This window comes from Microcaecilia unicolor, chromosome 3 (genome assembly GCF_901765095.1).
Source record: "Microcaecilia unicolor chromosome 3, aMicUni1.1, whole genome shotgun sequence".
NCBI lineage: Eukaryota > Metazoa > Chordata > Amphibia > Gymnophiona > Siphonopidae > Microcaecilia > Microcaecilia unicolor.
In genome coordinates this window covers 322,034,782-322,106,870 of record NC_044033.1, presented here as the reverse complement: position 1 = coordinate 322,106,870, position 72,089 = coordinate 322,034,782, and the positions used below count along the sequence as shown (strand labels likewise).

Sequence of the window (72,089 nt, the reverse complement as noted above, 5' to 3'; positions counted from 1 at the left end):
GAGAACTAGAAAATTAGTAATATAAACTTTTTCACCCCTCCTCACTTTCAGAGAAGCAGTAAGCTCTGCAAAGAAAGAAAATATTATTAGTAAGCCTCCTTCAAATCATGAGATGATTACTTTCTGTAACAAAACAGAATAGAACAGTTAGTGATGAATATGAACCTGATATTGCAAATAACCAGTAAATGTTTTTTTCATTTCAAAACATTTTATTAATTTTCCAAGTATAACAGACTTAAAGAACAGCAAAAGAGGGTAAAGAAACTACGGAATTGAAAAACAAAAAAGGGGGGGGGGATGCCCATGTGCTTGTCCCATAAGTCTTTAACATTGGGCCAACATTATGTCTGAATCAATTGAAGATAGTGTTCCACTGGTGACCAAATTCTTTTTGTAGAGACTATCGTCTGAAATTTTTCTGCCAATGCAAATTCAAATTTCTGATGTTGCAGAACTGTATTCCACCAAAAGTGTACGTTCAATAAGTGCGCAGATTTCCAGTTTTGCAATATAGATTTTTGGGCAATGGTAAGTAGAATGTCTAATAATCTTGCTTGTGACGCTGGCAAATCAAAAGGCTTAGAGGCAGATTTAAATATTACAATGGAGTAAGACAGGTCATCGTCAATTGATAACACCTCTTGTATGATGCTCCAAACGTCCCTCCAAAATGTAAGAATCATTGGACACTCAAACATCATGTGAAGGAGAGTGCCTACATTCTGAGAACAATGCCAACATTTATCTGTTGAGTTCAGACCAGCAAGAGCCAGTTTCCAAGGAGTCCAATGATAGAGAAAAAACCATTGACTGTAGTACAGATGCAGAGGAGAGGGGTTTCATTACCTTAGACCAGAAACGAGATCACAATTTTTCTGTCAAAACACAACCAGTGTCAACTTGCCAATTACTTTGAAGAACAGTATTAAAATTATATGTTACATTGACCAAAATTGTATAAATGGCAGAGGCCGTATGACCACTTAATACCAATGCTTGTTTGTGAGAGTATAGCGATGGCAGCTGAGGTGACAAGGATGTTGACTTCATTAACGCATGGACACTGTGCAAGAGTTGTAACCATTGAAAATATTGAGATTAAGACAAAGAGAATTTAGATATCAATTCTGAGAAGGTCCCAAAACTCATATCTGGGTTAACAATTGTTTTTAATTACCTCTTTTTATAGACCTCTTTCTGACTCCGTCACACGGGGGACTAAAGGTACTTATTTCATATATCAGGTTCTGTATAGTTTCTCTAACCTCCATTGTCACCCAATCATAAGGGGGTGGCATTAGGAGCATCTGTCTAAGTTTCTGCAAAGACTGAGTGTCACTTGTATATGATCTACCTTGTAGGCTAAATGTAAGGTAAAGAGAAGATAGAATCAATAAAAATAAAGACAGAGATAGGTTTAGATAGATAGATACATTTTATTTCTTACCCAAACACAGGTCTTCAAGTTGATACAAATACAGACATCAGATTCTGGTTTCAGCCGCACAGGGCTTCGCCGTCTGACAGAAGCTTCGGAGAAGACTCTCAAACTGAGCCAAAATCTCTCCTCTTTTATACCCTATCTTCTCCATAGAAGTGAATGGTGAGATACCTTGCTCCTAATCTTTCTCACTTTCTGAGATCATACTTTCCCATGCGATCTGCTATCTGATGTACCCAACTCCTTCCGTTCTCAGCTACTGCTAATTATCAACATGTTTTGGGAAGCGTTGAGATAACAGTTTCACATCTTCCGGCTGCAATACTTTTCATACCTTTCTCATGAACTCTGTATTACCTCTGTATCATTGTATACCAAAACTAATAAGCTCCATTTTATTCATCTGATCTTTCATTACAGGTGCTATATTTGATTTAAAAATTGTACCAATTTGTGTCAGAAGTCATTATTCAAACCTGCTTTTTGCAGATTCTCAAATATTAAATCATTTACTTGTTGTTTGGCCTAATCAGTACTTTTTCAGTTGTTTTCGGCTGCATAGCTTTGGCCATCACTATTCCAGTGGTAGCCTTAAAGCTAGGCCATATATTAACATTCTCCTCTTCACCCTATCCCATAGGGTGACACCAGGGTTAACGTACCTTGGCACCATCCATTCCAGAAGGTATTCTATGAGGCCATAAAATTATCTGAGTCTTAAGATCAACTGGTACAATTTGTTTAGTTTTCGGTTTAAAAGTATCATCTCGGCAGTACTTCAATTATGTCAATCCTACTAAAACCTATGGTTACTACAATATAATTTTTCTTCAACCTCTTAATATGCAGGTTCTATCTTATTCTTATGTATGTCAATATATTTATATTGTTATAAATCACAAATTCATTGGTTATATACTGATTATATCTTAATTATACATTTGCATAGATTTGCACAATTGATCACATCATCTTATACAGCTTTATATGGTTACATTATATCCCTGTGCGCTATCATCTGATTATACAGTTGCAGACATCTCTCCAGTGTCTCTAACAGTTGCATAGCGATTGGTACTTCTCGGAGGGAGATAGTCCAATGTGTTTTCTCCTGTGGTGTTGGGAAGGAGATTTTCGTACAGGGCATATTGTCCTGCTGTGGTCCTTTTCATTATTGCGGTTTCAATTAAGCGTTCTACTAAGCCTCTAGCACAAGGGATTATGCAACATCCTACTAAAACAAAAATTGCTACCACTATGATTATAGTCGTGGCTGCTGAAATGATAAATGTTTTCCATTTACCAAACGCTCTATCCATCCAACCTGTCCAGGATGTATCAACGCCAGAGTTCTCTGCCAATTCTTGCGACAGTGAGGTTAAGCCTTCTAAAGCTCTGGTAATTGATCCATCTGGAGCTGTATTGTTGGGGATAAAGGTGCAACACTGGGTGCCTATCTTTTGGCACACCCCTCCATCCGCTGCTAGAAGTTGGTCAAGAACTAATCTATTTTCCAACGTCATCCGGCTAGTGGCGTCTAATTGTGTTGCAATTCCTTGAACTGCATCCCTAGTGTAATTCACAAATCTCTGCTGATTGTAATATATATAGTTGATCCAGTCAAGATTCTTATTGATAGTCGCCCACCAAAAGAAAACTGATTCAAATCCTGCAGCTATCTGGTTTCTGGCTTTAAACTCATCAGGAACCCCTCTTGGAACTCCAATAGCATCTATATAGACCCGATCATCAAAAGATCCAGGCATTGCATTTCTCTTCACTCGTGAGGAAGAGCTGCTATGAGGAGGAGACAAGGATGCTATAATGATTGGAATAACCAATTTGACTAGGGCACATCTGCCTGTCCAATTGTTAGGAAGTGTATGGCGGATAGTGCGGGTTCCACAGTACCACCATATGTCTGCTCTAGCTTGTGAGAACCGTGTTAGGTTCAGATTTTTCAGAGTCCCATTTCCTAAGGTTGTGTTACAATTGGTTAAGTTTCCTAAAAACCGTGTCTGTTTCACCCCATATCGTTCCAGACATGTATGATATCTGGTAGCAGGATTTGGAATCCTGAATGCGGGTGGAATCCTCATCCGAGGGGGTAAATAGGGGTGGTGCTCGTCAAGATGTTGACAAGACTGATTTATGTCCTCTTTAACCTGCAATAACTGCAACATACACCAAAATCCATCGGGATCATTTTGCAGATCTAAGGGGAAAGGAACAACTGTTGGTTCTGCTCTTGCATGGGAACAAAAATAACAATTAGAGACATTCAAACTCTTTGTAGTATAATGTGCCCATTCGAGCCATAGGTTTGTCTCTCCAAATCCTGTTTCCAGTGCCACTAAATCTTTAGAATTATTAATTGGTACAATCTGGTAAGGAATTTTTATTTCTGGGATCTTTGTCGGCACTAAAGGATTGGTCGCTGTAGGTTGGGCTGGGGGTGGAACAATCTTGATTTTTCCAATGGGGTCTCTACCTGTGACATCAATTCCTATGGAATAAGTTCTGTATGTAACATCCGTTACTCCTCTAAAAGTGATAGCCACTGGATTACATTTGGTCATTTGGCAGAGGCCAGTGACTCGCAATTTCATGATGGAAATGCTCCTTTTTAGATCTGGAATCTCAGTACCTGAGTAGGGAACCCATGAACCTGTATACCACCATACTTGTGCCCAACTTCCACAATTGGGGAAGGGACACAGGTATACTTCAAAAGCTGACAAATATTGCTGCACAGGATGTTCCCCACACATTGTGTAAGCACATACATCAAGGGTGATAGTGATTGTGTCCTTGGTAGTGGGTAATGTTATTTCATAAGTGGTTGTAAATTGTTCTTGAAAATTTGCTAGGTACTGTGTTCCATGTATCATGGGTGTGGTGAGCACACACAACAGGAGGGCAAAGCACTTCATGTTGGTAGTTTTCATAATGAGGCACTGTATCACAATTGTACGAAAGGTAAGTAACGGCTACTGATTAAGGAGAGCGACAAATTTATCCCAAGGGTTTTAGCAACAGGTATTTGGGTATGGGGGGTAAATTCTAATAGCCCCTATTTCAGTAGGATCTGGGATTTGGAAAATACCATATACTTCCAAAGGTCTCGATCCAACCTCTCTGATAAACAGGAAGGGAATCCAGTCAGTGCCCAGTACAGCGTATGTAATTACCCAAAAATCTACAATGTCACCAGTTTGTGGCCTGATTAGGAGGTCGTCTGTTTGTTCAATTTGTAAGCCTAAGGTTCCTCCAAACAGTAACTGAGTGTGTGTAACCGTACGGCTAGGACCTAATGTCCAACTGTCAAACAAAGGTTCACACAGTGTGTGGTATCTGGTGAAGGGGTCCCAATTAGGATCGTCTTCTGGAGCAGGGTCCCAATGAGGATGAATGAAGGGTCTTAGATATTCTGGGGGTTCAGGGATCAAGTGTGCACCTAAATGTAAAGGCGACTGTGGGGGAGAATCAGGTGGAGAAGGCGGAGTGTCTGGTAAATTCTGGGACATATATTGATGATCACCTGAGCTATCTGGGAGGACGAGTGGCTGGGACGTGGTGTTTGACGTGGCTAAAGTAGTATGTGTGGGAGGAGGAGCGTCACTATCAGGAACCAGAGAATAAAGAGGAGGGGTGGGTCGTAATTCAAGCAAGGCAATATTATCCTCAAAAGTAGTTGTACGATTGGGGACAATATGGACCGAGCTACTGATAGGATTGGGAACAGTTGTAGAATACAAAACAGGAGGATCAGTGAGGAAAGGAGTAGTTGCAGAGGTTTCAATAGGCTCTGGAGGATTGCCAGTTGAAATGTCTGTAGTGCCAGATGTGTCTGCCCAGGGGGTGGGATGACTGGTGGCAGCGGGGCTGATCTTTGAGATCGTCTGGGGGGGGCTATATCCAAACGGGCGTGTGAATGTGGTGTACTGTTGGAGTTTTGTGTAAGATGCTGTAGTAGGTAGTGGAGCAGGAGTAGATGCAAGTACAGAAGCAGTTGCAACTACTGCTGGGGTAATTGCAAGTACAGAAGTAGTTGCAAGTACCGTAGCGTTTCCGGCTGGCAAGGTAACGTTGCCAGTGGGAAAGGCTGTAAGTGTGATCCAAAGGTCAAAGAGGTTATTGTCAGCAGTATAGGGAAACAAGGTAGTGAGAAACAAAACCAAACCTATACACAGTATGATCATGCACACGAATCCAACAGCAAACAGTCTGGCAGATGGGAAGCAGAAGAAGAGGGTGTATTGATATAACACCGTTACAGCAGAGGCAACACTTGGACGAGCACTGGTTCCGTGCTTGTCGTCAGAAATGGTGTCGGCTTCTAGATAATTGTCATCCAAGTCTTTGGACCAATGGGAATTTGTATCAGATACCTGTTCAGAGTCACACTTATGTAGAGAAACAGTCTGTAAGGGGATAAATACTTCTGAAGTGCACAGCAGCGGAACTTGCTGTGGCATTTATCTGGCTTGATTTGGGAAGTACCGATGTAGAATGTCGAGCAGCTCACAGGTGTTGCTGTGCAAAATGTTTACTGTTGAAAACACAATGGACTCTCGGTCTTCCGGGGTCAACTGTCCTGCTAGGTTGCGGACTTGGAGGAGATCGTCTGCCAGATTGCGGATTCTGATGAGGCGGATGCGAAGATCCACGTAGGGAAGTGGAAGAACAGGAACTGTGGGAGGTGGAGGTGAAGAAGGCAACTCAAATACTGGTTCAGATACAGGTGGTTGTTCAGATGGTGACTCTGGAGATTCTGCGAAGGCTTGGATAATAATGTCAGCCAGATCAAGGAGGTGTGATTCAGGAGAGGGGGTAAGGTGGTTAAGTCTTTGGTCAAGTTGATCAAGATGATTCAAAAGTGTTGGATGCGGGGTCGGTGGTCTCGGGCTCAATGGCGGTGGTGATGGGGTTCGTGCTGGGACTGCTCTCTCCAGTGACTGCTGTGCTGGAAACAATGGCGGTGGAGATTGGGTTCGTGGGAACATCAATGGAAACATCCAGGAGACCTGATGGGGTATTTGGATAAGCTCGTATATCTTTCAGATGGACCCAGGATGTGTGGTCCTCCAGCTTTGCAGCTGTGGCTGACAGGGCTTCTATCTTGAAGGGCCCAACGTAGATCGGATCTCGCCAGGTCTTGTGCGTGTAATAACGCCGGTGCACCAGATCGCCCTCTTTATAAGGGGGGGGGCTATCGGTATCACAATCCCCTCTTCTGTCCGAAATGGCCTGTGGAATTGAGGACAGAGAACTTACAATAGTTTGCAAGATATCCCAATATACTGAGTATTGATCGGGTACTTGAGTGTCTGGATTGCCAGGTATGAGTCGCATCTGGCGACCTGTACATAATTGGAACGGCGTCAGTTTAAGGGAAGAGGATGGAGTGGCACGGAGAGATAATAGTGCCAAAGGAAGGGCATCAAGCCAATTCTTTATCCCATTTGCCATAAGCTGACGCATTTTTGTTTTGAGCAATCCATTGTATCGTTCAACCAGACCATTACTGGTGGGTTTGTAAACACAGACAGTTCTGTGAGTAATGCCGAGTGCAGGAAGAAGGTTCTGCAACAGTTCATTTACAAAGTGTGTACCATTATCTGTGGTAATTTTGCCAGGAATCCCAAATCGAGGAATAATTTCAGTGCACAGTGATTGTGCCATAGTTTGGGCGGTTTCTCTAGAGCAAGGGAAAGCTTCCACCCACTTCGAGAAAGCGTCCACGCAGACAAGCAGATACCGTTTACCACGAACGGGCGTCTGCATATCTGTGAAATCGATATACCAATGTTGGCCAGGTCCCTGGACAACAGGTAAATGACCTGAAGGAATAACAGGTCCTCGTTTAGGTGTGTACAGAAAACATTTGTAACAATTATGAACTACGGTGTGACACATGGGCATCATTTGGGGAGCCCATAATCTGGAAGACAATTGATCATACAGTGTAGTAGCATTTAAATGTAAGGGGTAGTGGAGGGCATGCAAAAGAAGAGATAAAACATGCTGTGAAACACATAATTGCCCATTGGGATGGGTCCAAATTCCATTCGGATTTAGGAAACATCCTGCCTGCTTCCACAAAGTGAGTTCTGCTTGTGAAAGGGAGGAAGTGAGGGTAGTAGAGAAGTCTGACGTTAAGGATTCTGAGGGAGGGGACGTTATAGGGGGCTCAGATTCAGGAGATAGCAAGGAGGTGATGACAGGAGGGGTTTTGAAAATAGGTGGGATGTCAGGGGAGGAGGATTCAGAGGGCGATGAATCCGTGGGAGTAGAAGGGGGCGTCTCAAAGGGAAGCGCTTCGGACGCGAGTACAGGAAGTGTAACATCGCAAGTGGATATAGTAGGAAGATTGGAAAAGGAAGTGACTTCACGGGCTAGTCCATCTGCAGCATGGTTACCATTAATGGCGAAAGAGAAAACTGTCTCCTGATGTGCTTTAATCCAGGAGATACTGGTGCGAAGGCCTTTTTGATGGCGCTTCTCCAGTGCTTCAAAAAGTGCAGTCCACAAAGGTAAGTGACTTAGGGGCTGCCCGGTAGAGGAGATCATACCCCTCTGGTTCCATTTGCGAACATGGGAATGCAGGGAAGTGAATACATAGTCCGAGTCGGTGACAATGCTCAGATCTGAGTGTAGTGCTTTAAACAGCAAGACATACAAAACCGCTGCAAGTTCTGCGGTTTGGGCTGTGAATGAATCAGGTAACCTGAATTGTATAGGATCCAGAATATCTTCTTCTGGTGTATAACGGAGGGCGGCAAAACCGGCAACTCCGTTTTGCTGAGAACCATCTGTAAACCAAACCTCGCCACTTTGCAAGATTTCTGAATGTAGATGGAGTGATTCAGGAACAGATAATCGGGTAGTGCACTCATGGGGAAAAATAGCATTCTGTGCTGTCTCTGTTACAGTGAGTAATGGATCCAGGCGTTGAAGGTCAGTTAAAGTTAATGGGTGAATAGAGTGCACTACACTGAACAAAAGCACTTGATACTTTTGTAACCGGCAGACAGTCATGTGACTAATCTGTTTATCCAACAGATATTTAACATCATGGGATGTGTGAAGAATCACCGGAAGGTGAGGAATGTAGCTGTATAATTTTGTAACAGCTGTGCTGGCGGCAACAAGGCCTTTCTCACAAGTAGCAAAAGCTCTTTCGACAGGTGAAAAAGTACCCGAGAGATAACCACAAGCAAGGTCATCATGTTCTTGAGTGATCAGGCAAGACCAGGTATTCTCAGTATGCACGACCCAAAGGTGCACATCCTGAGAGACATCAATGGTTGCCAATGGTGAGGAAAGAATAACATCCTTTACAAGGGCCATAAGATCAGCTGTTTCTCGAGGTGTAAAAAGAACAGGTTCATGTTTTGCTTTCTGTTTGCCTTGTAGTTTCATATAAAAGGGCTGAGTCCGGGCTGAATAATTTGGTATCCACAGGCGACAAAAATTTAACATACCAAGGACACCTCTGAGATCAGAAATGGTAGTGGGCATTCGCAAGGAGGAGACATGTTGGAGAGTATCGGGACCTAGGCCCTTCTGACGGGGGCCAATGTGATGGCCAAGGAAGGTAACATGTGTCTGAGCAACTTTTAATTTCTTTCTGTTAACCTTGTAACCTTTCGTAGCAAGAAAGCCAAGAAAGTCACAGGTGACCTGAACACATGTGTCAAAATCGGGGCAGGTGATGAGCATGTCGTCTACATACTGAACAATGGAAGTTTGTGGTGGGAGGCTATATCTGTACTGTTTGAATTCTTGTATGTGTGCGGCTAAGGTCTGGGAAAAGACTGTAGGACTGTCAGTAAATCCCTGAGGGAGACGAGTCCACTGATATGTTGTGTTATTGAATTGGAAAGCCGTTAGCGGCCGGCTTATGGGGTCAAGGGTGATGGAAAAGAAAGCATTAGACAAATCAATGGTGGAATGATATGTCTGCAAGGAGATACTATTGAGGAGTGTGGTTGGGTTTTCCACGTTCGGGAATACCGCATAAGTGAGGTCATTTAACGCGCGTAAGTCCTGTACTATACGGAAGGCGCCAGGTTCCTTTTTTGGAACTGGGAATAATGGAGTATTGTATGGTGAATTACATTTTTCAATAATACCTTGCTGTAATAAGGAATCAATTTGTTCTTGAGCTCCAGCAATGACTTCAGGTTTCAAAGGGTACTGGGCAATTTTAGGACCTTTACAACCAGGTAACAACTGAATACGATGGGGAGGACCGGTAACCTTACCATAGGGTTTCTCAGGTGTGGCCCAAAGAAAACCCGGTAGGTCATTCAATGCTACCTCTATTTGTTTTTCAACCATGGAGGTGACAGCCATCAAAAGTGAAGTGGTTTCACTAGGGGAAGGATCAAAATGAATTTCAAAATGGAACAGTGTCAATAGATCTCTTCCAAGTAAATTAACAGGGCATAACGGAGCGTACAAAAAGGGAGCAGATAGTTGTTGAGTGGCATATTTAATTGGAAGGGGTTCAAGCAGGGGTGTATCCGTAGGAACACCATCAAATCCTGTGGTGGTAATATTGTTTGGGGAAATTTTAAGAAGTTTCTGCAGTTTGTGTGGGACGTGGGCCAACACAGAGCGAGAAGCGCCTGTGTCAATTAAGAAGGGGACAGGAACTTCACAAATAAGCAGGGTGATCATTGGATCATCCAATCCTGCAGCAGTGCGGACTACGCCTAGTCACTGTGGGCGGCGTTGATCCGGGTTCCATAGAGGGAAAGACTGTCGTTCTTGTCGTTCTTGCTGGACTATATGTCTGGGTCTGTTTTGTAATGGTTGTGGACATTCACGTGCATAATGGCCATATTGTTGACAACGGAAACACAGGACATCTGGAAAGCGATTAGGACTAGGTCGGGAACGGAAGTCTCTAGGGCGTCTATTATCACCAGGAGGGTCCCGTAAGGGACCTCGCTGAGGTTGCGGGCGACGGCCTCTTTCTTCTGGGTAATCATTTCTACGGTCTGGGCGGTAGGGCCGTAGGCCCTGATTTCGGCCGTTATTGTCATAGCGTTGGTCAGCATACATAACAATAACAGGGGGAGAAATGTCAGTGGTATTAGTATCAGTGTCAGAGCTCTTAGAGGCTCTTTTCTCTTTGAGATCTTCAGTCTGTAGCATTTCCAAGTTGGTGTGCACTGTCTTACGATGTTGGGCTTCATCTTGCTTGCTTTTAATAAGCCGTCTGCAATGATGAAGGATGTGTTCACGAATTTTAGGCCATTTTTCTAATTGGAGACCCACTGTATTCTCCAATTTTAATTTAATCTCTGAGGGTAAGGTTCCCTTCAGTAAATGGTAGAATACTGGGAGGGCATTATCAGAGTCAAATTTTTCCTCTGTCTGTTCTTTATATAGGTCTTGGAGTCTGAGTAAATAAGCTTCAATAGGCTCTGAATCCATTTCCCATCTTTGGGAAGTGATGACTGAAAAGTCTTTAAGGGTCGGATACATGGTCCGAATTTCCTGAAATACTTTGGTCTGAATTTCTGTCAAAGGGTTGCCATCATACTGAGTATCGGTGGCAAATTTTGCATAGCCCGATTGAGTGAATATGTCAGTGATACTAGCGTGTGGGGTTCTGCCCAGGAGCGCTTTCATATCGCCGACTGATAGAGTAGTCCCCAGGGTTATGTCCTGTAATTTCTTTAACCAGCGGTTACCTCCCTGTGCAATATCCGGGAGCTGTAGTATGAGGCTATTCAATTCAACAGCTGAAAGTGGGGTGTATTCCGTATGAGGGACACCACCTGACATTTTATTCAGCAGGGGAAAAAGTTTCACTGATTTAAGGAGATCAATCGAGGTGGTTGGGGGAAACTGATTCTCATACTTTTTCCAAACCTGAAGACCTTGGATTAGATAGAGGGTTGTTTTCTGATCCCAATGGGGGTCGGGGTGGTCATAAATAAGATCTCTTACAAGTGAAAGCTTGTCTGATCGTAAAGATCCTTCACGTGGGAAGAGGGCGGACTGGGGCTGAAGCGCCTCAGACCATCCTGCAAGGTTGTCAACCCATGGGTGAACATAATGCAATGAATTCTCATGCAAAGCCACATATTGGGCAGGTGTGTTAGGTGGACCAGATAGGATGGGTTCTGTACTGATATTCAGTCTTGTAGGGTGTTGGGGACTGTCAATGACTGCAAGGCAGCGGCTAGATCCTTCATCAGTAAGATAACTGTGAGGATCGCGCTGTCTAGTATGATGAGAAATAGCATCATGTTGTTGGGGTATCTGGGGTATTTCGGATTTTGATGTAGCAGATGCAATAGTGTCAGGGAGTGCCGACATGGACTTCCGTAGAGAACGAAGTCCTTCTGAAACGTATACGAGATCATCTCCTATAGTGGCTAAGGTGAGGGCGGGTGACGGTAAACAGCCTGCACCTGAAGGAAGTGGCGTGTCAAGGGGAAGGGGTTTGGGTAGGTCAAGGTGAGAAGAATCTCCTTCCATCGAGGAGGAGAAACTTAGTATCGGGGGGGGTTCGTTTCGAATATCCATCAAATCTGTTTTAATAGGAAGTTGTTGTTTTAAAACTTCCCATGCTTCTTCTAATGGGGAAGATATTACTTTTGGTAGGCCCCCAGTACCTGGTTTGGCTGGAGGAATGAGAGGACGGCGGAGAAGAGCCAGGTCCTCTGATAATTGGGGAATTTTATCCTTGGGGCGTGCACCCAATTGATCCCATCCAGGAGGAGTAGAGCACTCAGGTTCTAGAGTGGGTATGGAAGAGTCTTTCGGAACTGGGGGAGCTGTAATGAAACCCCGATCACAGAGTTCCTGACAAATAGCCCGTGCCTGTGTGGCAGGACTACATGGAATGAAACCCATCTGTCGTAATTGGGACAGAATAGACTGTAGGGATTCAGCAGGCAAGGGACCAGTTTGGACAGAAGAGTCCAAATGTAGTGGTGGAGGTGACGTCTGAGTTGTGTGCCCCATATATGGGTAGGTAGAAGTTTGGGTGGTCATGTGTGAGGTCAATCCTGATCCTAGCCCAGGATAAATGGAGGTCTGGGCAGCCACATCAATTTGATTGATGCCAGGGTGCTGGACGGTGACCGGAACCGATGAGTTCGGGACACCAGGATATTGCTCAATAATGGGTGGGGGTATCTGAATCTCATAGCCTCCAATAGAACGATATACATGAGGCGGTGGTGGGGTTAGCGTCTGGGTTGTTGCTTGCATCGTTGGAGCAGAGGTAACAGTGGGTAATTGGGCCGAAGTCAGGGCTACTGGTTGGGCCACCGGGATTGTTGAAGGGGTTAAAGGCGTCTGAGTTTGTACTGACCCCTGAGATATAGAAATTGAGTCTTTTTGTGATGAGGGAAGAGATAGATCAACTACACCGGCAATGTGTACGGTAGTAGGTGGGTCAAATTTTATAGGCGCGGGAGATATCGCAGGCAGCGAGGGTATCACTGTCTGGGATCCTTGAGGTAAGGGGATCTGTGTCTGAGATCCCTGAGAAATCTGTAGCTGAGGTTTATCACAATATCCTGGGGGTATTGGTGTATATCCCACTGCACATGGTAGAAGCTTGGTAGTACCTGCAGCATCATAAGGCGGAGGGGCCGTAGGTGTTATTGCCTCTTGGCAAGGGGCTTGATCGCAATTAGACTTCGCTAGGGCTCTGTCATGCTGGTTTTGTGCAATAAGTATAAATTTATTAATAGCAGCTAAATGCTTATCCCTAGATTTTCCTGTTTTGTTGGATTCATTGTAGCAGACCAAGGCTTGGAGCTTGCCCTGATCAAATGAGCCCTTTGTTGGCCATTTCAGTCCCAGGTCTTTGGCGGACCAAACGGTATGCCAGGTCTGACATAAACGGGACAGTTCTTTTTTATCAGCAGGAAAAAAGTTGAGAACTCTTTCCAGGGGGCTAGTGGAGGACTGAGTGGACATAATGGAATTAGGAATAAGGGGAAAGCAATCCACATAGGTGGAGGTGTGCAGTGTAAAATGGCAAATTAAATCTCAAGTTGGATCCTAGTTCAAAGAATTATAATAGGTACCTCTATAAATATATATATATAAAAACGTGCAAAGGAAGATCATTCAAAGGAAAACATGCATCATGCGTATAGAAAACACCTTTATACTCACGCGTCTTCAAGAGCGTCCCAGTGGCGGAACCTAGAATATAAATTACTAATTGGCGGAAAGCCCTATGCTTTTGCCGCAGGTTAAGTAAACACACAATTGAAGGTCGCAAAAGTGCAAAGAGAGTGTAAGAAAAATAGAGCAGAAGGTGATTAGTGTCAGCTATTATATATTTATACTACTCTATCCCAAATTAATAAAAACTACTCCCCAGAGTGTGCTTCTAAAGACAGGAATAAATCTCGGTTTCTACTGCCTGCCAAGAATTATTCCGGTTACAATTGGCCATGAGCTCCAGCCCATGATAGAGCCCCCAAAAAGGGACATTGCAAACACTCCCAAAAAACTCAAAAAAACCAGCGAATAAGGTCCTATGAGTTGAAGAGCAGCGGTCCAATGGATTTCCGCAGATTAGGAATCTTCTCTTTTACCACTAATCCCTCTAATGGACCTACAGTGGTTTGGAATGTTTCTCGTTTACAACAAAACACTGAAAAATTTATGGTGAGGAATTTTCTCTGTTGCCACTAACCCAACTAAAACATTGAAAGACTATGAATTTTCTCTGTTACAACTAGCCGTTCAAAAATATTGAATGCCCTAGTCAACCTGTATACAATCTCAACTAATGTCTTAGGCGTCCCTGTATTGCCACAGCGATCATCTATACAGGTAACCCATAGGTGGGCAATAATGCCGAAACCGCAGGCCACTCCGAAAATGGAATGGAAGTCTGACCCTAATAATTAAGATGCCGTCATCCATTGAAGGATCCCCTTCAATGCATGTAAGTCCCAGACATCGGTATCAAAGTTAATTGCATGACACTAGTAGAATAAAGTAGACAGAAATATTAAGAAATAAAGGAAAAAAGGAAATAATAAATATGGCATGTTCCTAGAAAGAACCTCTGAAATCTAATCCAGAAGTAGCAAGCAAAAAAATTATTTTAAGGGGAAAAAACATGTACGTTCTTTGGGTGAGGCACCTTAACTTTACCGTGTATACTAAGATTGCCACACAGCAAACTATGAAAGGAAAGCTTGAAGGTGGTAGAGCAGAACAGGAAGGTATACGTAGCTTAATGTTTTCTTGTATGGCTGATAAGATTAGTGTTGAAAACATGTAAAGATTATAGATGAGCAGCGGACCAGCGCAGCCATCGCGGAAGTAAAAGGTATGAAGATTTGAGCACGAATATTTTTACAAGAAAAAGTCTGTATCTAATATGCCTTGGAAACCACGCTATACCCCTGTGTCATAGAACACAAGCACAATATGATATCATTTAAATAGAAATATGCAACAGCCTTCCTAAAATACAGCTGGTTAAGCATTCAGCAAGAAATACATTATAGTGGACTATTACGACATATATCAAGGAAGTAAGTAATATCATTTACAATATAAGTCATGGGGGGGCCACTAGGACAAAGAAGGAGAAAGCCGGTTTTTAAAGGGGAAAGTCAAGTAATGTATGTTTGAAGGAAAGATACCCTTTTAACACTTTGTAAGCACATGGTGTAGCACAATAAGGTCTATCAAGCTGTCACTTGCAGCACAAAAATAAAGAAACCTGTCTCGGGGTTAAAATCATAACTCAGAGACAGAATGAGAAAGCCTTTGTTTAAGGGAGATGGAATGAAATAGAGAGCAACGCCTAAAAGTCAAAGCAGTATGAGCAGTGAATCTTGGGGAGTGGGAGGTAACGTCCTAATAAAATGACACAAAAGAGGAGAAAAAAGTATGCCCTGATAAAAGGAGAATGCAGAGTAAGACTAAGATACAGTGAAAGCCAAGAAATACATCCGTACATTCTTACATGCTCAGAAGTGCACTTACAACGGACTTGGCAGCATGAGGCATGAAAAGATAAGTCATTTTACAATTATGGTGCCTGCTTAAGGAACCAATTTTGAGGGGAAACCGGAGTTGAAAGATACCTGTGAAAAAAACTGTTGTACCACTTCAGCATAGAACAGGGATAAAAACGAACGGAAAAGGGGGAAAAAAAAAACACTTTTTGAGCTTTCAAAAGTGAACTGTAGAGCCTCCTCTGCCAAAGCAGTGCTGGACTGATAAGGCAGCTAAAGTGGGCAATCTTCCCAGATTCTCATGTCCTTGAGATAGTGAACTACAGCACTTGTTAGGGAAAACCTTTAAAAGCTACCGAAAGAAATGGCAGTTTCGGAAGCCTGGATAAGGATATTAAAAAATGTGAGAAAAAGGGGTTTAGAACTTACATCTCTTCGAGCGAGTTTAAATAGATTTACAAAGGCAGATTCGAAGCCCAAGAGGGAGTATATATCAAATATGACAGTTACTAGTAATGTAATAAGCTTTGTTCCGGAAAGAGAATCAACCCTCACACCACATGGGACTGAGAAGGAAAAAGAAAAGGTTTCTAGGAAATCAAAAGATAAAAAAATGATTTCTGGTTTGCACAAGAAGCCAAAAAGGTGTATGTAAGGTGTATCAAGTTACCCCAATTGGTACCGTGCGGGTCACAGCTTTATAAATTTTACACGGACCACAGACATATGGTGTAGGAGTCGGTAGAGCATCAGAGAGGAGGGCAGGGAGGATTATTTTGGCAGAAAAAGGGGGACAAGAACAAAATGTTGTGGAGGAAGGGATTCAGATTGGACTTAAGGAAAGAAAAATGGCTATGGGGTGGGGTGAGAGCATAGGACTGAACAGCTGTGAAAAAGAGCAATCAGTTGAACTACGCAGTAAATAATAAAGATTTTGACAGGTGGAAATGAGAAATAAGAAAAGCAGAGACGGAACAGGATAGTTCACAGAAAAATACAATTCAGGCAGAGTGCAAAGACACACACAAAGATGCAAAAGGAAAAAGAACGGAATAAGAGATACTACGCAGTTATTCATGCTGCACTATGAAAAAGAGCCGAGAAAAGTGTGGACAGGAAGGGGGGGTGTGGGCTGAGTGGTTAGAGAGAAAGCATAGTTCAGAAGACTGAAGGAACTGATTAGATAAGAGGAAAACAGTAGTTGGACGACGGTAAGCAGCTACAAAGCTGAACACCGTAATTACTGTTTCCAATAGGAAAAAATGAGGAGGAATAATAAAAGGGACAGTCCCGAGACGTGAAAAGAATCTCGTGGATAACTGTTACAGCACAAGATCGCACACACGGAGTGAAGGCAATAGCAGATGTGAAAAGGTGGGGGCTGTCTGTCAGTTTTGAAGAGTGGTTATAAGAACAGAGAATTCAAAAGGATTTTAAGGGAGAGAGCAATTTGAAAGCGTGCTGTTCTTCTAGAGTACCGGAGACAAAAAGGGGGAACATCAAAGAAACTGTATAGAAGAGAAAAGAGCAGGAATAGACCCAGGGGACTAATAGGAGAGATAGGTAGAAGAAGTTAGGATGAAGGAGAACAGAAAAAGGGGTTGGGGAGGAAAATAAGGTCGACAGAAGAAGAAAGAACAGAATACATGATAAGAACAGGGGAACAGGGATTTGAAAAGGAGGGATTAAGACAGAACACAGGGTGGGATTGGAAGCAGAAAATGCGCAATCTCTAAGGATTGTTAAGCGAGAATTGCTAGCATAAAGACCAATCCAAAGATTTTGAACATTGAAATAAGCTTACAGCAAACTCCAAATCGCAGTCGCCTGGATTCGTTGTTATGCTTCATTCACACAACAAGCACACTCTTGCGCACATCACGCAAATCAAAGAGATGGACAGGATAGGAGAAAGAAAAGAGGGTGAGAAAAAACAGAACAGAATATTGAAAGACAGTGCAGCGCAGGGCAGCAAGACGTTCAGGGAAGAAAGTAAAAAGACATGTGGGTTGTACCGAAGTGACATACAGAGAGATCTGCTGAGGGGAGTATTTTGAAGCTTATCTAGATCCAAGAGACATTTAATCGTTGAGACTATAATTTGGTCCGTTCTGCTGGATGGAAATGAGGTGGAGGTGAGAAGAAGCGGCAAAGTAAAAGGGGCTATCATTGTCTCTTCTAGCTGCAGCCATGCAGGCTTGTAGGCAACTTCATGTAAGAACCACCTGCAACCTTGCTGAGAGATAAAAGATTTATGATAAGTTGGAAAATCAGGAAACAAAACCCCACCTGCCTCTGGCACATTTAAGTTTTCTCAGAGCAATTCTAGGGTGCTTGGACGACCATAGAAAAGAGGATAAGAGCTTATCAATCTGTAAATAAAATGAGGAAGAAAAGAGAATTGGAAGCATACTTAGAATATAATTGATCTTAGGAGAGATCATCATTTTAATGGTTTCGAGCCAACCCCACCAGGGTAGATTTAACGGATGCCAGGAGTGCAGAAGAGATTTGAGATTCCTAAGTATTAACTCTGCATTAAATTGGATAGTATCTGTGAGTACAGTATAGAGATCCACTCCCAAATATTTGATCAGTAAATGTTTCTTCTTCCCAAGATCAATGACTTCTATTGGGAAGTCTCATCCCAAAGTCTGCTTGGTACTTAGAGGCTAGGTGTTTCTGACAAATTAATGATATGTTGTAAGTCCTGAGTATGGTAGTAACTTGAAAGAAGGAGACACATTTGGTTACTGGGAACTATAGGCGCCCTGTATAAGAGGCTTGCCTCCCCAGTCAAGCTGTGACCTTTCCTCGCCTGCCTCCTCCTCCACATATAGCCCCGATGCCAAAACAAAAGCCACCGCCGCCCACCCCCTGCTGAGCCCGCCCTCAGCTCCCTGACCTTTCCATTCTTGCCGTGGCTGCCCGGCGTTTAAACCTTTTTAAGTCGCAGCGATGGCTCACCTCCACTCCAGCCTTTTCCTTCTCGCTTCTCGCTCAAGTGTCCCGCCCTCGCGGAAACAGGAAATACCTCATCAGAGGAAGGCGGGACACTGAGCAAGACACTGGAGCGGAGGTGAGCCATCACTGCGACTTAAAAAGGTTTAAACGCCGGGCGGCCACGGCAGGAATGGTAAGGTCGGGGAGCTGAGGGCAGGCTCAGCCTTTCAATTAATTGACCTGTGACTGGTACATTATGCTTATAAGTAAAAGGAAACTCAGGCCCTCACCGCAAAGGACATGTTTCTGAAAGATAAGCCAGTACCTCTTTAGTCCATACCTAGAGCTATACATAGTTACATCTCTTCTAGATCCTGACAGCTTGAGGGGAGGTTACCCCCCCCCCCCCCCCTACACAGGATAGAAACAAAGAGACAATGAAGGCATAATATGTATCAGATAACTTGCTCTAGCATAAATGTATTCTCTTCAGGTTTTCAATGGTTTTACATCTCAGTGAGGCTCACTTTCCAAGGCTAACATGTTTACCTGGGGAAAGGAAAAGAGAGGGTTAGTATATTTTAATTTGAGATATTTATGTATGTCTGGACAGGCAGCTATATAGCAACATAGGTCCTACAAATTATACAGCTAAAGTTTGCTGGAGCAGCGTTAGTCCACATGGTGACTGCAGGATCTGTGATAATCTTGAAATCTGATGTCCCTGATAAATCAAGCTCAAACAATCTAATCTAATTCACTTCTTACATACCACACCTATTTCAGCAGAAGGTTCTAGATGATTTTTAAGAACTCACAGAAAGTGAGGAATAACAAAATACATAAAATAAAAACATAAAAATTAACAATTAAAAACGTTTTCAACTTCTTATGCAATTGTATATAATCTAATTCTGAACAAATTAAACTAGGTAAATTATTCCATTCAGAGATAGCTTGAAAAAGAAACATAGAACCAAGCTGACGCTTGAATCGTATATTCTTGAAAACTGGAAATTTTAATAGTAAGCTATTATGAACTCAAACCAAATTAAAAAAAAAAAACAAGAAAAAAAGTTGAATCAATAATTCTGATGTATTCCTATGTAACACCTGAAAAACTAAACATACAGTTTTAAAGATAATTCATGTACGAACACAAAGCCAATGTAATTCTTTCAACTAACTGGAAACACTATCATATTTTCGTAATCGAAAAATCAGCTGTACAGCCGTATTCAGCAATAGTTGTAATTTAGCTGACAACTTACTATTCAGACTGAGATACAATGAATTACAATAATCAAGATTAGATAAAGCCAACATGTGGACCAGCAAAACACAGTGGCGTACCTAGGGTAGTTGACACCCGGGGCCGGTCATTTTTTAACAACCCCCCTCTCCAAAATCTAGTACTAGGCATGCCGAGAATACAAAACACTCAGGACCTATAGAGCAATTCTAGCATACCATAAGCAGTCATTTCTACGAGTCACACAAGGAAAAGGAAAGCATCTTAAACACTACAATGAGCACTAGAACATCAATTCACCTACTGTAAAACAAAACCAGGCAGAATAACACAGATCGTCCATCTTGCACAGTCAATGCCAACCGAAAGCCATGTCTTTTTCACAAACACAGATACACCCTAATCCACTATAGAATAAGCAATAATAAACTTTCTATTTAGACAAAAATTAAACTGAACCCCCAAGATGCCAGACTCTGCATACAATGCAACACCACAGAAACAGAAAATGTCCCCTAGTACTGTGCAAAACATAAAGACAGCAGATGTAAATTTGAAAAAACTAACAAGTACCAATCACCACTTTACAAATTAACAAATAGAAATAAAACAAATATAGAAAGTAAAATAATACCATTTTATTGGACTAATACATTTAGCTTTCAGAGGCCAAAACATCCTTCCTCAGGTCAATACAGTATAGTGTTGTTACAATATCCTATCCGGACCTGAGGAAGGGGGTTTTGTTCTCCGAAAGTTAGCCAAAATGTATTAAAATTAGTCCAATAAAAAGATTACCTTGTTTACATGTTCTATTATAAACATTAACACAGCTACAATACTACTTTATCCTAAAGCAACAAAAATAAAAATATATATTTTATTTACAGTTTGTTGTCTCTGGTTTCTGCTTTCCTCATCTTCTTTTCACTGTCTTCCTTCCATCCAGCATCTGTCTTTCTTCTCTCTCTGCCATCCAGTGTCTGCCCTCTCTGCTGTCCCCTCCATCCAATGTCTGCCCTCTCTCCCATCTACATCTGCCCTCTCTCTCTCCCCCTTCCATTCACTCTCTGCCCTTTCTATCGCTTCCATCCACTGTCTGCCCTTTCTCTCTGTCCGCTCAATCCACCATTTGCCCTCCCTCTCCCATCCATCTAGGGTCTGCCCTCCCTCTCACTCCCCCTTCCATCCAGGATCTGTCCCCTCTCTGCCCCTTTTTTCCAGCCCCTAGTTCCAGCCCCACTATCCCACCAGTCCCCAGTTTCAGCCCCAGTCCTTTTCTCCCACCAGTCCTGAGCTTTAGCCCCCAGCCACTTCTCCCTGTCCCCTTTTTAGCCCCCAGTTTCAACCCCAGCCCTTTTCTGTCACCAGTCCTGAGCTTCAGCCCCAGCCACTTCTCCCTGTCTCCTGTTCAGCCCCTGCTGCCTTTCAGCCCCCAGTCCCAGTACTAGCCCCCTTATCCCACCTACCCTCCTTTAGCCCCCAGTTTCAGCCACCTTCATCCACATGCCTTGCCCCCCTTTTCAGCCCGACCCATTCTCCCACCTGACCCAGGCATGCCCCATTTTCCATCATGACCCCTTCTCAGACCCCAGTTCCAGCCCCCTTCTCCCATTTGAGAGCCCCCTCCTCCCATCTGAGAACCCCTCCCCACCCCTTCTCCCATTTGAGAACCCCCAGAACACCCCTCTCCTCTCCCAACTGAGAACCTCCTCCCCACCCCAGTCCCCTTCTCCCATCTGGAAACCCCCTCCCCACTCCTGTCCCCTTCTCCCATCTGAAAACCCCCTCCCCATCTAAGAACCCCCAGAACACCCCTCTCCCATCTGAGAACCCCCTCCCCACCCCAGTCCCCTTCTCCCATATAAAAACCCCCTCCCCTCCCCATGTGAGAACCCCCACAACACCCCTCTCCCATCTGAGAACCCCCTCCCCACCCCAGTCCCTTCTCCCATATAAAAACCCCCTCCCCTCCCCATGTGAGAACCCCCACAACACCCCTCTCTCATCTGAGAACCCCCTCCCCACTCAGTCCCCTTCTCCCATATGAAAACCCCCTCCCCATGTGAGAACCCCCCACAATACCCCTCTCCCATCTGAGGACCCCGACCCGACTCTCCTGCTCCCACTCTACCTTTAAAAAATTTTTTTGCAGCGTCGTTGCAGGCAGCGCCTGGCGTCTGCCCTGCAGAAGTAAATCTCTTCGCTTCCAAGTTCATCGTCGTTGGGCCTCACTATGTCCCGCCCTCCTCTGAGGAAACTTCCTATTTCCGCGAGGGCGGGACATAGTGAGGCCCGACGACGACGAACTTCGAAGCGAAGAGATTTACTTCTGCAGGGCAGACGCCAGGCGCTGCCTGCAACGACGCTTCAAAAAAATTTTTTTAAAGGTAGGGTGGGAGCAGCAGGAGCGAAGCGGATCACCCCCCCACCCACTGACACCCTGGGCGGACCGCCCCCACCACCCCCCCCCCCCCCTTGGTATGCCACTGGCAAAACAATGAGATTTATGAAACTAAGGCCTTATCAGTCTTTACTGATGCAAACAGAATAAAGATTTGTTTTTCCAAACCTGCTGAATCTGGGTTTCCAAGGTTAATGAATAATCCAAGATGACACCTAGAAACCTAGATTCCTTTTCTACATTTAAAACTATTCCATTAGCACAGTTAAATCAAGAGGAATATCTTCTTCAAAATTAGAAAACCATAAAACTTTGATTTTGCCCAGATTCGATTGTGACATATGTTCAACAGCCCATTTCTGAATTTTATTCATAGCACAAAATATTCTAGCAGATGTTTCATGCAAAGAAGCACAAGTGGGAACCAGTATTAAAATATTGTCTGCATAAGAAAACAAGCATTTACTCCCATCAATAGCATATGAGAAAGAGATCCCATAAAAAGAGTAAATAACATAGGGGATAACTTTGAACCCTGAGGCACCCCACATGTGGACTCCCAACTTTTTGACATTATACCCCCTTTCCATACAGAATAAGACATGTTCATCAAAAAAATCCCTAAACCAGTTTAACACTGAACCAGATAAACCCTAACTCATGCAATCCAGTCATCAACATTCCATGGTCAACTGCATAAAAAGCAGCCAAAATATCATATTGAAGCAAAATAATCTGTTTACCCTTACTCAGATATTCTTTAACAATAGTGGGTAACAGCGGTAATACTCAGTACTATGCTGGGATCTAAACCCAATTTGAGTAAAATGATAACATGAATGTCTAACAATATATTTTGACAATAGTTGACTAATAGTCTCCAACAGTTTAGTAAGCAGGAGAATCTCTGCTTTAGGTATAAAGCTTGAATTAAGCAATAAATTCAAATTCGCAGTAGGAAATTTCCCAGCCATCAACAAATGATTAAAAAAGGAGACTAACCAAAACATTGTAGTATTTGGCAAATTAGAAAACAATGTAAAAGGACAAATATCTAACACAGCAGGGGCGTAGCCAGACTTCCGTGGGAGGGGGGTCCAGAGCCCGAAGGGAGGGGGCACATTTTAGCCCCCCCCCCCCCCGGCACCGCCATTGCCGTCCCCCACATCTTTGTCGACCCCCCTCCCGCCACGAACCCTCCCTCGCCACCGCCTACCTTCGCTTTTGCTGGCAGGGGACCCCAATCCCCGCCAGCCGACGTCCTTTCCATCCTGCTGAGAGAAAAAAGTCTTCTTCCGGCTGTTGCATGCTGACGTCCTGCACGTTGTACTTGCAGGACGTCAGACTCAGAGAACAGAACGTCAGCATGCAACAGCCAGAAGAAGACTTTTTTCTCTCAGCAGGACGGAGAGGACGTCGGCTGGCGGGGATTGGGGTACCCCGCCAGCAAAAGCGAAGGTAGGAGGCGGCGGGGGTGGGTTCGCCGGGAGGGGGGTCTGGGCTGGAATCTACAGGGGCCCAGGCCCCCTCAGGCCCCACGTAGCTACGCCACTGTAACACAGAATGACAAGATGGCATCTTAGGAAGCAGTGAATAGAAACATAGAAACATGACGGCAGATAAAGGCCATATGACCCATCCAGTCTGCACAGCCTCTTTAACCCCTAATTCTTCTTGTTCCTAAGCGACCCCACATGCTTATCCCATGCCTTTTTAAATTCTGGAACAGTCCTCGACTCCACCACCTCCACTGGGAGGCCATTCCACGCCTCTACCACCCTTTCTGTGAAATAATACTTCCTTAGATTACTCCTAAGCCTATTCCCTCTTAACTTTGTCATATGCCCTTTCATTCCAGAGCTCTCCTTCATTTGAAAAAGGCTCTCTTTTAATAAAGATCACTAGTAGTAATGGGCTCTAAATTAGAGACTGAAACTGAAAGACAAGGAACCATTACCTGCAACTGATTTTGAGAAAGGTCATCATGAATTTTCTGAACTTTTGTATGAAAAAAAAAATCAGCCAATTCCTGTGCACTAGGTTCCATGTTAAATATCTGTTTATCAGCACAAGGACAAGAAAGATCATTCACTAATGTAAATAACTTTTTGGAATCAACCAAACCAGTACCACTAATTATAGTATAATAGGCCATTTTTGCATCAGAACAATGACGTTTATAGGATCTTAAGGCCTCTTTCCATTTTAAATGTATTTATTTGGATTTTGCTCACACCTTTTTCAGTCTAAGTTTGTACCTGAGGCAATGGAGGGTTAAGTGACTTGCGCAAGATTACAAGGAGCAGTAGTGGGGTTTGAACCACCCACCTTTAGATGTCAAGGCCCATGCTCTAACCACTAGGCCACTCCTTCACTCCACAGAATAATCAAAAGTTTTCCCCCAAATCCTTTCAAAACACCTACAAGTTTTCTTGAGATCTCTTAATAGATAGGTATACCAAAGATTGGGTTTAGCTGATCTAACTGTCTGAATTTTCACAGGGGCAATGGTATCCAAAGAATTTTCATTACTGAATCCTATTCTAATTTCATAGCAACAGGATCTGTTTGCTGCAAACTAAGACTATCAGAAACCAAATTCCAAATTTCAACAGGATCTATTTTCCCTCGTTTTTACAGTAGGCTTTACTTGTTTATTCCAAATAGAAGTCATACAAATATATAAAGTACATTGAGCCAGAAAATGATCAGACCATGGAACCGCAGTCTATGTAACTTCAGACAACAAGGAAACTGGATAAGAAATAGTCATGTCAAGAGCATGACCTTTTTCATGTGTAGGAGTCAGAATACCAAGTGATAAATCATATGAAACAAAAAAAGATTTAAAACTTATAACCCTAGAATCTTGATCTAACTCAAGTGGGAGATTCAAATCTCCAACAATAATAAGCTTTGAAAAATGAGAAAGAAATGAAGACAACATTTCATATAACTTTTCTTGAATATCAGGCCAAGGTCCAGGAGGTCTATTAATCAACAAGATTCCAATACTACTATAAATTGTATTTGAATAATCTTGGAGTTTACAAAGCATATATTCTAAAAAAGGAGTGACAACTGAATCAATCAAAATCAAGTGAAAAAAACTTTTATAAATTACTGCTAATCCTCCACACTGTTTATCCTGCCTAAGAGAGTGGAGAATACTAAAACCAGATGGACAAAGATGAGGCAACTTTATTCAGGATGCCATGTTTCCACCACAAAAAACAAACCCAAAATCACCTGCAGTAATTAAATCATGAAGTAAAATGTTAATATGAGCCTGACAGTCTATGCTGGTCATGACTGACGGCCATGTTACAGGCTGATCAATAGCCTGCTTTAAGTGTGTAACCAGGCCTCAAAAAGGTTAATAATTAAATGGCAATTTGGAAAAATACTAGAACAGTAGAATTGTGTTACTGAGAAAGTGATGATAACAGTTGCTAAGAGAAATGACCCTATGATATGAAAAGAACAAGGAAGTATAGACAATTCACAGTAAAATTCACAATAAAATATAAATATGTGTTTCAGAGTAAATGAGCTATGACTTAGATTATGTGAAGGGAATGAAAGAGAATAAGGAAGATGAATATAGGTAAACAAAACCTGTGATTGGATAGTCAAGTGAGAATGACCCTCAGCAATTAGAAGTAGGCCCATTTCTTGTTAATAGTATATGAAGTAAGTTGATATGTAAATATGTCTGCTGATTACATGGAAATCAATGCTGATAAACAGAATAACAGGTGGTCAAAAGGAGAAGTAGAAACTAAGTAGAAACTAACATTTTAGGAACTAGCAAGAGGCGGAGTTTGTGATGTAATATGACAAGTGCTCAATAGACTTCAATGTAAACGTAAATCTATATAAGATGTAGCCAGATTAATAAGGATCAGAGATGTAAGCCTGTGTATTCACGTTCTTGTGACCAGAATTACTACCTTTCTATGAGAACAAGCCTGAGGCCTGTATTTTGATTGATGCTGTATTGCCTGATTTGAAATAATCATTGTACTCTTATTTTGGTAAGTAATGGAAATTGTAATAATAAATTTGCTTCTTCTCATACAATTGAAAAAGCCTTCTGAAGTCTGTCTCCTCTCTTTCTTGTAATTATAACAAGTTCTATTTGCTTCAGTGGTGGACACTGTTAGTATCAATAGACATGTGTTAGACTGTACGATAGAGAGACAGGGGGCTGGGAGTCAGAGGTCTTTACAAAAAGTAACTTGTTCTTAACCAATCTGGTATTAACATACACACAGGGAACAGGAACTAGAGGAGACCCTAATGAATTCTCACGATTGAAGATAAATTAGCTGAATTTCTCTGAGCTTTCTTAAATACAGCTTTTTGAGGCCAATAATCAGCAATATAGGACTCAAAGAACATACAGAGTAATCAGTCAACTAAGAATGAGCAACATCAACTTTCCTCTTATATCTAACTTTATCATTAACAGAACATAACACTAGAATAGAATGACTAAAACTGTCATTGTTAGTCCCTACTAACCCACCCAAACCCAGAAAAACTATTATAAGACGACAAACCCATTTCATAATAACACAAAACTCAAACCAACACAAATAATAAAATCCAGTATAACCAAATTTAGAATTCAGACTAACAAAAACTAAAAATAACTAAAAAATAATAGCTAAAAAGACTTTTGAGAGACAATTGCCAATAACAAACTATACAGTCACCAAGCCAGGTGCCACGAAAGGCATGTGCTAAGGTGCATGCCTTCAGCACGCACCTTATGCAGCTCACTAAGCAGCAACATGCTGCTAAGGGCAGCAGTAAAATTCCCACGGCATCTGATAGGTAGGCGGAACTTGCTCCCACGTTCAATGCAAGAGTGGAATCAGCACAGAACGGAGCTTGCTCCCATGCCCCGAGGAAGATAAAAACAGTAGCAAAAGCCAAATCACTACTTGAGCAGCACAGAATACAGTCGTACTGTTGGCAGAATGTAGTGCTGAGCAAGGAAGTCAGATCACCACATAAAATTCCCGTGGCATCTGACATCAGAACAGGTTAAGTGGAGCTTGCTCCCATGTTCAGTGCAACAGTGGAATTCAGGGCCACTGGGGGGGGGGGGCAGAGGGGGCAAAAATTCCCCAGGCCTGGCCTTCAAGGGGACCCAGCACTGAGGTCTGTCTCTCTCTTGCTACTGTTGGGACATGGGTGATTACATTAATGTGATAACCCAGTCCTGGCACAGAGGAACAGGAGAGAGACATACCCCAGTGCTGGGCCCCTCCTTGGAGGTCAGGGAGGAGCAAACACACTGATACAGGGAGGTAGGGGGAGGTGGCGGTGGTGGCTTCAGTGAGTGAGGGGCAGTGACAGCAGCCTGAGTGAGGGGACAGCAGCTGTATCCCGAGTGGGGGGGGGGGGGGGGGGGGGGAGGGCCGTGGCTGCTGCAGCCCTGCCCCAGGCCTAGCTCTGTCTCTCTGTGGCCCTGATTGGAGACAAGCAGATGTGGTCCCACTTTACAAAAGTGGAGACAGGGAAGAAGTGTGAAACTATAGACCGGTAAGTCTCACGTCAGTGGTAGGAAAAATAATGGAGTCGCTGCTGATAGAAAGGACAGTTAACTTTCTAGAATCCAACAAGTTACAGGACCCGAGGCAACATGGCTTTACCAAAGGAAAATCCTGCCAAACGAATCTTATTGACTTTTTTGACTGGGTGACCAAAGAACTGGATGAGGGATGTGCGCTAGATGTAATCTACTTGGACTTCAGCAAAGTCTTTGATACGATCCCCCACAGAAGACTCGTGAATAAGCTGAAAGGTTGAACTTAGGACCGAAAGTGCTGAACTGGATAAGAAACTGGTCGACCAACAGGTGGCAGAGGGTGGTGGGAAATGGAATCCGCTCGGAGGAAAGGAAGGTGAGCAGTGGAGTTCCTCAGGGGGTTGGTGCTGGGGCCTATTCTGTTTAATATATTTGTGGGAGATATTGCTGAAGGGTTGGAAGGAAAGGTGTGCCTTTTTGCAGATGACATGAAAATAGGGACGAAACAGATGCAGCTGTTGCAAACCTGTCAAATGAACAGGCTATTGACATCCCAGCCGGTGTTACTGAAGAGGAGTTTCATCACTACATAGCTGTTGATTACGATCTACAAACAGCTGACGATAGCACTGATGTCGAGATATGCGCCTACACGGCTGATGATGAAACAGATGATGAAATGAGCAGCGAGGCACATGCTGACGAAATTCAACAACCTCCTGTCACTTTTGCAAGAGCGCTGGAGAGTCTCAACACCGTGCGGGCCTATCTGGAGGCCATTGAATGTCAGTTCTATGACAGTTTTTACCATCTGGCAGACGTAGTCTATGGAACTCACAGACACAAGAGTGTACAGTGGAATATGACTGATTACTTCAAGTAAGCCTAATGTCAGTTAACGGAGACTGTATACTGTACATATAATAAACAGTACTGTACATATGTTTATCAGATGTCAAGCTTCTTTGGGTCACAACAGAAGTGCACGCTCCGGTTAACTGCATGTATTTCTTTGGTCCTAGACCCTTGCACTTAAGCGAATTGCACTGTATTTATACTACTATTGGGCTATTTTGGTGCTACTTTTGGGCTGGAAAAATTTTCGCCATCTGGCAACTCACAAGGCCATGGTGGCCATGGCCCCACACCTAGTTTCAGTTTGCTTGTAGCAACAGCGTTGAGGAGGCAGCAGGGAAGGGAAGAGCACCGTTTCCACGTCTTCTTGCTATGGTCTGGCAGGTGAGAAAGTGGTTGCAGGGATGAGAAGGCAATGGTTGGGCCCTGGGTGCATAGGAGCCGACTCTGTGGGTGCTGTGGGTGCTTGAGCACCGCCAATATTGAGAAAATACCTTGTAAGTGTCCAGAGAGGGGTTATTTCCATTGGGCTTAGCACCCCCAATAATTTTGAACAGTTAGCACCTATGCCTGGGTGCTGTATACCCCCTACCGATGTCTCGGGTATCCCTTCGGGTACTGGGAACCTATGATCTACTTGCAAGATCTGTAATAGCTTCTAACTGGAGAATTAATCATCTTCTTTTAACCGCTAGATGGCACCAAAGACTACGTTATGTAGAACGAATAGACAAGATAGTTGCTTGTAAGTAAATAGATCTGACTCTTCTGAGAAAGCTTGGTTGGGTATGTTCCAGAATTATTTAGTCTAGGTACGGGAGAGAGGTGGGGGCATTGAGAGTTAACAAAAAATTTGGATGTTAAAAATATAACTCTTGCATTGTAACGAAAGACATTATGTGTTATGTTTTCACTGTTCAATAAAACTTCAAGTAACCCCCCCCCCCCCCCCCCACAAACACATCATAGGAAAGAAAAAATCTTTAAAATTACATCCAAATGAGAAATGAAGAGAGCAGCTTAACCAACTCAGAGGGTCACGTTTATTAATAGCTAACAACTCCAACAGCACTTCCTTCTTCTAAATGCAGCATTTTCTAGGGGGTTTCCAGTTCCTGATGATTCACTGCTGTGCTGCCGGGAAAACATTAGAAAACGAAAGTAAAAGGTAAAAACAGGTATTGAGTCCGGAGAGCTGCTCTCTTCATGTAGAGGTAAATTTTAAAAGACGATTTTTCTTCTTATGGTGTTGTTAAGTGGCAATAATTATTTAAACATGTTCTGGCTTCTTACTAGTTTTTTTTTCACTGTATATCGCCTGATTGTCTACGGGAGGAATATGATTCCTACTGCTTTACTGCTGCTGAAACGGTGGATTGAGGCGGGAGCTATTTTCTCATTCATTGTAAACAGGGCAGGGCAGGATTCACCTGTAAATTAGATTAGCTACAGCTTAGGGCCTCACATTACAAGGGACCTCATTGTTATTACGTATTAGTTTAATAATATTTCTTTAATAAAAATGTTAGCATCTAATGGACCATTTTATGTACTTTCTCAAGCATAGAACCTAAACTTCACTTCCTACTTAATTGGGCAGGGAGGAGAGTTCTCTTAAATGTATTTTAGTAGCCACAACACACAAATCTTGCCTGATTGTAAGGAACCTTTTCTGGTTTTAATCTATTTTTATAAGTAAAATTAGTAGGGCAGAGGATGGGTTTAGTCTGTACGGATTGTTTTAAATTGATGCTGAACACATTTATTTTTTAGCTTTCTACAATATATTTTGTGTTGGACCTGAATTTGACTAGTCATGTTATGTAGCCTTATTATGCCAGTTTGTCAAAGTAAGTACTGTAAGGTGTTATTGTTTATGATAACTTATTTGTTGTGTCGATTACTTTTTAGTTATTATTCACTGCTCTGTGGTTGTAATGTGCCTCCTTTTTTAGTCTGAGGCCTAATAAGCATAAACTATTTAGTAATACTCCTATATACATAAACATGAGAACATAAGAAAAGCTATACTGGGTCTGACCAATGGTCCATCTAACCCAGTAGCCTGCTTCCAACAGTGTCCAATCCAGGTCACCAGTGACTGGCAGATAGACATGGGGAAAGCCATTGCTTGCCCTGGGATCCCATTTTCTGGCAATTCTCACTCTCTCTACTCCTCCAGCTAGCCTTAGGTTGTCAGCAGCGGCAGCACTCCACACAGCTTGACTTTAGCCAACCTGCGGATCCTTTCCTCTGCCACGTTCTGCTCATTGCATCGGAGGGGCGGGATGCGGCAGAGGAAAGGCCCCAAAGACCAGTCAGACTGAAGCAGTGCTCCTCATGAACAGACATGAACTCTGTTGATTTTTGTCTTCTCCAGAAGACTCAGTCTCTCTCTTTCTATCTTTGTGTTGTCCAGTGTTGTGTTGTTTGTCTTTTGTTTTGCGCCTTTGAAATGATGAAGAAGACATTCTCAGGATGAAAGAGAGCCTGGAAATGAAGAAATAATCCTTCAGACAATGGAGAGCCATTGACTTTTCATGTTAATATGTTTGATGGTTTATAGAGTTATAGTAGAGGAATCTACTGATACCAGATAGGGGGAGTGTTCTGCCACCACTTTGTGTGCATGCTATACTGTTTACATTTGCTGTCCAGTTGTACTTTGAACTACCAGTTGTCTTATTTCCTGGTGCGTTTGTAGTTTCACGCTTATGGTGTAACCTCTGCGCCCTCAGTCATATGGTCTTGGTTATTGGCTCAGGGTTCTGCCTCCATGCCTACTGGGTAAGAAGTCCCTCCCATCTTGTTCAAGGAGAAGAGCTGCTCCTGGCTTGCTTTCTTTAACCCCTGAACTTGCATTGCCTTTTTACTACATATATTGCATGCCATCCTGTACTGTACCTCATTCTAAAGAACACATTCATCAGCATTTTTTTCAGTAACTAAGCTCACAGCTCTTTGTGGTCTGAAGGGTTGAACTGAAACAACAGACAGACTTTCCTGCTTGTGGTAGCACTCTTGATTCTAATGCATTTTCATGTTGTTTGTTTTGTTTGCATTAAAGAACAGTTGGAACTAAGAGCTGAGTCTCCTCCTGGCAGGGGCGTAGCCAGACAACAGATTTTGGGTGGGCCTAGGTAAGAAGTAGGTGGGCACCAAGTGTTCTACCCCCCTCCCCCCACCCAAAAAAATATCTCAGCTGGCGGGAAAATGCTTCTTTCCACCTTGGCAGTCTGCAGCAGGGATGTGCTGAAAACAGCAGGTGCAGGTATCATGGAGAGTCACATTTTCATTACCACCAGGGGGAGGTGTTCAGCTGGTGGAGCTTGGGATCCCCACCAGCTATAACTAAACGTGTTGTACTGTTGGGTGGGCCTGAGCCCAAAGTGGGTGGGCCCTGGCCCAACCAGGCCCACCTGTGGTTACGCTACTGCCTCCTGGTGAATGCTTGGGGTATTAGTTTAGGTTCCTGCCAGTCATTGTGCTGGACATCTTTGAGAGAGAGAGAGAGAGAGATGTGGGTGGGTGTGAGACTGGATGCTGTATGCCTTTTGTGAGTGAGTGGGGGATGTGTACCAAGTATGTAGGTGGGGATGGGACGACTTCCCTATGAAGAAAGATTAAGGAGGCTAGGGCTATTCAGCTTGGAGAAGAGACGGCTGAGGGGAGACATGATAGAGGCATATAAAATAATGAGTGGAGTGGAACAGGTGGAGGTGAAGCGTCTGTTCACGCTTTCCAAAAATACTAGGACTAGGGGGCATGCGATGAAACTACAGTGTAGTAAATTTAAAACAAATCGGAGAAAATTTTCCTTCACCCAACGTATAATTAAACTCTGGAATTTGTTGCTGGAGAAAGTGGTGAAGGCGGTTAGCTTAGCAGAGTTTAAAAAGGGGTTAGACGGTTTCCTAAAAGACAAGTCCATAAACCACTACTAAATGGACTTGGGAAAAATCCACAATTCCAGGAATAACATGTATAGAATGTTTGTACATTTGGGAAGCTTGCCAGGTGCCCTTGGCCTGGATTGGCCGCTGTCGTGGACAGTATGCTGGGCTTGATGGACCCTTGGTCTTTTCCCAGTATGGCATTACTTATGTACTTATACATGTACTGTGTGAAGTGAGTGCATAGGGATGAGTGTTTGAGTGGATTTGGTGTGTATATGTGTGTGACTGCATGGGGTTGAATGAATGGCTGTGGTGTTTTTGAGAAGGTGTGTTGCTTGAGCCACCCTTTTTCAACCCCTTCTTCTCTTTCCATCTCCCCCTTCCCTCTGCTCTGAACCTTCTTTGCTCCTTTCTCCTTTCTTTTCTCTCTTTTCTTTACTCTCAACCTCTTTTTAACCCCTTTCTTTTCTTTATATTCCATCCCTTACCCTCCAATCAAAGGCTCATGATCCTGCACACCCAGATTCAGCCACTCATCCACTCTCACTCCCAGGCTCAAACACTCAGCAATTCCTTCCTAGCTTCTCTTTCTCTCTGTCTCGCCACCAAGCACATTTCATTTTGGTCTTTTCATTCCCTTTGTCTTCCTCTTCTTCAGGCTCAATTTCCCAGACGTCCACTCTTATCCACAAAAGCTCATTCTCCTGCGCTCACCCCTAGCTCATTTACTCATCCAGACCCCAGATTTCCCCTAGATTCATTCCCTATCTTTTCCCCTCCAAGGCTGATCTTTCTTTCTTTCTTTCTTTCTTTCTTTCTTTCTTTCTTTCTTTCTTTCTTTCTTCCCTTTCCCCTTTTCCCTCCCCTCCCCTCCTCCCGGTTATATCCTTCCTGCTTTCCATAATTTGTATGTTTGATTCCTTGTTTGTATGGTGTGAATGAGGTACATCTTTCCCGTCTTATTAATGGCACAAAAGGGTTCTCCGAGCCATTTTCCTGTCACAATAGCAGCTAATGAAAACGGAATGCAAATGAGCTAATTAGTATTATAATGGGCATACAAGGCAGTGCACAGCCGTTTTCCGACCCATGCACAAAAGCAGTACCTACCTTTACCATGGAAAACTACTACTACTACTACTTAACATTTCTAGAGCGCTACTAACGGGAGGTCTGCATCTCTTGTTAATGCCTGACTGGGGCTACAGTGAGCTGTTGCTCGTGCAAGAAGCATAACGGGCACTTCTGTGGCAATTTATTGGAGGTTGTAGACGGTTATTATACATCAGCAGTGTAGCTACGTGGGGTCACAGGGTCTTGCCCCTCCCCCAAATTTCTTATGACCCCCTGGTTTCACTAAAAAGAGCATCCAGGACGTGAGAGGAAGAACAAGCAAGGCAGGCAACGTGGCAGAACCGAGACCGGGGCTGGATGAAGGCTTCAGCTGGTGGGGGTTGGGGACCTCTGCCAGCCAAAGTATTAAATTGTGGTGGCGGTGGGGCAGCAGGCCAAACTGTGCCCCCTCACCTCGGGCTCTGGCCCCCTTCCGCCGCAAGATCTGGCTACACCCCTGTTATACACATAGCTTGTCTGCATGTATGAAGCCGTCTTTGGCATTGTGCAGCAGAGGGAGAGAGAGCAGGACCCTGGAAAGAGAAAGAAGTTTCCCCTTTACGCAGAGGTAGATAGCAAAGATCCGAGGGAGGCCCAGGTCTGTCTCAGCCAATCACAGCACATTTAGCTGACACCAGTGACAGCTAAATGCGCTGTGATTGGCAGGCACGTCTCTTTTTTTTTTTTTTTAAATGCAAGAAGCATAACACTTCTGTGGCAATTTAATGTAGACTGTAGACATCTGTTATACGTGCAGCTTGTCTGCGTGTATGAAGCCATCTTTGGCATGCGCAGAGCAGCCACGCTTAACGCTTGGCTGCTCTGCGCATGCTCAGCTGACTGACTGGCTTTCTCCCCCCAGGAAAGAAATCACATGTAAATGAGCTAACAGCGAGCAGCTCATTTGCAATCAGTTTTCTTCATGCATGCCTGTTTTTTTCCCGATCGTTAAACAGCAGCCGGGGATTGGTAAGGGAGGGGCTTTTTCCTTGGAGTTAATGCATCTGGGCTAGAGACTGATTCTTGAGTTCATTGCCATTCCGTCCGGGTCACATGACAAGGACAAGTGAGGACTTGGAGTGGAGCAAGGAGAAGCCAATGAAAAGAAAGGGTAAGCTTGTGTAAGCCAGCTAGTCACATGATGCCTGTTTATATGATTCACATGATGCCAGAGCCGGTGATGGGAGGCAGGGATAGTGCTGGGCAGACTTATACGGTCTGTGCCAGAGCCGGTGGTGGGAGGCGGGGCTGGTGGTTGGGAGGCGGGGATAGTGCTGGGCAGACTTATACGGTCTGAGGCGGGGCTGGTGGTTGGGAGGCGGGGATAGTGCTGGGCAGACTTATACGGTCTGTGCCCTGAAGAACACAGGTACAAATCAAAGTAGGGTATACACAAAAATTAGCACATATGAGTTATCTTGTTGGGCAGACTGGATGGACCGTGCAGGTCTTTTTCTGCTGTCATCTACTATGTTACTATGTTATATGTATGCTTTTATTTATTTATTTACTTACATTTTCTGTGCTGATGGCTTGGAAGAATAAATCAAATTATACTATATGATGCTAGGTTTCACATTAGGAGCCACTACTGAGGACATGGATAGTACATTGAAATGTTCTGCTTAGGGTGTGGTGGTGGCCAAAAAAGCAAATGGAATGTTAGGAATTCTTGGAAAGTTATAGAGAATAAAAGAAAGAATATCATAATATCTCTGTAATTCCCCATGGTGAGATTGCACCTTGAATACTGTGTGCAATTCTGGTTGTTGCATCTCAAAAAATATATCGTGGAACTGGATACAGAGATGGGCAACCAAAATGGTAAAGGGTAAGGAACAACTGTCATATGAGTAAAGGCTAAAGAAGTTCAGCCTTTTCAGCTTGGAGAAGAGATGGGTGAAGGGAGATATGATGGGAGTCTATAAAAATCCCGATTGGAGTGAAATGAGTAACGAAAATTGATTGTTTACTTTTTCAAAAAGTACAAAGACTAGGGGGCACTCCATAAAGATACATACAGGCATATTTTCAAAGCACTTTGGGAGGCTAAGTTCCATAGGTTTCTATGGAACTTTGGGAGGCTAAGTGCTTTGAAAATGAGCCCCTATAACACATTTAAAACAAATAGGAGAAAATTTTCATTCAACATATAGTTAAGCTCTAGAAATCATTGCTGGAGCAAGTTGTAAAAGCAGTCAATGTAGCTGTTTAAAAAATGTTTGAACAAATTTCTGAAGGCAAAGTCCATAAACTGTTATTAAGGTAGACCTGGGGAAAGCCAGTATTTATCCAGGGGTTAGGTAGCATGGAATCTTTTTTCCAAGAAACCACAAATTTTACCCAATGAAGATGTCGAAAAACTCCTTGCAGATAACTTTGTAATGCCTGCACTTCAATACGCTCTCATATGGATTCACTTTCATGTTTTATGTGTGTAAATGTATTTAAATTGTTAACATGTATTTTGTTGTTTGGTTTTACTTTTTTGTGACAGTTTTTCCATAAATATGTGGTCTGAATTACAACTAATGAGTTATGAAGAGTATGACAATTGTATTTCCTTTTTTCCACAGAAGCAAAATGAGATCCTTGGATGCATATAAAAGTTTGGTCAACGGTATTAATGAACTGGATTTCACTGGAAATTGTGTTCCATGTGACTTGTTGCTGACTGGAGATAAATCCTTCCCAGTGCTGGTGAACCACAGAAATCAAGTTCTGATCTCTGCTTCTCAATATGGAAAAGGGCGAATAGTAGTGATCTCGCATGAGGGATACCTGAACAGCCCCAAGTTTTCCTTGTTTCTTCAGAATGCTATTGTCTGGCTAAAACCCTCTCCAGAGGCCTTGGTAGGTGTCCAAGTGAGGTTTAAGTTCTTGGAGAAGACTCTTTCCAGTAACGGCACCCGCACACAGTCAAATGCTAAGTTCTTGGATACATTTGGAGTGTACTGTATGGATGCCTATAATGATAATCAGGCAGAGGAGCTGGTGATGTTCATGAAGAGAGGAGGGGGGCTGCTTATAGCTGGTCAGGCCTGGTGGTGGGCCCAGGAGAATAAGTCAGCAAAAGATATATTGTTATTTCCTGGAAATAAGGTTGCATCTGTTGCAGGAATCCATTTCACTTCCAACTATGCAGACACTGGGGTTTTTCCTATCTCTGAAGAAATGCCTCTAATTCCATTGATGGTGAAGTAAGTATTTCATCAGTTGTTCCTTTAAATGTTATATTTTATTTTAAAAGATAACAGAAACAGCGTTGTGTGTCTTTAGGAAAAAATATTTCTAAGTTTTCGTCACTGAGAGGTTTGCTTAAAGTGTAGGCTTTCTTCCAATATTAAGGTGTTGCAGGAATTACCACTATTGTTAGCAGAATCTGTGGTACTTCAGGAGTCAAACACCACACACCAGAATGAGAGAGAAATCTTCTTTATTTGCCAGCAAACAAAGTAGGACATCAGCACTAGGTCTCTTCTTCTCTTTCTCAGCTCTCTGGATCTTATGGCTTCTGTCTCAGCTCCTTCTCTTCTTCTGTTGTCTCTCTCCTCTTCTTCTTCTCTTCTTCTGTTGTCTCTCTTCTAACGTAAGCTGCTTCTGCTCTCAGTTATATAGGGTCCTACACCTCTCTAGCCCCCCTTTCTCACCAGATGGTAAAGAATAGATTGATTACCCTGCCTTGAACTAATTATTACTTACATTTACTCCAAAATATCAGTTACATAGGTTTGATATTTCCTAAACTGACCTATGACCTGGGGCCTCTCACACTAGACATTGTGGCACCTATCTCTTGCATTTTATTATGATTAAATTCCCAGCTAACTTCATAACTTAGGTTCATTGAGGGGCTAAGGGGCCAGTCCTACATTTATTATTACTTTCAGAATACCAGTCCTTCACTTAGCTATAATTAATCAAGACTTTCCCTGACCTCTTTCACCTATTAGCTTCCTACACAGAACTCGCTAGGACTGTGGATAATTCAAACCAGATGATGACCTCTTAAAACTGCAGACAAAGCTCCACTTGAAAAGTCAGTCAAAGATGTAACACTGAATTGAAAAGATATTCTACATAGAAATAGAACTTATTAATTACACAGAATAAAACATATTCTAAAATAAGCAGAAATCAGAATTCCTTATAAGACAAATCCTAACTCATCAAGAATATCTAGAATTATTTAAACAGCATTCAGCCTACTTTTAAAACTGCAATATGCCTTGCTCATAATGGTATCCAGATGTGGTAAATAATTACTTCTCTCTGACCTTTCTAACCTCTTAGTCTAGCAAAAGTTAGACATTTGAGTAAATTAAAACCAGATGGCATTCCTCCACTTTACAGGACTGAAAAGTTAAAATTAATATGATTTCTTTGCCCAAGCTGCCTCAAAGGAAGATGAGGGAGAAGGACACAAAAAGTGAAGAGAGAAATAATAGGGATGGGCATTCATAAAAGAAACCCTAAATTTGCTGATGACACAAAGTTATTCGAAGTTGTTAAATCATAAGAGGACTGTGAAAAATTACAAGAGGACCTTACAAGGCTGGGAGACTTGACATCCAAATAGCAGATAACGCTTAATGTGAGCAAGTGCAAAGTGATACATGTGAGAAAGAGGAATCCAAACTATAGTTACAATCAGGGGCTTAGCCAGACACCCAATTTTGGGTGGGCCTGGGCCCAAGATGGGTAGGCAGAAGAACCCCGCCCTGTCCCACAGGTAATTTGGTCTCTTCTCTCACCTGCATGCCATATGGTCTCTCAAACATCCCCCCTCTCCCGCATACCTTTTAAATAGCAGATTTTCACCGGCAGCAAGCAGCAACTAATACACACTGTGTATGTTGGCCCCACAACCTTCCCACTGATGCATCTTCCTGTTTCCGCATAGGGGGGAATATGTCTGAGGGAAGGCTGTGGGGCCGGTGCGAGCAGTGTATATCAGTCGCTGCTTGCTGCAGGTGAAGATCTGCAATTTACAAGTATGCAGGAGGGACAGTTGTTGGGGAGTTTTCAGCTGGTGGAGCTTGGGAATCCCTGCCAGACACATCATAGGTATGCTGCTACTGGGTGGGCCTAGGCCCTCCCGGGCCCACCCTTGGCTACACCAGTGGTTACAATAATGCAAGGCTCCACATTAGGGGTCACAGACCAGGAAAGGGATCTAGGTGTCATTGTTGATGAATCGTTGAAACCCTCTGCTCAGTGTGTAGAGGTGGCGAAGAAAGCAAATAGGTATTATTAGGAAAGGAATGGAAAACAAAAATGAGGACATTATAATGCCTTTGTATCGCTCTATAGTGCAACCACAGCTCAAATACCGTGTGCAATTCTGGTCACCGCATCTAAAAAAAGATATAGAAAAGTGTAAAGGGGGGTCCACTTCCTCTTGGGTGGAGCCGGCAAGCCTGCGGGACTCCCAGGGTTCCTGAACAGAATACTGCTGCTACGGGGACTCAGGGCCAAAGTATTTTATTGTCAAGGTAATTTCATACCAAAAATCATAATTAATTCTTCATAACAAAAGGTACAGCCCTCTTAATATAGTCTTCAAAAGAAAAAGGTACAGTCCTCATAAGATAATCTTAAAAAAAAAAAAGGTACAGTCCCGGTCCCAAAATCCCTCAGCAAACGCTCAGCTCCTCAAGACCTCAGGTCTTCTATTAGGGCATTAGCTTTCCCTTCCCCCTCCTTCAGAAGGGTTTAGTAAGAGTTCAGCACACTTCCAATATAGCACAACAGTTCAGAACAAATCTTCATGGATGGCCTTTGCACATCAAACCAATACCACAAATCACCTGCCTTTTCCCAGCACAGAGGGAACCCTGTAAGGAGCCGGGTTGGCAGCAGGGCCGGTCTTAGCATGTGCGGGGCCCTGTGCAGACCAATTTGGTGGGGCCCCATCCTAGCCCCGCCCCACCTAGCTCCACCCCATTGACAATACCTTTAATTAAATTTAGATATTAGATATGTATCATATGTCAAAGAATTTTAGATATTAGATATGTATTATATGTCAAAGAATAAAGTGGTTGCTCAAAGCATATACTAACCACAGTCGCTCAACTGCAAAACACTATGCACAAATTTGTGCAAAAACACACTCAGAACCTTACTGTACCATAAATATTACACTGGGCAGACCCTAATACACCAATATACCGCCCATACGGAAAATGCAGACCGTCAACAATATGAAACAAGGGATCATATCACAATTCTCATGTAGAGCCACAAAACACCTTTTTAGGGTGGATAGTGTTCACAATGAACTCCTTTTATTAATGACCTGGGTGTCGTCGTCGATAATACACTGAAACCTTCTGCTCAGTGTGCTGCTGCGGCTAGGAAAGCGAATAGAATGTTGGGTATTATTAGGAAAGGTATGGAAAACAGGTGTGAGGATGTTATAATGCCGTTGTATCACTCCATGGTGCGACCGCACCTTGAGTATTGTGTTCAATTCTGGTCGCCGCATCTACTACTACTACTATTTAGCATTTCTATAGCGCTACAAGGCGTACACAGCGCTGCACAAACATAGAAGAAAGACAGTCCCTGCTCAAGCATCTCAAGAAAGATATAGTAGAATTGGAAAAGGTGCAGAGAAGGGCGACTAAAATGATAGCGGGGATGGGACGACTTCCCTATGAAGAAAGATTAAGGAGGCTAGGGCTATTCAGCTTGGAGAAGAGACGGCTGAGGGGAGACATGAAAGAGGTATATAAAATAATGAGTGGAGTGGAACAGGTGGATGTGAAGCGTCTGTTCACGCTTTCCAAAAATACTAGGACTAGGGGGCATGCGATGAAACTACAGTGTAGTAAATTTAAAACAGAAAATTTTTCTTCACCCAATGTATAATTAAACTCTGGAATTCGTTGCCGGAGAAAGTGGTGAAGGCGGTTAGCTTAGCAGAGTTTAAAAAGGGGTTGGACGGTTTCCTAAAGGACAAGTCCATAAACCACTACTAAATGGACTTGGGAAAAATCCACAATTCCAGGAATAACATGTATAGAATGTTTGTACGTTTGGGAAGCTTGCCAGGTGCCCTTGGCCTGGATTGGCCGCTGTCGTGGACAGTATGCTGGGCTCGATGGACCCTTGGTCTTTTCCCAGTATGGAATTACTTATGTACTTATGTACATATATAGATCCTTCAAGAGGTAGTGTGTCATGATTTAGGCTCTACACCCTTTCTAATGTTTTGGTGCCACCTCAGTAAGGCCAACACACAATCTCTCCACTGCAAAACACTATACACAAACTTGTGCAAAAACACACTCATAACCTTACCAAACCATAACAGCACTAATTCCAAGGACAAGACGAGCTACAACCTTATGCGTGGAAAGGCAGCACTATAATTACACCGGGCTCTAAAACACCAGTACACAACCTAGTGAAACAAAAACAAAACAATAAAGGCTGCAAATACTACATGCTAGCAGAATACTGCACCTTGATCACACATGAAAAACACATGACACAACAGATATGAAGGCAAATTTCTGAACTGGAAAGTTACCTCAAGAAGTCAGACTCAGCATGCAGCGATACTAGAAAAATTGAAACTTACATGCAAAATATCACAGATGCACATTTCCAAAAGCTGACATATTCAAATTAATAAATTCTGAATTAAAAAATGTTTTCTACCTTTGTTGTCTGATTATTTAGTTTTTCTATTTGCTTTGGTCCCAGTGTCTTCTGTTTTATGCAGTGTCTTCTTTCCATTTGATATTTTTTCACTCACCATCCTCCTGTGTCCTTATGTTCTCTCCCCCTGCCCTCCTCTCTCCTCATCCATGTCCAGCAATTTCCTCTCTCCCCTCCATCCATCCATCCATGTCCTGATGTCCAGCAATTTCCTCTCTCCCCTCCAGCGATCTGTTCTCTCCCCCCGCCCTACTCTCCATGTCCAGCGATCTGTTCTCTCCCACTCCCTCCCCCTGCCCTCCCATCCCATCCATGGCCAGCAATTCTCCCTGCCCTCCCTCAGCTCCCCAACAGCCCTCTGAGTCCTCTCCATTCCCCCCCCCCCCCCCCGCGCACACTAGTGTGTTGAACCTGTCCTTTTTCTTTCAGTAGCAGCGAGCGACGTGAAGGCACTGCAAGCTCGCCAGCTTCAAGTTCTCCCTTCCCTTTCTTCACACAGTGTCCGTCCTGCCTTCGCAGAAACAGGAAATACGTCATCGTAAAGGCGGGACGGACACTGTGTGAAGAGGAAAGGGAGAACTTGAAGCAGTGCCTTCACATCGCTCGCTGCTACTGAAAGAAAAAGGACAGGTTCAACACTCTTGCGTGGGGGGGGGGGCAGAGCGGAGGGGGGTAACGGAGGAACGGAGCAGAGGAGGGCTGCCGGTCGGGCCGAGGGCGGGAAGGAGGCGCACCGCCCGGGGCCCCTTAGATCACGAGGCCCTGTGCGGTCGCACCACCCGCACCATCCTAAGACCGGCCCTGGTTGGCAGTTTCTCCCACCTCTCAGCACCATGCCCAGTGTGGCCTCCTCCACTGCCTTCAAGTGCTGGGCAGGGCAACCTTTGAATTCTCCCACTCCATGGTAGCTGGCTCCTCTCCCTTAGGCAGCTCTAGTGGCAGGCTACTTCCTTCCTCCACATACTCCATGGAATCTCTCTCTCCCTTTGTCTCTCCTCTCTCCTGGTGACTGAGAACCTCCAGGAAATCTGCCCTGTCCTTCTCACAGCTGGGGGGAATTATGTACTGATGGCGAAGCCAGGGAAACTGAGCTTCATCCTTCCCACTCCCTCTAGTGGGGAAGGGAGTAATAGGCTCACCCTGCCTCGAGCCATTGCTCCCCCTGCTGGGGCTGGGAATGCATTCCATCTTTTTAGGATACTCTCCTCATTCTTGCAAGGACTTCTGGGACCCGTAGTTCTGGTCTCCGCTGCTTCACTGGGGAATCTCTGGGGCTTGCCTTGTCACAAAAGGTAAAGAGAAGGGCAACAAAAATGATAAAGGGGATTGGACAACTTCCCTATGAGGAAAGGCTAAAGCGGCTGGGACTCTTCAGCTTGGAGAAAAGATGGCTGAGGGGAGATATGATAGAGGTTGATAAAGTAATGAGTGGAGTGGAACGGTAGACATGAATCGCTTGTTTACTCTTTTCAAAAATACTAGGACGTGGGGGCACGCAATGAAGCTACAAAGTAGTAAATTTAAAACAAATTGGAGAAAATATTTCTTCACTGAAAGTGTAATTAAACTCTGGAATTCGTTGCCAGAGAATGTGGTAAAAGCAGTTAGCTTAGCGGTGTTTAAAAAAGGTTTGGCTAGCTTTCTAAAAGAAAAGTCCCTAAGTCAATACTGATCTATTGTCAAGAAGTAACCACTTAAAAACCAGTGATAGTCTGAAGTTCACACCTATATGTTGCAACACTGTCTCACATTTAGTCTGAGGGGGAGAAAACAAGTCTCATATACTCCTCACGGGCTTTCACACAGCTTTTTATCCCCTATATTTTTGGGGGTATCTGCCCAGTGATATCCTTTTGTAATCATTGACTAATCCCCCTCCTACCAAATTTTAAATTTTAGTTTTTATCCAAAAAGTGCTTGCTGTACACACTAAAAACTCTCCTAATGTGTATAGATTCTTTTTTTATGCAATTTGCTTCAAAAAAACTCCGTTTTACAAAATATAACTTGTGGTGGCTATAAGGACTAAAGCACCCAAAAGACCAGCCAGACTTATCTATAATGTCCAGTCTGTTTGTTCACCAACGGGACCCTGACAGGCACCCGTTTCGCAGAACGCTTTGTCAAGGGGTCATGGCTGGTCCGGTCTGCCGTATTGGTGCTATCTAAAAAAGAGAGTAAAAATAAGAACCCACGCAATTAAGTGAACTTATAAAACTCCCCAAAACCAGCGTGTACTTACTAGGTGCAATTCATTACAACGTGCACGCCACCAATTGTTTAAAAAAATGGCGGCAGCAGCATCTTGTTTTAAAGATCAAAAAACGGAAATGATAGATGAAATAACCGGAACCTGAAATCAGCTGAGTAGTGTCAACAAAATCAACGCGGTCACGTATAACATCCCCAATGCATATGTGTGTTGAGACCCAATGGTTCCATGGTGTTCAAATGGTAAATCCAGAACAATTCTTTCTGCAGTAGTGTCCTGTTAATGTCGCCTCCCCATTGGGACAAAGTAAGATGATCAATAGTCATGTATTGTAGATCATCAAAAATATGTGTATGAGAGACACTGTGTTGTACCAGCGGGGCTCCAATCAGTTGTTGCGTGAAACGGGAGTGATGCTCAACCATGCGTGCATGTAGTGATCTTACAGTTTTACCTATGTAAAGCTTGTTGCATGGGCATCTGCTGCCCGTCTCGTCTTCCGCCAGGGTCGCTTTACTCATACTACCCCTCTCCTCAAGTCGCTTCACTGGTTCCCTATCCGTTTTCGCATCCTGTTCAAACTTCTTCTACTAACCTATAAATGTACTCACTCTGCTGCTCCCCAGTATCTCTCCACACTCGTCCTTCCCTACACCCCTTCCCGTGCACTCCGCTCCATGGATAAATCCTTCTTATCTGTTCCCTTCTCCACTACTGCCAACTCCAGACTTCGCGCCTTCTGTCTCGCTGCACCCTACGCCTGGAATAAACTTCCTGAGCCCCTACATCTTGCCCCATCCTTGGCCACCTTTAAATCTAGACTGAAAGCCCACCTCTTTAACATTGCTTTTGACTCGTAACCACTTGTAACCACTCGCCTCCACCTACCCTCCTCTCTTCCTTCCCATACACATTAATTGATTTGATTTGCTTACTTTATTTTTTGTCTATTAGATTGTAAGCTCTTTGAGCAGGGACTGTCTTTCTTCTATGTTTGTGCAGCGCTGCGTACGCCTTGTAGCGCTATAGAAATGCTAAATAGTAGTAGTAGTAATATATCGCTCTAGGAGTTAGGCAATTTGTATGATGTTTTAATTTAGATATCTTTGTTATCAACCCTGTTCCTGAAATTGTCTGCCTGAATAGCTATTGGACACATGCTGCAATTGCGTTTGTTATATTTGAAGTGTCCTGCTGGTAAGCTGTCATCCTGTGGTTTGTGCTCCGCCAGTAATGCAGCTGGACTCAAAATCTCTTTGAGGTTTCTCATGCGGGAAAAAGCTATCACCCCCGCAATACCCTGAAAATAGCTGGTTTTCAGTTCGGTGCTAACTGGTTATTTTCATCAACTAGCCCCAAAGAGGCAATTTAATGAACCAGGAGCTGATTCTGGCTGTTTAAATCATTTTGAATATCGACTCCTTTGTTTTTACTCGTCTGGTCAATAGTCTCATGGGGTGTCCTCTTTTATATATGTGTTGTTCAACAGATTAAATAACTGTTCCCTATTTAACCATTCTACCCCACTCATAATTTTATAAACTTCTATTGTATCTCCTGTTAGTTGTATTTTCTCCAAGCTGAAGAATCTTAACCTGTTCGGCCTCTCTTCATAAGGAAGGTGTTCATCCCCTTTTTTTATTTTTGCCACACTTCTCTGAACCTTCTAGTTACACTACATCCTTTTGAGATAGAGAGCAACTGGACCTATGCACAAAAATTAAGGTACCAGGGACCTAAATAGAGGCATAATGGTATTCTAAGTTTTCGTCTCCATCCATTTTCAGATAATGCTCGACATTCTCTTTGCTTTTTTTTTTAGCTTCTGTTGCATACTGAGTTGAAAATTTCAACATACTGTCCACAGTAATTCCAAGATCTTTTTGTTGGGTGGTGACTCCTAACTCAGAACCCACTTATGTTTGTTATTATTAAACAATCTTATCTGGCAGGTGTGTCAAAGCGGTTTACAACTAAACCAAGAAATAGAAAGGAATGCCACTTGAACTAGATAGCTTGGTCATTCCAGTTGTATGGAGGGAAACATAATCCACTTTTGAGTCTCAGATAAGTTGGTTTCTAAAAGGTAGCTGAAGAAAATGAAGCTTTAAGAGCAGATTTAAATTTCTTAAAAGACAATTCACCACACATTGAGGAAGGCAGATTATTTTGGAGACTTACAGGCTCATTTTCAAAGCACTTAGCCTCCCAAAGTTCCATAGAAACCTATGGAACTTAGCCTCCCAAAGTGCTTTGAAAATGTGCCTCTTAAGCTCAAAAAGAAAAAGGCCCCGTTTATGGATCCAAAATGAGTGTGTACTGTAGGTGGAAAAACTAAATGTTGTTTAATAGCTGATGGAAGTGAGTGGCTGGTGACATAAGGGATGGATAAAATTGATAAATAAAGAAATATTCCCTCATGCAAAGCCTTATAAAACTAAGGATAAAACTTAATCTGGAAATGAACTGGCAGCCAGTGTGAACTGAAGAGCAATAGGATGACGTGGTCAAACTTACATACTTTGCAAAGAAACCAAGCTGCTGTGTTCAGCAACAACTAAAGCCTTTCAAGGTGGCTGGTTCAAATCCCACTGCTGTTCCTTGTGATCTTGGGCAAGTCACTTAACCCTCCATTGCCTCAGGTACAAACTTAGATTGTGAGCCCTCCTGGGACAGAGAAATATCCAGTGTACCTGAATGTAACTCACCTTGAGCTACTACTGAAAAAGGTGTGAGCAAAATCCAAATAAATAAATATTTGTCAAATTGCGGTTTAGATAGGAATTTCCCCTGCTTATCTGGTTTTTTTTTAATCTAGTTAGTCCACAAATTCCTTGCCAAAGAAACTACTGATTGAGGTTAGCACATACACCGAGCACAGAAAGTCAGGGTTTTCCTTTTTTGAGTTTTTTTGAGTCAGAGCAGTAGGTATCCTGGAGTTCCTGAGCTGGTGAGCTGACCTCGCCAACCGAGGAGACAGGGATGTGGAGAAGACCAAGGTACCTAATGCAAGAAAGCAGCGACGCTAGCGAAGATTTGATATACCGGTAACATTATTGTGTGCACACAAATGGAAAAATATATATATCAGATCTGAGTACAATAATTAGAGCTGTATACATGTTTGGGATGTTTTGTGTTATTGCAGAAGTGGTGTTGGGGTCTTGGTAACTGTTATTGTAATTATCTTTATTTCATTTGTAACTTACCACAAGGTCCTATTGTTGTCATTGGGTCCTGTTTCTTAGTGTTAAATAGCAATAATTCATACTAAGTAACAGTAATGCATGTTAGTTCAGTAATGCACATTAGTAAGCCTAATGTAGACCTTTATTTGAATGGCTATTTTTCTCATTGTTTTTTGTAGGCATGGAATTGATACCACCAGAGATCTGAAGTTTCTGTTGGAGGGAGTGACTGATTTCAACATAAAAACAGGTGGGATTCCATCAGCACTATTTGTTCATGGATCGTTGGCTTTTTCTGTTGGACTGAATGATTCCTACCGGTCATTGCTAGCAGCAGCATATTATGGTAATGGCCGAGTTGTGGTGACAAGCCACGAAGCTCAGCTTTCATGCCCTCAATTAAAGAAGTTTATTCTTAATGCAGTGTCCTGGCTGGTCAATGGAAGACAAGGGAAGGTTGGCGTTGAGCCCAGCTTAAAGGGTCTCTACGATCTACTTGTTCTGGAAAAGATTGATTGTCAACTAACAGGGCTGGTTCCAAATCTTAGTGTGTACTGCTGTATGTCCTACAGTGAACGAGAAGTCGACAAGATACATGAGTTTGTTGCAGAAGGAGGGGGCTTGCTTATTGGAGGTCAAGCCTGGTGGTGGTCTTATCAAAACACAGGTAAAAATCTAATCACCGAGTATCCGGGAAACAAAATCCTCAATAAATTTGGTATCAGCATTCTGCATCATACTGTGAGTTCAACTAGCTGTGATCCACTGTGCCATGGTGATGAGTTTGGCCATTACCACTTCCGCAAGGCTCTCTCTCAGCTTCAGCAGGATATCAATTGTAAGGGTAAATTAGGATCACAACTTTCACCTTGGATGGAAACACTGAGAAAGGAGTGCACAGAACTGGTAAAAGTGCCACATCAAGATTTTCCTGCTTTCTCTTCTATTCACAAACAACTTGTGGAGATGGTTTCTGGCAGCGGAATACCAAAAGTTGATAAAAAATGTCCTGTCCATAAGAATTCCAAGGAAGCCTTTCTGCTCAGTCTAAGGGCAGAACTCCATAGCAGCTGCCTATGTGGTCAAGAATCTACACGCCAGAAATTGAAAATTAGTTGTACTGCACCTCAGTCAAGTCTCTGTCCCGCGAGTCTTCACATCAATTGCACAAACACAGGTGAGAAATCTTTCTTGAAAATTATAACTACTGTATGTTACTTGGAAGGACAGTGAGTAATAGATTACTGTATACTTTCACTGAAGATACAAAAAAGATAAGGTAGAGGTAATTTCAATTGGTTCACATCCGTATGTCCAAATGGAACTCCGATGTGTACTTCAGCAATAAATAAGCAACCCTGTAACCATCTGGATAGTGGATGGTAGCACATGTTTTGGTAATCTAGTTGAATAAAAGTTTGAGAGTAAAGAAAAAGAAGGCACAACATTTATCATTATTCTTACTATTGCTGCTACTAAAGACAGCAGTTAGAACTGGCAAATTCTTCATTCTGTGTCAGGCAGTAGTGCTTCATGTCATTAGCAGGTTCCGTTAAACAGAAAGTAGGGGGAGGTGGATTCCTTTACTGTGCTGGATGAGAGAAATAGCTCTGCGTTAGTATAAAAGTATATTTCTACCATATATTTCTACCATAATGATGCAATGTCAGTTGTCTGGTAGGTGTGATGAGCATATCAGTGATTGACTGATAAGTCTGAGCACACTGTCACATATTCATAATAATGGCCTAGTAATGACTTATTCGATTAATTTTAGGCCCTACAGTTTGGAGAAGCACAGGACTTTATATTTCACCAAATACCACTGCAGTAGTGACCTTCCATCCATCTGTAGTTGGAAACAGCCTTCAGGTGAGTATTTAAAACAAATGTTACAAAGCTTTTTTCTGGTGTGCTATGACCTCGGTGCCAGGGATACACACAATATTATTGTTATAATGTAAACAATATTTTAACAATATTTGCCTCTGTAAAGCAGATAGCGGTGGGTGACGTCACTAACTGTATTGTTATTTGAATGTGTGCTGCCTTCTGAGCTCTTCACCTGCTTCAAGTCCTCTGCTGCTTTGTACATTCTATGTTTGTGCAGCGCTGTGTATGCCTTGTAGCGCTATAGAAATGCTAAATAGTAGTAGTAGTAGTAGTAGTACATTGGGAGAGCAGTTTCCAGCACTCAGAACAGGGAGAAAGCGGCCTCTGTAAAGCAGATACTATATATCTGACAGTGCTGGGGCAAATATCTGGTTTACGGACAACTGACTGCTCCTAGTTAAGAAAGCAATGAATATATGAAGGCAATAGATGTGGAAATATCTTGAATGTGTTTGAAGACTCCTGTAATATTACAGTGTTCCAGTAAAGTTGAGTCTGCATTTCCTTTGGTTGAAAATTTGTTTCCTCTGATTTTAATTTTTCTTGTAAATATTGTACCTGCACAATTGGAGGTAGTGACTCATTCGACATCCCCAATATATCAGTCATATATTTTTTTACCATATCAATTGGCATAATTAGAGGGGATCTTGGGAAATTGGTAAACCTCAAATTAAGTTTTCTTGTTTTATTTTTCAAATATTCTAAACGTCGAAACATATAATTTCTATCCTTAATTGAGGGTTGTCCTAAAGATTCCAACAGTTGTATTTTCCCCTTTGGACCTCTTTGATCAAGCTGCACTAGCGATTTTCATGCGGCACTGCTCAAAGTGAGTTATATTCAGGCACACTGGGTATTTGTTAGTAAGCAAATGAAGCAATGACAGATAATAATTTTTAAATTCTCCATGTGTTTGGCTGATGAAGACATGTTGGACACTTGATAATCCGTGTTTAAGATGGCTGGCTGGGGCCACACAGAGTAGTGGGTGCAGCTCTGGCCACCTTGTTGGGCAGACTGGATGGACTGTGCAAGTATGTAAGTATTGCCACACTGGGACACACCAAAGGTCCATCAAGCCAGGCATTCTGTTTCCAACAGTAGCCAATCCAGGTCACAAATACAAATACCTGGCAAGATCCCGAAAAAGTTCAATACATTTTGTGCTGCTTATCCCAGAAATAAGCAGTGGATTTTCCCCAAGTCCATTTTAAATCCCGCTAAGCTAACCGCCTTTACCACATTCTCTGGCAACGAATTCCAGAGTTTAATTTGTTTTATCCTATTAAAAACATATTTCGGTGAAAAAGTTTGCTCATACTGGTAAAAATCACATCCCTGAAGGGAAGATTTAGATATTATCAGGGGCATAATCGAAAGAGAAGGGTGCCCATCTTTCGACACAAATCGGGAGATGGGCGTCCTTCTGTCAGGGTCGCCCAAATCAGCATAATCGAAGGCCGATTTTGGGTGTCCTCAACTGCTTTCCGTCGTGAGGATGACCAAAGTTTACGGGGGGGGGGGGGGGGGGGGGGGTTCGGCAGCATAGCGAAGGCGGGACGGGAGTGTGGTTAAGAGATGGGCGTCCTCGCCCGATAATGTAAAAGAGAAGGGTGTCCCTGACGAGCATTTGGCCAACTTTACTTGGTCCCTTTTTTTTCACGACCAAGCCTTGAAAAGGTGCCGAACTGACCAGATAACCACCGGAGGGAAACGGGGATGACCTCCCCTTACTCCCCCAGTGGTCACCAACCCCCTCCCACCCAATAAAAAAAATAAAGAACATTTTTTTTCAGCCTCTATACCAGCCTCAAATGTCATACCCAGCTCCATCACAGCAGTATGCAGGTCCGTGGAGCAGTTTTTAGTGGGTGCAGTGCACTTCAGGCAGGCGGACCCAGGCCCATCCCCCCCCACCTGTTACACTTGTGGTGGTAAATGTGAGCCCTCCAAAACCCACCCAAAACCCACTGTACCCACATGTAGGTTCCCCCCTTCATCTCTAAGGGCTATGGTAGTGGTGTACAGTTGTGGGGAGTGGGTTTTGGGGGGCTCAGTACTGAAGGTAAGGGAGCTATGCACCTGGGAGCAATTTGTGAAGTCCATTGCAGTGCCCCCTAGGGTCCCCGGTTGGTGTCCTGGCATGCGAGGGGGACCAGGGCACTACGAATGCTGGCTCCTCCCACGACCAGATGCCTTGGATTTGGTCGTTTTTCACATGGGTGTCCTCGGTTTCCATTATCGCCGAAAACCGAGGTCGCCCATCTCTAAGGTCGACCATCTCAACATTTAGGTCGACCATCTGTAAGGTCGACCTAAATGCTGAGATTTGGGCGTCCCCGACCGTATTATCGAAACGAAAGATGGACACCCATCTTGCTTCGATAATACGGGATGTCCCGCCCATTCGTGGGGACGTCCTCAGAGATGGGCATCCTTAGAGATGGTCGTCCCTGTTCAATTATGCCCCTCCACGTGTAATCATCATATAGAAAAAAAATGTTGATAGAAACTCTAGTTGGATGTCTGAAAACTGATATTTAGATTCTCGTATTGCATGGACATCCAAATCCCAATTATATAAATCCAGGAAATGAATATGTAGCACAGCAATATGTCCATATGGCAAGGGGTCGTAGCCTGGGTGTATGTAGTGCGGGACTAGGGAGGAGTCAAAATTTGGACATGCAATTCTGATCACAGAAGGGGAAAAGACCTCCATGACTTAAAGGACTTTTTTTTTTAGACCTGGTACTGGGTACATCTAGGTTGCAGAAAGGTTCTTTGATTGAGCAACTGTCCACTGAGGAATTAAGGCATGACACCTCCTTAATCCCCCTGTGTTTGCTGTCTCTCTTTCTCACCCCCAAATGTGAAACCGACAAGGGATACCAGGCTGTTTGACAGCTTTAGGTACTATGGCCATTCTTAACAGAACAGTTTGCAGATTTGAGGAGTTGCCTAATGTTTAGTGCAGTGGACTGAAAACCAAATCCCACTTAACCTTTTTTTTTTAATTAATATTTTTATAATTGTGGGCCCTCTAGGGACAGAAAAATACCTACCGTACCTGAATGTGCACCACTTCAATAGCCTTCAGGCTTCCAGATGTTTTATGTATTCAGGCGCAGTAAATATGTTTCTGTCCCTGGAGGACTTAACAATTTAAAAAAACATCACAAACAGCTGATGTGGGATTTGAACCTGGGTCCCTTGTTTCTTAACCCAGTGCTTTAACCATTAGGTTACCCCTCTGCTCTGCCTGGATGTCTTTGCAGCCATTTTATAAGGTGGATATTCCTATGCTGCCGCACAGATGTGCATGTCCCTTGGTTTCCCTGTTAGTAATTTGGACATTTCAGCTTATAATATGGATATTCACTCTGGATATTTCCCGTACATAGATGTTCATTATTATTATTATTTATTGCATTTGTATCCCACATTTTCCCACCTTTTTGCGGGCTCAGTGTGGCTTCATCTCACATGTATTTTAGAACAGGCTGTATCCTGTTCTAAAATACGTGTCAGATGGGCATCCATTTGTGACATTTTGACTGGGATATTCACATTCTGAGTTGAACGTCTTTTCTAAAATGCTGTTCCACATTAACAAATCCTACATTATCTAAAACCTTTTTCCCATTGTCCAATAAATTTAGAGGTTTTCTTAATATATACTTCTTAGGAGACAAATCACCAAATCATACAAAAAAAATAGTAAAAAATGACATTTTCAGCAAGTTCAATTATTTAATGGCTTATCTTCTTCTATTAACAAAGAATCAAGTCTCTTTTAGTCCTCAGTGTGGCACTATGCGTCTCCATCAGGGTACCTTTAGGAAGAACAATTATTCTACAACAACAACAAAAAATCAAGTTAGTTCAGTTTCCTAAGGGGCCCTTTACTAAGCTGCGTAAGCGCCTACACGCGCCAATTCTGAGTTATCGCCCAGCCTCAGCATGGCCCTTGCGGTAATTTAATTTTTGGCGCGCAACCACTATGTGCGTCTGAAAGATATTTTTTATTTTCTGGCACGTATCAGCTATGCGCAGCAAGTGGCATTTGATGCAAGTAGGTTATTACCACCCAGTTACCGCATGAGACTTTACCGCTAGGTCAATGGCTGGTGGTAAGGTCTCGGACACAAAATGGATGCGCAGCTAATTTCATTTTGCTGCACTTCCATTTTCGTCAACAATTTTAAAAAGGCATTTTTTGCAGATGCACTAAAAAATGATTCTGCACATGCCCAAAACACGTCTACACTACCGCAGGCCATTTTTCAGTGCACCTTAGTAAAAGGACCCCTAAGTTTTCTAAAGTTGCCTGCTAAATGTAGAACTTATCTATCAAAAAGCTGAGGAGAATCGATTTTTTTTTTACTCCCATTTTCTTCAAAAGTTTTTCCAGTGGAATAATTTTGTTTCTAGTAAAATGTTTTTCAAGTGAGATATTTTGCTCAGAGAGATTTAAGGAGGCAGGTTCTAGGCTTGGTTTGGACAGCCCAAATGTATTCATATTTTAGAACAAATACATGTATGCCTTAGAACATTTCCCCTTTGGCATTTTTGCCTGCTTATGTCTGCATAAACTGTAGCTAGCTCAGAATTTTGCCCTGGGGTTTAGAGGAGTGCTTGAAGGGGGAATTGTGCTCACCTTTCTGGTGTCGAAAAGCACCTCCTCTGCCATCATTTATACTTATAAGAAACAAAATTGCAGCTTTTCCCCCTAATTCTTTAAAATTTGCCAAAAATTGAGTGTGCAAATTTGGGCGCGCACCCAATTTGCATACACAGTTTAATTAAATAATCTAATTAGTGCCAATAATTGGCATTTTAACAAGCAATCATTGGTACTAATTAGATTTAATCGGAACTTACCCAATGCTTAAATTTTACACTTGAGTAAAATTGGAGAGTCATAGGCGGAAATGGGAGGGTCATGGGCAGAATGGGGGGCGCTCCTAGCATTTACGCACGTTGTTATACAATATGAGTGATATGCGCCTAAATTAGGCATGTACATTTGCACCATGTTTCAGTTTGTACAGATGGCTTCGCCTAAAGTTAGGTGCAATTTCCTGGGTGTTGGTGCCTAACTTTTTTTTTTTTTTAATTTGCATGAAGTCTTTATTAATTGTTCAGACATGAAAGGAAACATACATGGAATCTCCAATATCATTCTTGTATCTTACATATACAAGTATATAGTAGCAATATAAACAAATGTACAAATAAGAACACCTTTCCACCAGTCTAAATGTCCATAATACAACTTAGTGACATTTCAAGTCTTTTTAGGGTATTTCGTATCCCACCACCCCTCCTCCCTCCCCAACCCTCCCACTCTCCGGAACAAGAAGATACATCCATTATTTTACCCAGTTCACACATTGTTCAAACAGAACACTGGGAGATGAAAGGCTCCCAGATGGTCTCCCATTTACATCTCTGGTGTCAACGCTCTGCTAACAGACGCTCCAGTTCACAAATATACCACATCTTAGTGAGCCATTTCACCAATGAAGGCGCAGTAGACTGTTTCCAATGCCAGGACCTATCCAGTTTTGACACAGCCAGTGATGTCCAATATTCAGCATTTGCATAAAGATAGAATAGCCTTTTATGTGGGACCCATTTGTGTAGTTAACTTGGCAGGGTAAGTGCTGAATTTTTGGCATGTAACCGGCCAAGTGCTGAATCCGTCCCACAGAATGCCTCCAAAATTGCTAGTTTGCAGTTTGGCGGTAACCGTTTCTTTTCAGCAGCACTAACTGGTTAAGTGCCGCTGAAAATGAGGGTTAGCCCCAAACAGGCAAATTAACTGGCAAGGAACCATTTCTGGCTGGTTAAATTGCTTTGAATACCGATCTGTACATGGCAAAGGGCAGTTTTCAAAAACTGGCCATATAAAAATGCATTCTAAGCCTCAAATTGTGTTTGTTAGTCACAGGTCATTATTTTGCAAGCTATTCTAGCAAAGAACAATAGTTATTTCTGCTTTTCATCATGTGATATGTGGTGACCTAATTAAAGTTCTTTTGAAAACTTCCAGCCCCAAAAATGACTATATTATATTTGTGCTCATGAACCTTAATTTTGTGTTTGTCCAATGTGGCAGTAAATCAAAAAATCTCTCTATTTCAGGTACAAATTGGCTGTCATTCTGATGATCTCAGCAATGCTCAGCAATTTTGTCGTGCCCCTGTGGTTATACAAAGGTTTCCAGTGAAGCAGGAGAAGGTGGTTATCTCTAGTCTGTGGGGAGGTCTTCTGTACATCATAGTACCTGCTGACTGTCAGCTTGGCAAAGTCACCATAACGGTGGAAGGGGTAGTGCAAGCTCCTTATTTTATACATGGTATGTGTAGTACAATTTTGAAAGGTTTTTAAGTTCCTGTCAGAGCTGGCTCTGAAATTGGCCTCTTGGAGAAGTGGATGTCAAGAGTGGTGGATTTAGGGTGGGGAAAAATTAGGAGCTTAGTACTGATTTAGGCACAAAAATCTAAGCAAATGAATGGCAGGCATAAATTGAATTTTCAATTGCAAAGCAGAATTCATAAGTTTGGTTGATAATAATGATATGAGAGTGAAGGGGGGCAGACTCAAGAAAAATGTCAGGAAGTATTTTTTCACGGAGAGAGTGGTGGATGCTTGGAATGCCCTCCCGCGGGAGGTGGTGGAGATGAAAATGGTAGCGGAACTCAAGCATGCATGGGATAAACGTAAAGGAATCCTGTGCAGAAGGAATGGATCCTCAGAAGCTTAGCCAAGATTGAGAGGCGGGGCTGGTGTTTGGGTGGTGGGGCTAGTTCTGGGCAAGACTTCTACGGTCTGTGTCCTGAAAATGGCAGATACAAATCAAGGTAAGGTATACACAAGAAGTAGCACATATCAGTTTATCTTGTTGGGCAGACTAGATGGACCATGCAGGTCTTTCTGCCGTCATCTACTATGTTACTATGTAATAAGGGATACATTTAGGCACATAACTAAATTTTGTTCCTAAATGTAGGAGCATAACCTTATTTTGATCAGGCCCATTATTTTTCCCAAATAGTGGAAGAAGATCAGAGAGGTTTAATTTCTGTTAAGAATAAAGTTTTAATAGAAGAGCACATCAAAAAATGCTAGGAGAAAATTACATCCCTTAATCCCATCTCCCCCTCTCCCTTTCCCCTTCTCTCCCTCCCTCCCCCTCCTGCTGGTCAAGTGATATCTTAAGGAACAAGAGTGATGCTGAGCCAGTTCCTCTCCTCAAACATCAGCTTGCCCTGAGGTATGGTAGGTGTTTTGGGGAAGGGGGGATAGTGAAGTGTGGTCAAAGGGCTGTTATTCTACTTGAATTTATTGTGTGTTAGTCCCCAAGCAGCATACATTATTGCTTGTTATGCCCCAGTTGTGAATAGTGAATGTTATTTGCAGTCTGTGCACGCTCAAATGGACATGAGTATCCCTGGTAGAAATGTGACATACAGTAATGCCCTCTTTATCAAATAAATGCTTGACAATTAAGTTGCTATAATTGAAAATCTTTAAACTGTGTGCTTCATATTCCACTTTCCCTATGGCTTATGTTTCGTCGATCTGATGTTTGGAAAATACACAATTCTGAACCTAAGGGACATAAAATGTGTGTAAATGCGGGATTTATGTGGTCACTATTGAAGCAACACAATTTTGGAGTGAAAAGCATCAATGTATGTTTCAATTGACTTGCTCTACTACATTTACTTCATGATAACAATATGTCAGGATCACCCTCTGTTTCTTCACCACCCCAGCAACTTTACAGTCTTTCTTTCCTCAGTTCCACACATCATCCAGTCTGAGGATTTAAGTCCTGCAAATAGTGCCTCAGGCAAACAGGAAATTCTCCAAAAAAGCTTTATTATCTCCTTACAACATTTGTTCTTATTCAGATTCAATCAGACTTCTCCCTCTGGGCTAGATGCACTAAACCTTAACGACCCTCTAACAACCCTTTAACGAAGGAAATTCCTAACCGTTGCATGCATTAAATGCATTAAAGGCCTTTTTCCTACGAAGCAAGCAGCTAACGAAAACGGAATGCAAACGAGAAACTACCATTGAAATGTGGACAATTCGGAATGCACTAACCATACCGACAATTGCAACGAATCATTTACCGTCAGAAATTTTACGTGCGCTCAGACCTGTCTTTAAGGCCTGAGCTGTCATCTCCCCGCTGCCCCCTACACCATAAAAATCCAAGCCGGCATGTTTAAAAAGAAAAGTGAGATACAAACACAAACACGTGGCTCTCCGTTCCCCCCTGCATCACTACAAAACTAAACATACTGCTTCTCCCTGCAGCTTAAAAATCCTGTCTCTCTCTCCTTCTCCCACAGCTTTGAAAATTAACACTCTCTGCTATCCCCTGAAGCCAATTTTCCCAGTACTGTAAACAAGCTGCAAAGAGGTCTTTTGTTACAAAAGGGGGTTTACGAGGGTCGTTCTTTTTAGAGTTATCTTCAACTGCACTCTTCTGCTAGATCAGACAGCTAAAGGGCTTGCAGGTTGCGATCCCCCCCTCGCACGCCCCAGTCTGACGTAAGCAACCTATGTAGGTTTAATATGTTTGTGGCATGCTCAGAGCAGCCAGCATAACGCTTGGCTGCTCTGCGCATGCTTAAGGGGCAAATTAACGACAGGGATTACGAACGTATGATACATTGTACTTTTCAATACTCACCGAACATTTCTGAGCTGTTTTTTTGTGCATTCTTCGTTGTTTCAAATTCGTTAAGCACTTTTACGATTTAGATTTTTTAACGTTTGGTTGATGCATCTAGCCCTCCGTCCGGCAAAGTCACACTTCTCTCACAGTTCAATCTGTATAAGACTCTCCTACTCCCTTCAGATTAGTCCCCTTTTTGCTGCAGTTCCCTTTTCCGCACAGTTCAGTTAAATTAGGTTTCCACTGCAGCTTCTTCAGCACAGCTCCAATTAAGCTGCTTACTGTAGCTCACCTTAGCAAAATTCCTCACAGTTCAGTTTAATCAGATATTCCCCTGCAGCTTATGGTAGAAAAGCTTCTCACCCAGTTTAGAACAATTAAGGGGGAGGTGCACTAAAGTCCTCGGAAGAGCCCTTCCCTTATCGATTCCATAGTGAATCGGTAGGGAACGGCTATGCATCAATGAAAGGGAATGCAAATGAGCTGCTCGTTGTAGCTCACTTGCATGCTCTATTCCATCGGAAAACAGTCGGCCGGTCAAGCATGCGCAGAGCAGCCAAGCGTTATGCTGGCTGCTCTGCGCATGCCAAGGACATCCTTTATGGAAGGGGGGGGGGAAGTCCCTGACGAGCACTTGGACGAGCTGAACATCTTCCTGCAGTTTTTGTGATGGGCGTCCTTCTTGGACGTGTTTCTCTTACCTGCCTGAACTGACCAGAACCACAGTTGCGCCCCCCCCCCATAGGATCGGGACTTGCAAGTACGTCCAAATGAAAACATTTTGGATGTCCCTCCCTCCAGGTCTCTCTCAGCCAATCACAGTGCGTTTAGCTGATACCAGTAATAGCTAAACGCGCTGGGATTGGCTGAGAGAGACCTGGAGGGCGGGAAGTCCAAAATTTTGATTTGGACATCTTCCTGCAGTTTTTGTGATGGGCGTCCTTCTTGGACGTGTTTCTCTTACCTGCCTGAACTGACCAGAACCACAGTTCTCTCAACAGTCTCCTCCAAGGTTGTTTTCAGCTTGCACCCCCCCCCCCCCCCCCACAGGATCGAGACTTGCAAGGACGTCAAAATGAAAACTTTTTGGACGTCCCGCCCTCCAGGCCTTTCTCAGCCAATCCCAGCGCGTTTAGCTGTTACTGGTATCAGCTAAACACGCTGTGATTGACTGAGAGAGACCTGGAGCTGATCAGTTATGCTATTACTTACTTGTTCTGGAGTGCTGTATTTTGTTATGCTGTTTTGATAAATGTTCAATAAAGACTTCATACATTCTCTCCTCCCCTTCCTCTCGATCTCAGGGCTCCTCCCCTTCCACATCTGATTCCATTTCCCAATCACCCCCCCCCCCCCCCCCCCCCGGTCTCTTCCCTTTCATGCATGCCAGCCTCTCCTTTTCCCTGATTCCTCTGCTGCTGCACTGCCTTCTGGGGTTTGTAGTTTCTCGGGTCCTGATTTTCCTGCTGCTGCACTGCTTTCTGGGTTTTGTAGTTTCTTATTTCTTGATTCCTCTGAAGCTGCACTGCCTTCTGGGCTTTGTAGTTTATTTGCTCCTCACAGTGTCCATGCAATTTGAAGTACATTGGTCAAACAAAGCAGATGTTGAAAATGAGACTCATAAAGCATAAACATTGCATTCCTACTGGTAAAATAGAGGATTCTTTGGTATGACACTGTCAGGAACATCAGCAGAAGTTGGAGGAACTGAAATGCATGGCTATTGACCAGATCAGGTGGAAAGGACATAGAGGTGATATCCCTAAATTACTTCATCAGCATGAACAAAAATGGATTTTTCAATTAAGTACATAAGCATCGCCATGCCGGGACAGACCAAGGGTCCATTGAGCCCAGCGCCCTGTCTCCGACAGTGGCCAAAAGAACAAACAATTTGTCCCGCCCATCCCAGAAATAGTGGATTATTCCCACGTCCATTCAATAACATTCTATGGCCTTTTCCTCCAGGAAGCCGTCCAAACCTTTTTTAAAGTCCGCTAAGTCAACCGCCTTAACCACTTTTTCTGGCAATGAATTCCAGAGTCTAACTACACGTTGAGTGAAGAAACATTTCCTCCAATTCGTTTTAAATTTACTACACTGCAGCTTCATTGCATGCCCCCTTGTCCTAGTATTTTTGGAAAGTGTGGGTGGCATTCTACTGAATTTTGTTTGAGTATTTAGGACAGGTCCTTAAATGAGTACTGATTTGTAACGTCGCCTTAGTGGGTGGAGCTTAATCTTCAGCATCTTTATAACCAGAGCGCCATCTTGGATTGGGCTAGTCAAATGTTCTGTGACTGAGTGAGAGGTAGTGCTGGACATGGCATTTCTGGATATATAATATAGTCTACGTGTTTGTTTTTGTTTAACTGTAAGGATTATGTTCTTGTGACTCACAGCAGATAAACCTTTCCATCTATCTTTTTCTTGAGGAGAGGAAGGAAGTAAAGTGCTGAATTAAGAGGTAGTGAAATCGAAGTTGGTGACCTTAGATTCTTGAAAGAAAACTTTATCCTCTGTATACCAGGTGCGTAGCCAGACTTTGGCGGGGGAGGGGTACAGAGCCCGAAGTGAGGGAGCACATTTTAGCCCCTCCCCTGGTGCCACCAACCCCCCCCCCCCACCATTGCCAACCCCGCCGCCGCTACCACCAACTTTGCCCCCCCCCCCCCCCCCCGCCGACGACCATCTCGAACCCCTCCCCTCCCGCCGCCAACCCGCCGTCACCTACCTTTGCTGGCGGGGGACCCCAACCCCTGCCAGCCGAGGTCCTCTTCCCGCGCAAGGCTTCCTTCTGTTTCTGACGTCCTGCACGAAGCCTTGCAGATCAGCTGTGAGTCTGACATCGACATCGACGTCAGAAACAGAAGGAAGCCTTTTGCGGGAAGAAGAGGACCTCGGCTGGCGGGGTCCCCCACAAGCAAAGGCAGGCGACGGCTGGAGGGGGGGTCAAGAGGGTCGTTGGCAGGGGGGTCCAGGGCCAAATCTATGGGGGGCCCAGGCCCCCCTAGCCCCATGTAGCTAGGCCATCGTTGTATACTGTTCAATATTGAAAGAACAAGTCATCAGGGAGTCAGAGGGGCTAGAGAATGAAAATGGCAGCTTCATCTCTCCACACTGTCCACATGGAGCTCTGGAGCTATTATCAGTATCAAGGAGGGTTTCAGCACTGTAAGAGTAGAACCACTCTGGATGTTTTATATTTTAAAAAACCCCATATATTTACTGAAGGCCTCTAGTTTAAAAGCATATCCCCATGTAAATTTGATTCATGCCTTTGAAGGGGTGAATAAAGATGTGGATAAAGGTGAGCCGGTTGATGTAGTGTATCTAGATTTTCAGAAAGCTTTCGACAAACTTCCTCATGAGAAACACTTGAGAAAATTAAAAAGTCATGGTATAGGAGGCAATAGTCTGATGTGGATTAGGAATAGGTTATTAGAATGGCCATTTTTCTCAATGGTGGAGGGTGAATAGTGGAGAGCAACAGGGATCTGTACTGGGACCAGTGCTATTTAACATATTTATAAATGATCTGGAAATCGAAATGACAAGTGAGGTGATTAAATTTGCAGATGACTCAAAACTATTCAGGGTTGTTAAAACACATGCGGACTGTGAAAAATTGCAGGAAGACCTTAGGAAATTGGAAGAGTGGGCATCCAAATGGCAAATTAAATTTAATGTAGAAAAATGCAAAGTGATGCATATTGGAAAGAATAATCCAAATCATAATTACCTGATGCTATGGTCCACTTTGGGGGTCAGCACCCAAGAAAAGGTTCTAGGTGTCATTGTAGACAATATGCTGAAATCTTCTGTCCAGTGTGTGGTGGTGGCCAAAAAAGCAAGCACGATGCTAGAAATTATTAGGAAAGGAATGGTAAATAAGACCGAAAATACTATAATGCCTCTGTATCGCTCCACGGTGTGACCTCACCTTGAGTATTGTGTTCAGTTCTGGTCGCTATATCTCAAAAAAGATATAGCGGAAATAGAAAAGTTTCAAAGAAGAGCGACCAAAATGATAAAGGGGATGGAACTCATATGAGGAAAGGCTAAAGGGGTTAGGGTTCTTCAGCTTGGAAAACAGATGGCAGAGGGGAGATATGATTGAGGTCCACAAAATCTTGAGTGGTGTAGATTGAGTAGAAGTGAATCGATTTTTTTTTTTTTTTTTACTCATTCAAAAAGTACAAAGATTAGATGACACTCAAGGAAGTTACATGAAAATACTTTTAAAACAAATAGGAGGAAATATTTTTTCACTCAATGAATAGTTAAGCTCTGGAACTCTTTGCAGGAGGATGTGGTAATAGCGGTTAGCGTATCTGGGTTTTAAAAAGGTTTGGACAAGTTCCTGGAGGAAAAGTCCATATTCTTCTATTGAGACAGACATGGGGAAGCCACTGCTTGTGCTGGGATTGGTAGCATGGCATGTTGCTATGTTTGGGTTTCTGCCAGGTACTTCTGATCTGGCTTGGCCATTGTTGAAAACAGGATACTGGGCTAGATGGACCATTAGTCTGACCCAGTATGGCTATTCTTATGTTCTGTTGATGCAGCAGTGAAAACAAGGCGGATCCTGATTCCTTGTCAAGGATGTTCAACTAAGTTACAGTGATTTTGGATTTTATCCTTTTGGTGAATGAATAACAATTAAAAGGATACATGGTCGTCAGTTAAGTGATTACGTTTTGCTGTGCAGTTATTTTTGGCTCTGTTTTGGAGTTTACAGCCTTCAGCTTCAGAAACTGCTAACTGAGAGAACTTTGGCATTCAAATTTTTCGTGTGGTATCATACGTTCGGCTTTTTGGGAGCAATCTTTTCACCCATATTTGTTTTTGGGGGTTTTTCATTGCTCTTTTTTACCAAGTGTATTATTAAGAAACCGATAATAGGAAGCCACTTGAGAATAGACAGCTTTTTGCTGACCTTCCTCGGCAGTTGAGGTTTCATTTGAGTAAAATTTAGTAAGTGGTTTTGTTGAAGTTTTCTCTCATTAACAGTCTAGCAAAAGAATAGTAGGGTGATTTGGTATAATATGTTGAAAAGTGTCATAGAGAACCTTGCACACCCTGGGACCCAGTTTTCAGACTCCTTATGAAGGAGTACATTGCTCTCTTGATTGTGCAATAGCATTTTCAAAGGGTAAACTTCCCCATAGTTTCTTTTTGTAAATGTTTGTGGTGTGCATACCTTGGGTATAAAGTATCTGCATACTTTGTATTTGCGTTGTAGTATTGTAACCTTATTTTATCCAGTGAGCATTATGGCAGGTTATTTTAAGTATGTTTAGGACTATCTTATGAGGTCAGGGCTTGGACCAGCAAGCTGGGAGGCTGAAAGGCACTGGAGTCCATTCCCTCGGGATTCTTTTTTCATATAATAAGTCAGTCCAATCCAGAAGTTGAAATTCTAACCAATAGGTTTTTTTTTTAATTTGGATGTTGAAGGAAAAAAGGGGACAACTCCTATTCAGCCAAGGGTCCAATAGAAAGCCAGATTAACACTTAAAGTAGGAAGTCAGGTTCATTATATGGCTCTTCTAAGTCAGAGGATCCTGATACAGTCTTTAGTTAGTTGTAAATCCTTTATATTGTAGGAGTTGTGCTCCTTGAGCATTCCAACACAAATTTCCTACTTTGGTAGAGGAGTTTCTCCCCAATGGAACTCTGATAGATCTCTTTATCCTTGGAGATGAGGTTGGGACTAGAGAATGACATAGGGACAAAGTTTGACCCCACCCCTGAATGTTTTACGTTTTTATATATTATGTAGGGCCCAGTGTTGATACTCTGGTGCCTACTCAAGCTTCACCTGGAATCAGTTCAACAACTTTCTGGGTTTTGATATTGTTTTCCATTCCTTCTCTTCCCTTATGCACTGTCTGTGTTAGTCAGTCCCAACTCCCCCTTACTTAATAGTGCAGTGGCCAGCGGAGCAAAGAGCCAAAGACAAGACTTCTCCTTATGGACTTGGCATTTATAGCAACACAAATTTCCTTCGTAAAGGTTGTCTTCTTCTGCTATTGATAGGCATGGTCTTTGTTTTGGAGAGCTTTTCAATCAGGCTAAACAGGTAATATTGCTGGTAGGTCTCTGCCCAAGCTGCTGTTAGTAGGCAGAATCTATGTCCCCTCTACAGTGGTTACAATGTTTACATCAAGAAGTGTGCATTGTGTGCTTGCAGAAGACATTTTGATTGTCTCCTTATATATAGTATTGTGTCCAGTTCAGGAATTTGCATCTCAAAAGCAGATAGGGGCCTGTTTAGTAAAACACATTATCATTGCACCTTCTCACATATTTTTAATACGTGTTAATATCCTGTAGCAAATGAAGATTTAAGAAAGGATGCAAAACCCTGAATGAATTCTAGTAGTGGTAGCATATGCAAATTACTGACCAAGGTAACACTTGTTATTCATTCCCTCTTCCCCTGGCCCGCAATTGTCATCTAGTGCTCTGCCTAGAAAGTACCCAACCTCTATTCTTTCCACACATGGCAAAGAGGACTGTCAAATCAGCCAGTGCTAATTTGAATTTTCACACTGTGAGGGCAGAGCAACTGGAAAGCACTCTTGCCCTTGAGGATCTGAGCAAGCTATTTAAGAGTAATGTAACCAGAGGAAAAAATATTTTTACTTTAAAATTTACCTGGCTCTTGATGTCTGGGAGCTTGGGGGTGCTAAGGAGAAGTCTAGGAGTTGGCCACATGTTGGGGCAGACCCAATGCAGGTGTCGCATTCCTGTGATGAATCGGGCCAACCCGAAGATAAAGCAGGCAGGCAGAGCATCTGGGAAAGCCCCTGGCTTTCCTGAGGCCTGCTATGGAGCTGGGAGGCTTCCAATTGGCTCCGTGATGTTGCAATGCACAAAGACATCATCAGTTGCGCATGTGAGATGGGGGAAGTTGGCCTGATGAGTTCTGAAGTTAATTCAGAGCATTTATAGCCCCAAACCACCAATTAAAATTATTAAAAATATAAAAATATGTGGGCAAGTTTAGGGAAAGCCCTAAACTGAAGGGTAATGTTTAAAATTGCAATGAGCACAATTGTGCAATAGTGTGGGAACAAGAGCCTGCAATTTATGCAAATTTGTGCCCTGTTGGCTGCTGGAAGCAGAAGGGGGGCTGTTGAGAAATGCCCTAAGGCCTGAGCATGTGCAGTTGGAGACCTGCTCTGACACCTGCAAATTTAAATAAATGTTTTAAAGTCGTCCCAAAGTTTGAAAAATATATTGTAACCCTATGGGTTAAATTTGAAAAGATTACCTGGCTCCTTCTAGATCTGGTATAGAGACAGATAGCAGTGCAGTGAAACTGAGTGGTCTGTGTGCATGCGCTGAGTATTCCACATGCTGATGGAACTCTCAGGAGAGTGACAAACAGCTCAGCAGTGTTGCCAGGTGGGCGGTTTTACTGCCCAATTGGGCGGTTTTCCGCGACCCGCCGCGGGAAATTTTTGCCCGCGGCGGGTTGCGGTTTTTTGGGCGGTTTTTTGGGCTTCCGGGCGGCTTTTTGGGCGGCTTTTCGATTTTTTTCGGCCGCGGGGGGCGGGGTTAGTGACGTTTTTGGGCGGGGTTAGTGACGTTTTGGGCGGGGCCGATGACGTGGGAGGCGGGGCCGATGACGGGGAGGCGGGGCTGATGACGGGGAGGCGGGCCCGATGACGTGGGAGGCGGGGCCGATGACGGGGAGGCGGGGCTGATGACGGGGAGGCGGGCCCGATGACGTGGGAGGTGGGGCCGGTGACGGCGGGGGCGGGGCCGGTGACGCGGGGGTGGGGGTGTCAGGGGCGGGGTTTGTGTTTGGGCGGGTTTTGGGCTGGTTTCTGGCCTGGATTGGGCTGGAAAAAAAATTTCTACCTGGCAACCCTGCAGCTCAGGCTGGCAGTTGGAAGGGAGCTGGATTGGTGAGAACATGTTACTAGGGAAAGACTGGAAGAAAGTTGATGCTGGAGATCATCACCTGAAAGAAAAGGCGCCCACCGTTCAAGAGAGCCAGAGAGAGAAAACAAAGAGAGCAGCTAAGTGACTGAAACTATTTTAAAAAGTGCACATAAGAGAAAATAGTAAAGGAAACCTGAACAAAAAGTGAGAAATAACTAAAAGAAGAAGAAAGAGTAGAGGAAAACTTACATGTTGGGGATCCTTGGGGGGTCTCCGGGGGTCTGAGGGGGAGGAGAGGGGGAGACTTTGAAGAGTCTGGTGTTTTGTGGAATTGAATGTACCTAAATGATTTATGTAACTACTATTTATACTTATCTGAGGATGCTCTCAATGTTTCTAGAGACTAAATTGATTTGTGTTGCTAACTTGTAATTGGAATACATATGTTAAATTTGCAAGTTGGTAAAATTTCATTAGCATTTAAATATAATTCAACTAATAAAAAAATATTTTCTTTTTATTGTTAAACTCCCTGGTTGGTGTTGAGTCATTTTGAAACACTGTGACATATTTGATACCATCATTTAATACCTTGCTCTGCCACCAGGGGGTTTACAATATGAATGGAGGTGCTGTGACCTAGATAAAGAGTATGATGACCTTCATTTGTCCCGTTTTATATGCAAATCATTGCATTTTAATGGACTTCCATTTGGGGTAATTGAGGGGCCCTTTTACAAAGGCGTGGGAGGGCTAATGCGAGGGCTGTGTGTGCCAAATCGGTACATGCTGCCCTAGCAGTAGTGCCAATTTGGCATGTGCCAAATCCCGTGGTAGAAAATAATTTTCTATTTTCTACCGCAGGGGGCGTTCCTAGTGGTAAACAGCAGCATGCCCATGTTGGCACACACTGTGTGGTTACCGTGCAGGTAGCATGTGAGCCTTTACTGCTAGGTCAATAGCTGGCAGTAAGGGCTCAGGTTGTAAATAGGCAGGCGCTAGAATTAAATTTGGCGCACGCTCATTTTCCGGCCCCTTAAAAAAAGTGCCTTTTTTCTAGCTTTGGTAAAAAAAATGGCCCAGCGTGTGCCCAAAAGATGTGCCCATACTGCTGCAGGCCACATTTTACCGAAGCTTAGTTAAAGGACTCCTTAGGGTCTAAAAATTGTCATTTTCAGTAATTCACATCTGTGCATGCCTGGGAACTGATTCTGGTAATTTTAAAGCAAAAAACAAGGGGTATAAATAGTGATTTTTAATACAAATGGAATGCTAATGAGGTTTTAATGACATGTAACTTTGTTGCTGATTGACTGCACTAGTCCTGAAAGAGACTTACCCCTCAATTTTACAAAGCCGCAGGGTAATGCCACTGACACAGCCCATTCACTTAGATTGTGCTGTGCCAACATTACTGCACTGACAGACACTAGTGTGGCTTTGTAAAAGGGGGAGGGAGAGGGGTACAGAAAACAACTGTTGGAGGAGAGCAACTGAAGACACCAGAGAGTGAAGAGGTTGCTGCTCTGAATGTCTATGAGAAAGAGTGAGAAAATGTGTGATATTTGAAAGAAATAATAAAGAACTGATTGAATGAGAAGTGCAGAACAAAGCTGTAGTGAGATTTTAATTGATATTTAAGAAGGAAAAGTTAGATTTAAATTTTCTATGAGGAGAGTCATTGAAGCCAGACCGCTAGATTAGTAAACGATTTCTTATGAAAATATTTTTGTGAGAAGAATTAGCCCAAACTATGTCCAAAAAGACTGGCATCAGGATTTACACCTGCTATCCAGCAGCCTGATGATCAAAGGTAAATGCGGGTGCTAGAAGCCACTAGCGCCGGCATTTACCTGCGTCCCCATGATCATCGGGCTGAAAGCGCCCAAGTAAAGCAATAGGGCAGAGCTCATTTAAATTACATTTAAATGAGCTCTGCTTGTATTCCGCCCCTATGTTCAGAGAACATCACTCTGATCATAGGGGCAGAATAGTGGGATGCACTGGGCAGGACTTCCTGACCATATAAGGGAGTTTGAATGTTATTAGTGTTGATCACTGGGGAGTTAATTCCCCGCGCTGTTTCAGTGCTATTTTTAGGGTGGTGTTTCTGAACAGTGCAGGGAATTGATAATCGGGGTACAGACGTCTAGATTTCAGAAAAGTGCTCTCTTGGAGCACAGCACTCCACTAAAGGGATTAGAGGAGGCTGCATCCTTAATCCTCCAGTGGTTGATGTCTACTCCTTCCTTCTTAAAAGCGAAACTAGCAAGGGGTACCAGGTTCTGTGACAGCTTAGGGAAAAACTGGATATGTTCTGGCACATAAACGATTATGCTGCTCTTTTATAACATAAACTAGTAAAAAAAAGGCTCGTTTCTCACACAAATGAAACGGGCGCTAGCAAGGTTTTCCTCGGAGTGTATGTTTTAGAGAGAGTGTGTGAGAGATGGAGTGTGTGTGTCAGAGAGAGAGAGATGGAGTGTGTGTGTGTTTGTGTGAGAGAGAGAGTGTGTGAGAGACAGAGTGTCTGTGTGTGTGAGACAGAGAGATAAGAGTGTGATAGAGTATCTGTGTGTGTGAGAGTGTGTGTGAGACAGATAGAGTGTGATAGAGACTGTGTCAGAGAGAGTGTATGTGAGAGACAGAGTGAGTGAGTGACCCCCCTCCTGCCCCCCTCCCATGCCTAGTGACCCTCCTCTTCCCCTTTTTACAGATGGATCACGCATAGAGACAGTCAGTTATTCGTAATAACTTTTTGCTATTGTTTTGGGTGAAGGAAAATGGCTGCAACGCTGGCAAGCTCCACCTACTGGTTTCAACCCTTACAATGGGCTAGATAGGCTCACCCAAGGAGGGTTAATAAACCTGGGCTCACCCCGTCCCCTGCTGTTCTCAGTGTAACCCTCCTTATTGCTTACCCCCGAGTTGCAGCCCACGTCCAGTGCAAGCAGTGGCGGGGCTCGCAGACAACTTGATGTTGGTGCTGGGAAAAGGCTTCGGAGCAGCGCATGTGGCAACAGATTTAGACGAGCTGGCGGTGGGTGGAAACGGTAATAACATGGGAAGTTCCTGAACGGAGCCGCCCCAGGGTCAGGGTGAAATGTCGGCGGTAGAAAATCGTCCTCCGGATCTGGGTCTTCACTGGTCTCAGCTGACTGTACGGAAGTAATAGGGATGATGGAGAAACTGGTGAAAAAATTCAAGTGACAAGCACAGAATAGTCTTAGTTATAAGGAAGAGAATATAAAACAGAACATGAATTAGAGTCCGTGATGCTTATAAATCATGTACAGACACAAACTAAATGCTTACTGTACAAATTATAATTATGCTTTTATATGATGGGCAAGTATTGTCCAAATCAGTTCTAAATATTTATGGAGGACAAAACATGTGTCTTGCTATAGTGTCTTTGTTTCAATCCTTTGCTGTTATCATACTTAGCTAGTTATATGACACTGCCACAATGTTACAGGAAAGACCAGTCAGTCTGACTGGCTACAAACCATCCGCCATTACCCTGCTCCATGGGCGGAACTGGCTACCGAGAGCATCATTTTCACAGTTCCATCTGAGGATGTGCGCCCCATAGAGAATCCTGCGGTTCTGCTCTCTTTCTGGGATAAAGTAATGAGAGCCATTTGTGAACTGGCTGCGACTCCAGCACCTCTAGAGCATCAGGAGAGGATTGTAGCTGACGTTCAGATATCTGCTGGTAAGTGTAGTGCGTTTGTTAAACACCCAGAGGAATAATAGTTTGGAGATGTGTAGAACCATTCATCCAAACAGTATTCTAATTCTCTAGATAATGAAAATGTACTTTATTCTCGGGAGGGTATTTTTAAAGGGATTTGAGTGTATAGATCAAAATGTTAAATGCTCAGCTAGACTAATATAAAATTGTCCAGCGATATATGCAAATAAAAAGTACATGCACAGAAGCATAGTGCCTGCTTTCATACTAAATATACACAGGTATTCCTGGGGCACAGAATAAGCAGAGTGACAGTGTGAGTGGGATTGGTGCTTATGCACATATTGGACTAGATTGTATAAATGATGCCTAAAAAGTCTGCGCTGAAAAAGTAGCACTTAGCACTATCTATAAACTGTGCTTAAAGTTAAGCACAGTTTATAGAATAGCATTTAACGCTGGGAACCAGGATTATATTTAGGTGTGACCATTTACACCAATAAAAACCTGTTGTAAATCCTCGTTAGTAAATTAGGCATGGATCCCCCTAATTCCATAACAATGTGTAGAAATTGCAGGAATGCCCTCAAATATGGCCATGCCCCATCTGCATACTAGAATTTATGCACACCTCTTTATAGAATATGCCTAAAAAGATGCACTCGTAAATTTTGATTAATGCCAATTAGTGCCAGTAGTTGATTATTGCCTATTATCAACATGATTGGCTCATTATTCAGTTAAGTTGCACGTGCAAATCGAGCGTACTCCCCAAATTTACGCATGCAACTCAAAGTGAGGTACCTAGAATCCCGGGGACTGGGGGAAGTTCTATAAATGGTGCTGAAAATTAGGTACTGATAAAATGTGGCACTCCGCTTTATTCTATAATGGGAGCTCCATGGAGGATCGCTCTTTAGTGCTAATTCTGTGCTGAACTTTGGGCATGAGGAGTTAAGCCAGCTGAAACCTGGTGTAAATCCTGATGCACAAGTTGGATGTGGATCCCTACTAACTCTGTGCGCATCTTTTATGAATGCCCTTGACCTGCCCATGCTCCTCCCATGGCCACGATCCAATTTAGGTATCCATTGTTACAGAATAATCTGCAGCCACGTTCCAATTAAGTACTTGTTATCTCCAAAAATCATTGGAGCCCATTAGCTAATTATTTTGGGTGCTGATCTGGGATGTGCGCCCAATTTTGAGCGACCTTTATAGAATCCGTGGAACTATACACATATATGTCTATTCTTCCTGGCACTTACACAAATACAATTATTCTTGCTATTGGAACCTACTTTCGATGGTTTGGGTAACTAAAAGGTCTTCATTCTCCCTAATATTGGCTTCAAATAGACCTTGCATAGGATGACTTGCTAAGTGTTTGCATCTTCTGTTTACTCGTGTCAATCAGCGTGTAGTTTTGCATTTACTATTTGTAGGGTGGATGCATTCAGGATACCCTATCATGTGTCACTTGGAGTCTGTAAATGAAATGCTGGACTTGACATGTATAAAAGCCAAAGGGACCTGGGGTGTTATTCATGAACTGGGCCACAATCAACAGAAAGATGGATGGGAGATTCGTCCTCACACAACTGAGGCTACCTGCAACCTCTGGTCAGTGTATGTCCATGAAGAGGTGCTAGGGATTCCCAGACAAAAAGCCCATGAGCAATTACTTCCAGAACGGAGAGTCAACAGAATTAAAAAGCATATGAAAAATGGTGGCACGCTGGAAAAATGGGAGGTGTGGACATGTCTGGAGACTTACTTGCAGGTAACCTGAAGATTGATTAATGTAAAAAATGTTTTTTTCTGGGGGGTGGGGGATAACCTGAAATAGCAGGCTGACAGTACTGCATAATTTGTTTGTATGTATATACATACACACACAGGAAAATTTAAGTGTCTAAGAATGCATATTCTGTAATCACTCATTGATGATTTAGTGCTAGAGATGCCTATAGTGTAGTGTACTTTGGATACAGAAAGTGAAAGTGCCTTGTTGCTTTGAAGCTTTTACTATATGAAACGTGGGGTAAGGAATAATGTATTGTAGAGGAATATATTCGAGTTATTTCCCGAGTTCTCCATGTCATCACTGTGACCCCTGACGCAGGTGCTAGTCACCGAAACACGGCCCGTGTCAGGTCTTATTCATTAAAGAACTGTGTTCCATTTTTAAAGGCCCATGGTGCTGTTTTTTTTGTTTGGACTTTAGTTTGTACTTTGTTCCCTCTCTTTTGCTATATATATAGTGTAGTTGCTGCCATTATGGATTTCCGATCTGAAAGTAGTCTTCAGCAATTATAATTCTTTGCAGTGATCTTAGTCTTTTGAGGTACATTGATAATATTCTTTTTGTGGCAAGCTGCTGAGAATTACTTTGCTTAGCACTGTCCTTGGACAAATTTTGCAATCTCACAAATTATAAATATGGTATTCTTTCAGTTGCAGGAAGGTTTTGGCTGGAAGCCCTTTATTCAGCTCTTTTCAGACTATCAGAAGATGACCAAGATCAGTAAAGACAACACTGATAAGATGAACCTCTGGGCAAAACTGTTTTCTGAGCAGGTGAAGAGGAACCTGGCTCCATTCTTTCAGGCATGGGGCTGGCCAATCAAGGATAAAGTGTCCCAAGAGCTTTCCTCATTCCCAGAGTGGAAGGAAAATCCAATGAAAGAGTACATGCCTGCATAGTTTGTGTGCCAGAAAAATACAAAGTAACACTGGGAGATGTAGGAGAAAGTGAGAAATATGCTTGGGTATTTGTCAGCAGCAGGTGTTCACATACACAAACATTACATTACAAATGCAACTGTATTCTGAATTATTTGTAATTTCTTAATTCGTCTTTTTTGACATCCTATGTCTATTATTGTAAGTCTCACATCAAGCCATGGTAACTGCAAATTTTACTGTGGTTTAATAAAAGGGTCCCTCATCTATATCTTTTGTGACAAAAAACAGAGCCAAGAGTCCTTAAGGTCCTTGTCACAGGCTCAGAATCTCTTAACAGGTGTTTTGGAAGAAACTGTTAGGGCATCCACATTGCACTCTTTTGTTTGAGTGCTCCAGGGTAGCTATAGAGTAGCACTGGAACCTGAGAGAAGAGATCCCTGCCCCTCAGAAGGTATGTCTCTTTAAAGAGAGGTGGAGGAGAAAACGATAAGAGCTCTTGAGGTGAGCTACCAGATCTTTATTAAGGAAACACCCTCAGCTCCATGAATAATGAAGTGAAAGCTCTGCCCTTATCTTTTCTTATTTTAGGGGCCCTTTTACCAAGATATAGTGAAAGGAGTCCTGTGCTAACAGTGGCTGCCATTTTTGCTGCATGCCAGGGCCCCTTTTACTGCAGTGGGTGAAAATAATGAAAAAAATGGCTATACGGTAAGTT

General features: G+C 43.1%; 1 protein-coding gene across 1 annotated transcript; it reads left to right on the top strand.

Annotated features, from left to right (window-relative positions):
- The first annotated feature begins 29,572 nt into the window (after window positions 1-29,572).
- Window positions 29,573-71,460, top strand: LOC115466835 (TRPM8 channel-associated factor homolog). Its single transcript, XM_030198381.1, has 8 exons — window positions 29,573-29,624; window positions 35,996-36,619; window positions 46,670-47,667; window positions 48,268-48,362; window positions 54,537-54,750; window positions 68,468-68,707; window positions 70,132-70,469; window positions 71,144-71,460. The coding sequence occupies exons 2-8, from the start codon at window positions 36,003-36,005 to the stop codon at window positions 71,390-71,392; spliced, it is 2,751 nt and encodes a 916-aa protein (XP_030054241.1). The 5' UTR covers window positions 29,573-29,624; window positions 35,996-36,002; the 3' UTR covers window positions 71,393-71,460.
- The last annotated feature ends 629 nt before the right edge of the window (window positions 71,461-72,089 follow it).

Bases quoted from the DNA above. Each gene is read 5' to 3' on its own strand.
- LOC115466835 (XM_030198381.1), top strand. From the start codon at position 36,003: ATGAGATCCTTGGATGCATATAAAAGTTTGGTCAACGGTATTAATGAA. The intron at 47,668-48,267 runs GTGAGAAATCTT...GATTAATTTTAG, and splicing joins CATCAATTGCACAAACACAG to GCCCTACAGTTTGGAGAAGC. The intron at 54,751-68,467 runs GTATGTGTAGTA...ACAATGTTACAG, and splicing joins AGCTCCTTATTTTATACATG to GAAAGACCAGTCAGTCTGAC.